Source organism: Pongo pygmaeus, chromosome 7 (assembly GCF_028885625.2).
Source record: "Pongo pygmaeus isolate AG05252 chromosome 7, NHGRI_mPonPyg2-v2.0_pri, whole genome shotgun sequence".
Taxonomy (NCBI): domain Eukaryota; kingdom Metazoa; phylum Chordata; class Mammalia; order Primates; family Hominidae; genus Pongo; species Pongo pygmaeus.
This window is the reverse complement of record NC_072380.2, coordinates 30,812,762-30,883,976: the sequence shown is the minus strand read 5'-3', so window position 1 is coordinate 30,883,976 and position 71,215 is coordinate 30,812,762. Positions and strand designations below refer to the sequence as shown.

General features: G+C 45.2%; 2 protein-coding genes across 8 annotated transcripts in view; one reads left to right on the top strand and one right to left on the bottom strand.

Moving 5' to 3' along the window:
• The window catches only part of UBXN8 (UBX domain protein 8), a 23,933-nt gene extending 23,651 nt beyond the window's left edge, over positions 1-282 (bottom strand). For all 7 annotated transcript variants that reach the window (XM_054497934.2, XM_054497937.2, XM_054497939.2 and 4 more), the window contains exon 1: positions 1-282. This exon is cut by the window's left edge and continues 816 nt beyond it. The gene's annotated coding sequence lies outside the window, so the exon portion shown is untranslated.
• An 11,725-nt stretch (positions 283-12,007) lies between these two features.
• GSR (glutathione-disulfide reductase) lies at positions 12,008-70,833 on the top strand. Its single transcript, XM_054497928.2, has 13 exons — positions 12,008-12,437; positions 28,871-28,897; positions 31,047-31,135; positions 32,804-32,873; positions 37,767-37,914; positions 40,844-40,898; positions 53,310-53,409; positions 56,730-56,816; positions 60,308-60,466; positions 65,352-65,463; positions 67,490-67,621; positions 68,519-68,652; positions 69,209-70,833. The coding sequence occupies exons 1-13, from the start codon at positions 12,132-12,134 to the stop codon at positions 69,356-69,358; spliced, it is 1,569 nt and encodes a 522-aa protein (XP_054353903.1). The 5' UTR covers positions 12,008-12,131; the 3' UTR covers positions 69,359-70,833.
• Positions 70,834-71,215: the final 382 nt, after the last annotated feature.

The window sequence follows — 71,215 nt, the reverse complement described above, 5'->3', positions numbered from 1 at the left end:
ATCTTTCCTGGCCAGGCGCGGTGGCTCACGCCTGTAATCTCGGCGCTTTGGGAGGCCGAGGCGGGCGGATCACAAAGTCAGGAGTTCGAGATCAGCCTGGCAAATATGGTGAAACCCCGTCTCTACTAAAAATACAAAAATTAGCCGGGCGTGGTGGCGGTCGCCTGTAATTCCAGCTATTCGGGAGGCTGAGGCAGGAGAATTGCTTGAACCCGCATGCGGAGGTTGCTTTGAGCCGAGTTTGCACACTGCACTCCAGCCTGGGCGACAGAATGAGACTCCGTCTCAAAAAAAAAAAAAAAGAAAAGAAAAGAAATTATATTTCCTGGCCGGGCGCGGTGGCTCACGCCTGTAATCCGAGCACTTTGCGAGAAAAAAGAAAATTCTTTTTCCTGACCCATCCATCTAGCCTCCCACCTCTCTCTTCAGTTTATTAGTTCATCTGACATTTATTGAGCTCCACAGTTTGGTACCCTACAACTCTTGGAGATTCAAATATTTACAAGTTACTGAATTTGTCCTCAAGAAACTCAGCTTATCTGACTTTGTGGTTCTATGGAGAAGGAAAAAAAAAAAAAACTGGGAAAGATAGCCCTGTAAGCAAATAAACACAATGCAGTGCCTGAGTGCTATGATAGAGATACACACAGGGTGTTGCAGAACCATACCCGGAAGGCTTGCAGAAGGCTTTCCAAAAGGGAGTCACGCGTATGTTGTGTTCAAAGGTTAGGAATCTGGGCAAGGATGCCCGGGAAGGGTGGGATTTCAAGTTTAGGAAACTGAGTGCAAAGGAACTACCAGTGATTCTTGCTGCAGTTTAGAGCTTGAGGCCGGGCGCGGTGGCTCACTCCTGTATTCTCAGCACTTTGGGAGGCCGAGGGAGACAGATTGCTTCAGCTCAGGAGTTCGAGACCCCTCTGGGCAACGTAGCTAAACCTGTCTAAAAAAAAAAAAATTAGCTGCGCCTGGCGGCGTAGCCTGTGGTCCCAGCTACTCAAGAGGCTGAGGTGGGAGAATCACTTGAGCCCAGGAGGTCAAGTCTGCAGTGAGCTGAGATCATGCCAGTGCACTCCAGCCTGGGCGATATAGCGAGACCCTATCTCTAAAATAAAGCTGAATGAAGGCTTTTAGAGGTAGATTGTTGCTAGGGCCGCAGAGGCTTTCCTTTGTATATAGGCTAAGAACTTTATCCTCCAAGCAAAGGTGCAAAATATTAGGGCACAATCTCAAGATCAGTAAGGGTGAGGTAATATAAATTACAGCATGACATACCATAAAATGATTATATTGACTAGTTCAGATGTTCCCGTAGTTGTCTGTATCTTGTGTTCATCATGCATAAGGAGGAAGACAGGAAAGAAAGTTCTACAGTCTGTATCTTGTGTTCATCATGCGTAAGGAGGAAGACAGCAAAGGAAGTTCTACAGTTCTTAACCACCTGCCTCCTTTATTTTTTTCTTCCTCCCTGGTCTTCCATATTACCTAATTTAATCTGTTGATGGCGCCATTGAATCTCTCTCTGGACTACAAAAGGCAGTTCCTAACCGTTCCAAATTTACCTTGTCTTAACATATGGGAAGCCAGCATTTCCCAAACTTTGTTGTTTGTGAACTCTCTTCACTGCAACTGCAGGCTCTCCCCACCAAAGACCACCAGAATAACCTGTCACTAAGTAAATTTGAGTTTCTTACTGCATTAGAAAAGAACATTGTGGCCGGGCGCGGTGGCTCACGCCTGTAATCCCAGAACTTTGAGAAGCCAAGGCGGGTGGATCACCTGAGGTCGAGTTTGTGACCATCCTGGCCAACATGGTGAAACCCCATCTCTATGAAAACTACAAAAATTAGCCTGGCATGGTGGCTCACACCTGTAGTAACAGCTCCTCGGGAGGCTGAGGTACTAGAATCGCTTGAACCCAGGAGGTAGAGGTTGCAGTGAGATCATGCCACTGTACTCCAGCCTGGGCAATAGAGTGAGACTCAGTTTCAAAAAAAAAAAAAGAACACTGCTTTGACATAGTCTTAGTCGTGTCTCAGAGGGGACGTCAAGGGTGATTTTTATTTGTTTATGAGACAGGGTCTCACTCTGTCACACAGGCTGGAGTTCAGTGGCACAATCACAGCCCACTGTAGCCTTGACCTCTCAGGGTCAAGCAGTCCTCCTGCCTCAGCCTCCAGAGTAGCTGGGACTGCAGGCACATGTCACCATGCCTGGCTAATTTTTTTATTTTTTCTATAGACAGGGTTTCACCATGTTGCTCAGGCTGGTCTTGAACTCCTGGGCTCGAGCAATCTGCCAGCCTCGGCCTTCCAGAGGGTGATTTTTATAGGGTTCTGTAGTCTAGTTAGAGTGGTTTAAGGTGGTCTTTTCAATATGGGGATTTCACTGGGATTGGACATAGTTCATGGTAGAACAGTTTGAGATGGTACACCCAACAAGGTGAAGAAATTGAAGTTAGATTTTGCCTCTTTTTTGACAAGGAAGGTGATTTGCCCAATTCAGTGATCAGCTCAACTTCTCAGTGCCTGAGAAGGAAGCTTTGCAGCCAGATGAGCAACTTAGAGACCAGATAAATGGGAAGTTCCTAAAGCTCAGAATGAAGGTATGGATTGATCTATAGCCTATCTTTGTGAGTAAGAATTTCCCGGAACAAACAGTAAAATCAGGTTGATTTAGAGTTCTTAGTTCTTAGTGGTGATTGTTAAGCTGTAAGTTACCGGTGTCTCCATTGTCACCAAAAAATCTTGTGTGTGTGGGTGTTTTTTTTTTTTTTTTTTTTTGAGACAGGGTCTTACTCTGTCACCCAGGCTGGAGTGCAGTGGCACAAGCATAGCTCACTGCAACCTGGAACCCCTGGGCTCAAGCAATCATCCCACCTCATCCTCCTGAGTAGCTGGGACTGCAAACACATGCCACCATGACTGGCTAATTTTTATTTTTTCTTTTCTTTTTTTTTTTTTCCAGGAGATGGGGTCTTACTATATTGTCCAGGCTGATCTTGAACTCCTGGTCTCAAGTGATTCTCTAGCGTTGGCCTCCCAAAGTGTTGGGATTACAGGCATGAGCCACGGCACCTCACCATATGTGTTTTTTTCCTTGTAGGAATTTAGAAAATTGCCATGCCAGCTGTGCCCTAAACCCTCAACAAGTAGCTGACTTTTTGTTTCCTTAACCTTAGTGTCCATCTTAGTTGATAAAGGGGTAAATAGTTGTCTATTTTAGTCTCTCAGATCACAATTTTTAATTTTTTTTTAGAGAGATGAAGGTCTTACCGTGTTCCCCAGGCTGGCCTTAAACTCCTGGGCTCAAGCAATCCTCCCACCTTAGCCTCCAGAGTAGCTGGGAGTACAAGTGTGCATCACCACGCCCAACTATTATATAATTTTTGCATTTAAAAAATCAATTATTGGCCAGGTGCAGTGGCTCACTCCTGTAATCCCAGCACTTTGGAAGGCCGACGCAGCCGGATCACGAGGTCAGGAGATTGAGACCATCCTGGCTAACACAGTGAAACCCTGTCTCTACTAAAAACACAAAAAATTAGCCGGGCGTGGTGGCGGGCGCCTGTAGTCCCAGCTACTTGGGAGGCTGAGGCAGGAGAATGGCGTGAACCCGGGAGGCGGAGCTTGCAGTGAGCCGAGATTGCACCACGGCACTCCAGCCTGGGCAACAGAGCGAGACACCGTCTCAAAAAAAAAAAAAAAAATCAATTATTTTTTTCAGTATTTTGTTATAAAAATTTTCAGACCAACAGTTGAAACTATTTTTACTCACATTTTATTCTCCTTATTTGATAACATACCTATCAATCCCTCCATCCTTTCATCAATCTTAGTTTTTGATGCCTTTCAAAGTTGCAAACATTAGCAGACTTTCTCTGAAATACTTCAACATGTATATCATTAACTATGTCACAAGTATATATGTAGAAGAGGCTAAAGATCACCTCTCCCCATCTTAGGTCTTAGCTGGGACTCATATAATAAAAGACAGATTAACAAGAAGAAAACAAGTTTATTAATGCATATTGTGTGCATTAGACAGGAGAAATCTCAGTGAAAAGTAACTGAAAGCAATGGCTTAGAATTCTGTCTTATCAGAGTTTAACAAAGAACAGTGAATTTTGGGGGAAATGACAGGGCAAAGGAAGGTGGTTTTAGGCTTCAGAAGGTGGGAGGCTGTGGGAAGGTAACTACTGTATATGCAAGGAAACTAATGGGATAAGTTTTGTTTGTAGATTCCTCTGGTGCCACTTTGGGCTGGTAACAGTCTTGAGCTGCCTCCAGGAAAGGAGAATGTATGTCCTGTCTTTAGGCAGAAAAGTGAGAGGATAGGGAGAGCTTTTTCTCTGTTGACTGCTTTTTTTTTTTTTTTTTGAGACGGAGTCTCGCTCTGTGGCCAGACTGGAGTGCAGTGGCACGATCTCGGCTCACTGCAGCCTCTGCCTCTCGGGTGCAAGCAATTCTCCTGCCTCAGCCTCCCAAGTAGCTGGGACTACAGGCACATGCCACCACGCCCAGCTAATTTTTGTTTTTAATAGAGGGTTTCACCATGTTGGCCAGGATGGTCTCAATCTCTTGACCTCATGATCCGCCTACCTCAGCCTCCCAAAGTGCTGGGATTACAGGTGTGAGCCACCGCACCTGGCCTGTTTTCTGCTCCTTAATTGCCTTTGGCCAAAAAAATAATTTTTATCTCAAACAGGCATATTTTGGGGTGGCACCTTCTGGTTTCCTTCACATACTTCATATGCTACACATACTTCATCGTGCATATCATTAAACACAATGAAATGGACACGTCATGAGCATACCATTCCTTGAGTTCCAATGTATGCATACCCAGTGCAACCCAAATCCCAAGCAAGATACAAAGCATTGACTGACCGTGGTGGCTCATGCCTGTAATCCCAGCACTTTGGGAGGCTGAGGTGCCCAGGAGTTTGAGACCAGCCTGGACAACATGGTGAGACCCCATCTCTACAAAAACACACATTTTTTAATTAGCTGGGTGTGGTGGCATGCACCTGTGGTCACAGCTACTCCAGAGGCTGAGGCAGGAGGATCACTTGAGCCCAGGAGGTGGAGGCTGCAAGTAAGCTGTGTTTGTGACACTGCACTCCAGCCTGGGTGACAGAGAGAGACCATGTCTCAAAACAAAAAAACAAAAAGCATTGCACAGAGAGCAAGCATTGCTCTGATTTTTTTCCACCATAGGTTAATTTTGCCTCTTCTAGGACTTCTGTAAATTATACAAAATGTACTCTTTGGATAAGGTTTTGTTCACACTGTATGCTTTTTTAAACATTTTATGAGATAATTATAAATTCGCATGTTGTTATAAGAGGTCATGGAAATTGCATAAATCCTTTACCATTTCCCCCGATGTTAAAATTGTGCATAAGGACAGTATATCATAAACAGGAAATATATATTGACACAATCCAGTGACTTCATTCAGATTTTACCAGTTACAGATACCAGTTACAGATACTGTGTGTGTGATTTAGTTTTTTATTTTCTTTTATTTTACTTTTTGAGACAGAGTCTTGCTCTATCACCCAGGCTGGAGTGCAGTGGCGCTATCTCGTCTTACTGCAAACTCCACCTCCCAGGTTCATGCCATTCTCCTTCCTCAGCCTCCTGAGTAGCTGGGACTATAGGCGCCCGCCACCACGCCGGCTAATTTTTTGTATTTTTAGTAGAGACGGGGTTTCACCATGTTAGCCAGGATGGTCTTGATCTCCTGACATCGTGATCCGCCCGCCTTGGCCTCCCAAAGTGCTGGGATTACAGGCGTGAGCCACCGTGCCTGGCCATGTGTGATTTAGTTCTATGTAATATTATCACCTGTGTCAATTCCTCTGAGCACTACAGTCAAGATATAGAGTAGTTCCATCACAGGAATTCCTCATGCTGCCCTTCTACAGCCAAACCACCTCACTTTCTACCCTCACCACCATCAACCCCCATGAAACCACTCATCTGGTCTCCATCTCATTTTTTCCCCCTCCATCTTCATTGAGGTATAATTGACAGTTAAAATCCATCTCTTTAATTTTGTCACTTCAAGAATATTATATACATGAATCATACAGCAGCAACAACAACAAGCCTTTTTTGAGATGGAGTTTCACTCTTGTTGCCCAGGCTGGAGTGCAATGGCACAATCTCAGCTCACTGTAACCCCTGCCTCCCAGGTTCAAGCAATTCTCCTGCCTCAACCTCCCATGTAGCTGGGATTACAGGCACCTGCCACCATGCCCGGCTAATTTTTTGTATTTTTAGTAGATATGGGGTTTCACCATGTTGGTCAGGCTGGTTTCAAACTCCTGACCTCAGGTGATCCACCCACCTGAGCCTCCCAAAGTGCTGGGAGTACAGGTGTGAGCCACCGTGCCTGGCTTCTTTTTTTTTTTTTTGAGATGGAGTCTAGCTCTGTCACCCAGGCTGGAGTGCAGTGGCACAATCTCGGCTCACTGCAAGCTCCGCCTCCCAGGTTCACGCCATTCTCCTGCCTCAGCCTCCTGAGTAGCTGGGACTACAGGCGCCTGCCACCATGCCGGCTAATTTTTTTTGTATTTTTAGTAGAGACGGGTTTCACCGTGTTAGCCAGGATGGTCTCGAGCTCCTGACCTTGTGATCCACCCGCCTCGGCCTCCGAAGTGCTGGAATTACAGGCGCGAGCCACTGCACACGGTCTTTTTTTTTTCTTTTTTTTTTTTAAAAAAAGACAGAGTCTTGATTGCTCTGTTGCCCAGGCTGGTCTCAAACTCCTGGGCTCAAGCAATCCTGCCTCAGCCTCCTGAGTAGCTGGCACTACAGGAATGTGTCATTGCACCCAGCTGTTACTGACTTTTTGATGAGAAGTTTTTAATTTTGATGACAATTTATCTAAGTTTTCTTTTATGATTATTGCTTTCTGTGTCCTAAGAAACCTTTGCTTTTCTTGAAGTCGAGAGATTCTCCTATTTTTTTTTTTTTTTAAATAGACCCAGGGTTTCACCATATTGCTCAGGCTGGCCTTCAACTCCTGAGCTTAAGCAATCTGCCCACCTTGGCGTCCCAAAGTGCTGAGATTACAGGTATGAGCCACCGTGCCCGGCCTCCTATATTTTCTTCTAAAAGCTTTGTATTTTAGCTTTTACATTTAGGCTTATGAAATTGCTCTTTTAGTAGTCTCTTTTTCCCCCCTAAAAAATAAGTTGGCTACGTGTGTGTGTTGGTTGTTGTTAACAGGGTCCAATAGTGTTGTCCAGGCTGCAGTGCAGTTGTATAATCACAGCTCACTGCAGCCTCCACCTCCCAAGCCCACATGATCCTCCCACCTCAGCCGCCTGAGTAGCTGGGACCACAGGTGTGCACTACCATACCTAATTTTTTTGTTCGTTTGAGACAGGGTCTCGCTCTGTTGCTTAGGCTGGAGTGCAGTGGTGAGATCACGGCTCGCTGCAGCCTTGACCTTCTGGGCTCAGACTAGGCACCAAAATCACATAGACTTGATTCAGCCAATGAACAATAAATATGATGCACCTACCACACCCCAGGTGTTGTTACAGATGCTGGAGATATAGCCACAAATGAGACAAGATTCTTGCACACCATGGAGTCTGTACACTAGTGTGTGATGACTAGTTTTGTATGTCAGCTGGGAGGGTGTTTTTGGATGAAATTAACATTTAAATCACTGAACTCTGAGTAAGCAGATTGCCCTCCATTATGTGTGTGGGCCTCATCCAGTCAGCTAAAGGCCTGAATAGAAAGAAAAGACCAGCTTCCCCGAGTAAGAGTGATTTCCCAACAGACTGCCTTTGGACTGGAACTGCACCATCATGCCAAAAAGCAGAAGGTAACACAAGCAGGAGAAAAAAAATCAATCAACAGAAACAGACCCAGAAATGACAGGGTTGATGGAATCCACAGATACAACTTTAAATATGTCAACAAGGAAAAATGGTTATGTTATACTGGTGAAATTATGATTTTTTTATTTTTCTAAATATATGAAAATTAAACAAACAAAAAGAACATTAATCCCTTATATGAATATTTATTTTTTGATGATGAACATTTATTCCCAAGAACAGATAAATGAAGGAAATGATAAACACCACATTTAAGACATTGATTACCTCTTGGGGGAAGGAGACAGGGAGAAGGATGCAACTGGGATAGCTATGTAGAACTAGACAGTGTGGTAGTACTGCATTTCTTAAGCTAAGAGGTGTGGATGTGCCAGTGTGTTATTCTTTATACAGGTACTTTGTTTATCTTAAATATTGCAAAATACAATTTAAAAATAAACAAGAGGGCTGGGTGCAGTGGCTCATGCTTGTAATCCCAACACTTTGAGAGGCCAAGGCGAGTGGATCATCTGAGGTCAGGAGTTTGAGACTAGCCTGGCCAACATGGTAAAACCCTGTCTCTACTAAAAATACAAAAAGTATCTGGGCGTGGTGGCGGGTGCCTGATATCCCAGCTACTCAGGAGGCTGAGGCAGGAGAATCGCTTGAACCCAGGAGGCGAGGTTGAAGTGAGCCGAGACTGTGCCATTGCACTCCGGCCTGGGAGACAAGAGCGAAACTCCGTCTCAAAAAAATAAAAAGTAAAAACAAAAAAAACAGTTACAGAAACAATACCACATATTTATATTGAGAATAGGAGTAGTAGTGTTATTTCCAAAACGTTTCATGGTCTCCCCCATGATCTTTCAAGATGTGTTACTGAAACGAGATCCAAAGCGTGGAAGAGATCTTCAGTGCACGTGTGATTTCCCTTTAGATGTTAGCTTCTGAGGATGTATCCAGTTTTCTCAACAAGGCAGACTTGCTATGTCCCTCTGAAAATTTCTTTCCCTTTACTGTATAACTTGCTTTTTGTTAATTCCACGTTTAGTTATAGTTATTATTCTCTGCCTCTTCAGTGTTTATCTTTCATCTCAATATTAAACACTGATATTGGGTAACCGAGTAATGTTCAATTATTCCTTTCCTCATGTTATTTTTATCCTTCTAAGTGACTGCAATTATCTTCATACATGGAACATGAGAAATTTTATTGAGCAACCTGTATTTGCAAAGTTATTTCTGTACCACTATTTCCTGCAAAAATTTCTCAAATTGTTTATAGAAGTACCATCACCACCTTTCGGGTGACACAATATCTCTTGACTTACAACCTCAACACAGAGTTGTAATATGAATTAGTCACTATTAGTGGGAAAGGACTTTTTTGTTTATTTGTTTTGAAATGGAGTCTCACTCTGTCCCCCAGGCTGGGGTGCAGTGGCGTGATCTCAGCTCACTGCACCCTCTGCCTCCCAGGATCAATTGATTCTCCTGCCTCAGCCTCCGGAGTAGCTGGGATTACAGGCACATGCCACCATGCCTGGCTAATTTTTGTATTTTTAGTAGAGACAGGGTTTTACCATGTTGGCCAGGCTGGTTTTGAACTCCTGACTTTAAGTGATCCACCCACCTTGGCCTCCCAAAGTGCTGGGATTATAGGCGTCAGCCACCAAGCTCGGCATTGTTTTTTTGAGACAGAGTCTCACTCTGTTGCCCAGGCTGGAGTGCAGTGGTGCCATCTCAGCTCACTGCAACCATGGCCTCCGGGGTTCAAGACTCATGTCTCAGCCTCCTGAGTGGGTGTGACTACAGGTACACACCACCACTCTGGCTAATTTTTGTATTTTTAGTAGAGACCGAGTTTTCCTGTGTTGCCCAAGCTGGTCTTTTATTTTCACCATAAGGCATACTCAGTGATGGTTTCTTTCTAATAATGGTTAATAGGCTTCTGAGTTAGGTCTTCGGGATTTGAATTCCTGCTCTGCTATTCACCAGGTGTTTAATTTTTAAATTTTTTTATCATTACAGAATTTTTATTTGACTATCCTAGAAAAACATCAAGTCACCAGCTGTTTAATCTTGTGCAAGTTATTTAACCTCTTTGAACCTCAGTGTCCACATCTATAAAATGGAGACAATTAACAGTACAGTATTTATTTCTTGGGTTGAGGGAAGATAAAATTATAAAGGTCTTAGCACAGTGCTTAGCTCAATACATATTAATTATGGGCTTATTATTTTGAGAAATATTTCATAACGTCTTCATAGAAATCACCTACGTTTGTCCAGTGGGGTTTTTTTTTGAGACAGGGTCTCACTCTGCTGCCCAGGCTGGAATACAGTGGTGCGATCACATTTCACCACAGCCTCAACCCCCCGGGCTCAAGTGATCTGCTACCTCAGCCTCCTGAGTAGCTGGGGCTACAAGTGTGCACCACCACACCTGACTAATTTTTAAATTTTTTGTAGAGACCAGGTCTTACTATGTTGCCTACGCTGGTCTCGAACTCCTGGAATACAGTGATCCTCCTCCTGTGGCTTCCCTTCCCAGAGTTCTGGGATTACAGGCATGAGCCACTGTGCCTGGCATCCTCTAGTGTTTGAAAGAAATTTTTTTTGTAAGAGATAGTGTCTCATTCTGTCACCCAAGCTGGAGTGTAGTGGTGCAATCATAGCTCACTGTAACTTTGAATTCCTGGGCTCAAGTGATCATTTCACCTCACCCTCCAGAGTAGCCCGGACTACAGGTGTATGCCACCACACCCAGCTAATTTTTAATTTTTTTGTGGATATGAGGAACTCCCCTATGTTGCCCAGGTTGGTCTCGAACTCGTGGGCTTAAGGGGTCTTCCCGCCTCAGCCTCCCAAAGTGCTGGGATTACAGGTGTGAGCTACTGCACCCAGCCCAAAATGGTGATTTTTCTGTGTTCCATCTCCATTTATTACATGTCAGTCTGTAGGAAGGAAGAACTTTTCCTTCTTCCCTTAAATTTTGTAATCAGAAAAAAATTTTTGTAAAAGAATTGGATCCTATTCTAATTGAGGTGTGGTGTGTTTCCATTCTCCCTCATTGTGCTGGGCCTCGCTGCCCTGTGACCTGGACCTTCCTTCCTTTGCCTTCCGGGCTCAACCGTGTGCTCGGATGACCTGTACACTGTCCTTGGGGGCACAGGATCGTGGTCTACCACAAGACAAATTCGAAGCTGCACTTACTACTTTGTTGTGCAGTTGGTAGTTGTAGATATTCCCAAAGGAGACACCAGTCTCTACAGCTTGGGAGATCAATGTTTTTGTGTCTCCATCTCTATCCTTTTCTCTGTGCTTCATCTGTGGATCACAAAAACCGCTACTCCGAATTAACCCACTATTCCAATGTTTCTCAAATTTAAGAGTCACCTGAAGGCAAGAGACAGTGTTGGTCAAAATGTAGTTCCTAGCTGGGCACATGCACACCTGTAATCCCAGCTACTCGGGAGGCTGAGGCCAGAGATCTCTTGAGCCTAGGAAAGGAGTTTGAGACCCCTGACTTTAAAAGAAAAATAAGGCCGGGCACGGTGGCTGGCACCTGTAATCCTAGCATTTTGGGAGGCTGAGGTGAGAGAATCGCTTGAGGCCAAGAGTTCCCTACTAGTCCTGGTAACATAGTGAGACCCTATTTCTACAAAACAAACAAACAAACAAATAAATAAATAAATTAGCCGGGCGCTGTGGCGGGCACCTGTAGTCCCAGCTACTGGGAAGGCTGAGGGAGGATCGCTACTTGAGCACAGTAGGTAGAGGCTGCAGTGAGCAGAGATCGCATCACTGCACCCCCGCCTGGGGGAGAGAGAGACCCAGTCTCACAGAAAAAGCAAGAACAAACAAAAGTGGTCTCTGGAACAAACCTGGACAAACAACCCCCCGAATAGAGGCAAATTTCTCTTCCTGGAGAAGCCGGTGCCACTGGCAACTCCCCAGGGGGCCAGCTCGGGAAAAGCCAGCTGAAACGAGAGGACGTTCACCGTTCCTCGCCTCGCTCCACCGGACTTCAGAAGGCTACAAGCGGCAGGCGCCGCTCCGGATCCAGGTGCCGGGGTGAGAACGGAGGCGGAGAAACCCCTCAGGCTCCGCCACCGGGGCGGGGAACAGGGAGGCGGCCCCGCCTCTGGGCATCCTCCTGGGTCTTGCCTAGCGGCGGGCGCATGCTTAGTCACCGTGAGGCTGCGCTTGCCCGGGGCCCGCGCCCCCCTACCCCGGGGACCGCCCCCGGGCCGCCCGCCCCCCTCGGCGCGCCACTTCCGCGTGCATGGCCCTGCTGCCCCGAGCCCTGAGCGCCGGCGCGGGACCCAGCTGGCGGCGGGCGGCGCGCGCCTTCCGAGGCTTCCCGCTCCTTCTGCCTGAGCCCGCGGCCCTCACGCGCGCCCTCTCCAGTGCCATGGCCTGCAGGCAGGAGCCACAGCCGCAGGGCCCGCTGCCCGCCGCTGGCGCCGTGGCCTCCTATGACTACCTGGTGATCGGGGGCGGCTCGGGCGGGCTGGCCAGCGCGCGCAGGGCGGCCGAGCTAGGCGCCAGGGCAGCCGTGGTGGAGAGCCACAAGCTGGGTGGCACTTGCGTGAGTACCGCCGGTTTGTTCGGGCGGGGGCGCGCCGCTTTGTCTCGGTCTTTCGGGGGGCAACCTGTGCTAGTTCCTATGACGATCCCGTCCCCCGGCGCTGCGCTTTTCTCTTTTCCACCCCCGCAACTCCCCATTCCGAAGCCAGGATCCCAGCAGGTGGAGAAGAGAGAGGCGTCCAGGGGCTTCTCTGCGGCACGCAAAGCCGAGCCAGCGTCTGCTTCCGCACGGATGCGGTATTGACCAGGGCCGGGGCGGGTTAGATTAACCTTCCTCCATCCTCATTTGTCCAAGTGGGAGAGGATTGGATTCTATTCTTGACCGCATGAAACACAAAACTGCATCTGGGAACATTGCTGGTGGCCTGTGTGTAGGGACGAGGGTGACGGTGCCGTTGGTGGCGGAGGGTACCCTTGAAGAACGTAGATCCTGGTTCTCCCGTTTCAAGGGCAGAATGATTTATAGCGGTTGTTGTCAACCTTGGCTGCACATTGGAATCACCTGAGGGTGCCTGGATTCCCGACTTAACTGGTCTGAGGTGCACCTGGGCTTTGGGATGTTTCCCGACTTAATTGGTCTGAAGTGCAGCCTGGGCTTTGGGATTTTCAGGTGATCTGAATTTCAGCCAAGGCGACCTTGTTTAGGTGAGTTCTCAGAGCTTTTGTTTTGTCTTGGTTTTATGTGGATTGCAAAACTAAAAACAGGGATGTAAATCCTGAGATTTACAAAATTCATAATTTTTGAAAATAAGGGTTTTTGTTTGTGTTTGTTTTTTGAGACAGGGTCTTGCCCTGTCACCTAGGCTAGAGTGCAGTGGCCATCATAGCTCACTGCAGCCTCGAACTCCCGGGCTCAAGAGATCCTCTCACCTCGACCTCCTGAGTAGCTGGAACTACAGGGGGCGAACCACCACGCCTAGTTAATTATTATTATTTTTTGTAGAGATGGGGGTCTCGCTATGTTGCTGTTGGACTCAACCCATCTTCCCGCCTCAGCCTCCCAAAGTGCTGGGATTATAAGCCTGAGCCACTGCACTCATCCTAAAAATAAATGTTGTTTACAAGTTATTGGTGTGCCTGCCCTTTTCTATCACAAGATTTGGGTGTTGACGATTAAAATGCTGTATCCAAGAGGAACCTGGGATTCGGGATAGGTTCTCTAAATTCCTTTGGAGATGAATATTTAAATTATGTCAAATTGGGAGCTCCTTAAGGACAGGGATGGGCTTCTGTGTTTGTGTGTCTCTTATCACCTTAAAATCCCTTGCTCAATAAGCACTTGTGCAATGAATGAAACTAAAAATGGACAGTTATGAAAAGGCTGACTTCATTGTTCAGTGCCCTTTTTAAAAAATGAACTTGGAGATGAAGAGAAAGGAAAAATCCCTGTCAATTATCAACTTGCACTTTGACACCATAGTCCAGACAGAAGGTTAGAAGTCTGTCTCTCCAGAAGGCAGATTGTGGGGTGCCACTAAGTGCCCCCCTCCCACACCTCGTGAGAGTACTTGATCACTTCTCACTTCTGTTCTGCTCTCCACATTTTCTCTGTCTTCCTCTTTCTCTACTTATGTTATAATATGCTTCAGAGGTTCACCCACTTTACCTTCCTGTTACGAATTTTTTTTTTTTTTTTTTTTTTTTTTTGAGAGGGAGTCTCACTCTGTCACCCAGGCTGGAGTACAGTGGTGAAATCTGGTCTCACTGCAACCTCCGCCTCCCGGGTTCAAGCAATTCTCCCATCTCAGCTTCTCAAGTAGCTGGGAGTGCAGGTGCATGGCACCATGCCTGGCTAGTTTTTGTACTTTTAATAGAGATGGGGTTTTGCCATGTTGGCCAGGCTGGTCTCAAACTCCTGACCTCAGGTAATCCACCCACCTTGGCCTCCCAAAGTGCTTGGATTACAAGCATGAGCCACCACACCCAGCTAATTTTTTGTTTTTAAAATTTATTTATCTATTTTTTTTTTTCAAGATGAAGTCTTGTTCTGTCACCCAGGCTAGAGTGCAGTGGTGCAATCTCGGCTCACTGCAACCTCCGCCTCCTGGGTTCAAGCAATTCACCTGCCTCAGCCTCCCAAATAGCTGAGATTACAGGTGCCACTACACCCAGCTAATTTTTGTATTTTTAGTAGAGCCAGGCTGGTCTTGAACTCCTGACCTCGTGATCCGCTCACCTCGGCCTCCCAAAGTGCTGGGATTACAGGCGTGAGCCACCACGTGAGCCTGGCCTATTTTTATTTGTTTTTATTTTTTTTAGAAACAGGGTTTTGCCATGTTTCCCAAACTGGTCTCATGCCTGTGCTTAAGCAGTCGGCCTGCCTTGGCCTCCCAAAATGCTGGGATTACAGGCATCAGCCACCACTCCTGTCCCATTTTTTGTATTTTAAGTGCTGGGATTGGGGGTGGGTAGGGAGAAAACGATAGATATAAACATTTGTGAGACACGTCCCTTCCCTTAAGGAATTTTGTGGTTGTGAAAGAAAAAAATATTGGAACCCCAAAGTATGCCAGAAGGAAAGTTCAGCTTGGAAACTGAATCACACAAAAACTGCTTTTCCTTTTGTTCCCAAACAGCTGTAATTTCACAATCCCATGTCATAGACTTATTTCCTCTACTCCTGCTTTTCACTTTTACTTTATCTTATGTAAAATGTAGATTTACTGAGGCTCATAAGAACCTCACAAGAATGTAACCATCTAGGCTGGGCGTGATGGCTCATGCCAGCACTTTGGGAGGCCGAGGCAGGCAGATCACCTGAGATCAGGAGTTCGAGACCAGCCTGGCCAACACGGTGAAACTCCATCTCTACTAAAAATACAAAAATTAGCCAGGCATGGTGGTGGGCACCTGTAATCCCGGCTACTTGGAAGGCTGAGGCAGAAGAATCGCTTGAACCCGGGAGGCGGAGGTTGCAGTGAGCTGAGATCGTGCCACTGCACCCCAGCCTGGGCAATAGAGTGAGACTTTGTCTCAAAAAAAAAAAAAAGAGAAGAATGTAATCATTTGCCTCACTGACTATCCTCCCTCCCTTTTATTTTTCCTCCTTGTTCATTCCCCTTTAAATACTAACATTCCCAAAACATCCTTTGGAAAAAGCATAGGTCACAGATACTCCTGCGATCTGTATTTTTTCCTAGGTGCCTCTTGAACCTTGGCTAAATAAACCTCTATAGTTTGAGACCTGTCTCAATCACATTTTGGTTTGCAGTGGGGAAGACAAAATACAGTCAACCCCAAAGGGGAGTGGTTTGTGTTCATTGCTGCAAGTAATAAGAAATTACGGTAGTCCAGAGAACAGTTGAAATGATCACTTATATGTGGGCACCATGGGAAGATTTCATGAAGGAGATGGTATCTTTTGGGACCTCTAAAGATGGGGCCGGGCATAGTGGCTCATGCCTGTAATCCCAGCACTTTGGGAGGCTGAGATGGGTGGATCACTTGAGGCTAGGAGTTTGAGACCAGCCTGGCCAACATAGTGAAACCCCATCTCTACTAAAAATACAAAAATTAGCCGGGTGTGGTGGCGCACTCTACTTGGGAGGCTGAGGCACAAGAATCACTTGAGCCCAGGAGGCAGAGGTTGCAGTGAGCCAAGATCATGCCTCTGCACTCCAGTGTGGGCAATAGAGTGAGACTCTGTCTTAAAAAAAAAAAAAAAAAGTGGAGGGTTGGGTTGGGTAGTATTCTTTGACATTCGGAACCTCAAAAGATGGGTCCCAGGCCTAGGCATCGAAACGGGATATGTTGTGTAATCAAATCTGGAGCACAGGGTGTCTCTTTAATAGAAATAAGAAATGAGAAGCTGATGGGTAGGTTGTGGTTTGAAAAATGTGGAGTTTCCAGGCCGGGCGCAGTGGCTCATGCCTGTAATCCCAGCACTTTGGGAGGCCGAGGTGGGCGGATCACAAGGTCAGGAGTTCGAGACCAGCCTGGCCAATATGGTGAAACCCCGTCTCTACTAAAAATACAAAAATTAGCCAGCTGTGGTGGCGGGCACCTGTAGTCTCAGCTACTTGGGAGGCTGAGGCAGGAGAATAGCTTGAACCCGGGATGCGGAGGTTGCGGTGAGCTGAGATCGCACCACTGCACTCCAGCCTGGACGACACAGCGAGACTCTGTCTCACAAAAAAAAAAAAAAAAAAATGTGGAGTTTCCAGACACACAGTGAACTGGGGGCGGGGGTGGGTTTGAGCAAACCAGTGACTCAGTAAAAGTAGTTTTGTGGTAAGCCATAGGATTGAGATCTCACCCTTGGCGATGCCCAATAGAAGTTTGTCTTTCTGTCTTTTTCTTTTTCTTTCAATTTATAGAGATAGGGTCCCACTACATTGCCTAGGCTGGTATTGAACTCCTGGACTCAAGCAATCCTCCTGCTTTGATCTCCGAAAGTGTTAGGATTACAGGTGTGAGCCACTGTGCACGGCAGAAGTTTAAGATTGGTTCTCCCATGAGTTCTTTCCTAAATGAAATCCATTAATTTCTAATGCTTGGGGAAATTTTAAAGTTGTGGTGAATGAACTCACACGGAAGGTTCAAATTAGAATGTGTGTCTAGCAGTGGTCATTTACAGGTTGGTTTTTCATTGTTTTATCAGTGTTCTTTCATTTAATTGTTCAACTGTTAAAGTTTATGGGAGGCCATTGGTTTGGACCAGCCTCCTGTACTAGGTCCCAGCAGACCTGGGTGTGTGTGTGGGTGTGTGTGTGTGTGTGTGTGTTGCAACCTCCGTCTCCTGGGTTCAAGGAATTCATGTGCCTCAGCCTCATAAGTAGCTGGGACTACAGGCGCAGGCCACCACGCCTGGCTAATTTTTTGTATTTTTAGTAGAGATGAGGTTTCACCATGTTGGCCAGGCTGATCCCGAACTCCTGACCTAAAGTGATCCACCCGCCTCAGCCTCCCAAAGTGCTGGGATTACAAGTATGAGCCACCGCGTCTGGCGTGTTGTTTCATTTTTAAGAGACAGAGTCTCCCTCTGTTTCCCAGGCTGGAGTGCAGTGGTGTGATCTCAGCTCACTGTAGCCTCAAACTCCTGGGCTCAAGCAATCCTCCCACCTCAGCCTCCCAACTAGCTGGTTCTGCAGGTAGATACCACTGAGCCTTGCTTCAATTCAGCATTTCAAGTCTCCAAAAGGTTAAATATATTGCTTATCTCATGATCACGTGTAGACTGGAGAGAAATGCAAAGATCGCCCAAAGCCAAGGGGAATTAGAGCCTTCTGGGAGCTTTGCCTCTGTGGTTCCCTTCTCTGCCTACACAGGTGTTGGGAGAGTCAGCTTAAGGAAAAGTTGTTTCTAAGTTGCCGCTCCCTTGCTCCCTTTGCCCCAGGGCCTGGGGAACTTGTGGTCCTGGGTTCCTGCTGAGTGTACTGATTCTATGATAAGAATAACCAGGTTCCTGTGGTTTTGGCGAGTAGTTCTCACCAATGAGAGTTGGGTAGTAAGGGTTGATCATGTGACAGAAGTTCATGATCGCCAAGTCACAGTGAACTGTGCTGCACAGCAGCAGTTGGAGAGGCCTAGAGGAGAGAGAGGTAGGGGCTTTGAAAGATCCATGAACAACAGGCTGCTCAGTGAATCATTGTTCATCTAGGCTGAAAACAATTACCCAGCAACATGTAAATCATAACCTCACTTGGAAGTGATACTGTGTACTTTGATATTATGATGTCTATACCCTGATAAAGCTGAACACTGGACATGCTTTTTTTTTTTTTTTTTTTTTTTGAGACAGGGTCTCATTGTGTCACCCAGGCTGGAGTGCAGGGGCATGATCATAGCTCACTGCAACCTTGAACTCCCAAGCTCAAGTGATCCTCCCACCTCAGCCTTCCCGGCAGTGAGGACCACAGGCACATGGCCACCACCATGCCCTGGTTGATTTTTTAAATTTTTAATAGAGACAAGGTCTTGCTTTGTTGCCCAGGCTGGTCTCGAACTCCTGAGCTCAAGCAGTCCTCCCACCTCAGCCTCCCAAAGTGCTGGGATTACAGGCATGAGCCTCCGTGCCCGGCCTGAACATGCATTATTAAATGCAATTTACTAAAAGGAGGTCAGTTTAAAGGAACTCTGTCATCAGTTCCTGCAATATTGACAGATAGCCCTCCGAAATAGAAGGTTACCCTAATGTGTCTCCTGGGTTTAGAATTTCATAGAATGGGGCCCACTCATATTCATAAGTGACAAATAAAGGAGTGGCCATAAAGGGTGGGGCTAGTTAAAGCAAGCAAATGCTATTGTTGAAATTTGGCTTTTAACTTACCTTGTTGAGTGCTTACTTTTTTTGTAGTAGTCTTCATATACTGTTGCTTTGCCATCTGCCTCAAAACCCACTAAATCTGCAGGGCTAGGAAAAGATAGACTGCCTCTGAATCCTTCAGGGTGTCTATTTCTTTGTAAAACATACTTTGAAAAGTAACCACAGAGAATGCGTTTTTTTTTTTGGAGACAGAGTCTGGCTGTCGCCCAGGCTGGAGTGCAGTGGTGCCATCTTGGCTCACTGCAACCTCTGCCTCCCGGGTTCAAGTGATTCTCCTGCCCAGCCTCCTGAGTAGCTGGGACTACAGGCGTGTGCCACTACACCCAGCTAATTTTTTTTTTTTTTTTTTGTAGAGACGAGGTTTCACCACATTGGCCAGGCTGGTCTCGAACTCCTGACCTCAACCGATCCACCCACCTTGGCCTCCCAAAGTGCTGGGATTATAGAAGTGAGCCACTGTGTCTGTCCAAGAATCCAAGAACTTTTTTTATAGAGGGAAACTAAAGGAATGATACGGAAATACTGATACCCTTTGGCTTTTTTTTTTTTTTTCTTGACACGAAGTCTCACTCTGTCACCCTGGCTGGAGTGCAGTGGCACGATCTTGGCTCACTGCAGCCTCCACCTCCCGAGTTCAAGTGATTCTCCTACCTCAGCCTCCTGAGTAGCTGGGATTACAGGTGCCCGCCATCACAGCTGGCTAATTTTTATATTTTTAGTAGAGACTGAGTTTTGCCATGTTGGCCAAGCTGTTCTCAAACTCCTGACTTCAAGTGATCCGCCCGCCTTGGCCTCCCAAAGTGCTGGGATTACAGGCCTGAGCCACCATGCCCAGACCACTTTGGCATTTGTAAGTGGCTTCCAGTCAGTGACAATTCATTACCTTCTATTCACAAGGTGTTGCAACATTAAATATTACTGCAGTTACTTTTGCACCAACCTAATAGGATGTGGAGGTTCTAAGTCCTTTTCTTTTTGGGGGACGGGAGATGGTGGGTATCAGGTAATAGTGGGGACTGACATCCAGAAGAGTTGTCTCACAAAACTCTTCTTCTCCCCGGATGCCCCAGAGTAACAATTATTTTTATTTTTTAAGTTTTTTTTGTTTTTTGAGGCAGGGTCTCTGTCGCCCAGGCTGGAGTGCAGTGGCACGATCATGGCTCACTGCAGCCTCAGTATCCTGGGTTCAGGTGATCCTCCTGCCTCAGCTTCCCAACCGGCTGAGACTACAGGCTATTATTTGTGGTGATGTGGTCTCGCTGTGTTGTCCAGGCTCCTCTCAAACTCCTGGGCTCAAAGGATCCTCCAGTCTTGACCTGTCAAAAGTGCTGGATTACAGGTGTGAGCCACGGCACCCAGTCACACTTTTTAAAAATCTGGTGATTTCCTGAGACTGGAAGGTTCAGGTTAATGTTCTGCTTAGCTAAGAATTGAACAAAAACAGCCTTTGTTAATATCTCTTGCAAATGTATCCATTGATTTTCTTGCTTTAGATTCTGCTTTACACAGACTGCTTTTTTTTTTCTCTCTTTCTCAAGCTTGATGCCTCCCTGAACTAACCTTCATCTGAAATGAAAAAAAAAGACTTTGAAGGTAGAGACATGGATATTGAATAGTGAATATGTGCCAGGGACTGGGCCGTGTCCAGACAGCATTATATTTAGTCATGGTTGGTGTAAAGCTGATGAAATGCAACAGAGACAGGGATCTTTATCTGTTTAAGTCATCAGTATAGTCCAAGCCCCTAGAACAGTGTTTTGCACATAGCAAGTACTCAGTATATAGTTGCTGAAATAATTGAGTTGATGAATCGATAGTGTTTTGCCTTGGAAATTATGACTCGTCTATTTTCTAAGTAGTTCTCATTCTGGTCTTGAATTAGATTTTAGGCAGCAAAGAAGGACGACAGAGGGAGGAAACTGTAGGCAATTCTGTGGTGGGGGGTTGTGGGGAACCAGAGGAAGGAAGTTAACAATTTTTTTTTGAGACAAGGTCTTGCTGTGTCACCCAGGCTGGAGTGCAGTGGTGCAATATAGCTCATGGCAGCCTCAAACTCCTGTGCTCAAACGATCCTCCCACCTCAGCCTCCCATGTAGCTGGGACTACAGGCGTGCAACACCATACCTGGCTAATTTTTAAATATTTTATTTGTGGAGACGAGGCCTTACTATGTTTCTCAGGCCGGTCTCTAACTCGTGGGCTCAAGCAGTCCTCCTACCTCACCTCCCAAAGTTTTGGGATTACGGTGTGAGCCACCACACCCAGCCGGAAGTTCACTATTGAACACAGATGATGTTCTTGGCAGGCGCAATTGCAAATTAACCAAGTTCTTGTTTTACTGCCAACATGGGCAATGTGAAGTTTCTACCTGGCTAGGCAGGATTGAAGGTAACGAGGCAGGCCCTAGGAAAAATGGTGAAGCTTCTGAATTTTGCCACCTGTTATCACCAGATAACAGGTGGCCCACTGATCGGGATTCTGAACACTAGATTGATGCCAGCAGGCCTACTGATCGGGATTCTGAACACTAGATTGGTTGGAAAAGGAAGCTCTCAGGAATGGATCATCGGTTTGGAAAGGGAGGCTGAGTTACAGGAGTCTCCTTGATGATGTATTTACTGAACGGCCTGTGAAATTTGTTTCTTAGCTGGGTGTGGTGACTCACGCCTGTTATCCCAGCACTTTGGGAGGCTGAGGTGGGTGGATCACTTGAGGCCAGGAGTTTGAGACTAGCCTGGTCAACATGGCAAAACCCCATCTCTCCTAAAAATTCAAAAATTGGCTGGGCGCGGTGGCTTAGGCCAGTAATCTCAGCACTTTGGGAGGCCGAGGTGGGCGGATCATGAGGTCAGTAGATTGACACCATCCTAGCTAACACGGTGAAACTCCGTCTCTACTAAAAATACAAAAAAAAAAAAAAGAAAAAATTTATCCAGGCGTGTTAGCACACGCCTGTAGTCCCAGCTACTCTGTAGGCTGAGGCAGGAGAATTGCTTGAACCCAGGAGGTGGAGGTTGCAGTGAGCCGAGATCGCACCACTGCACTTCAGCCTGATGACGGAGTGAGACCTCGTCTCAAAAAAAAAAAAGAAAGAAAAAAAAATTCAAAAATTAGCTGGGCATGGTGGCAGGCACCTGTAATCCCAGGTACTGGGGAGGCTGAAGCTGGAGAATTACTTGAACTCAGGAGGCAGAGGTTGTGATGAGCCGAGATCGCACCACTGGACTCCAGCCTGGGCAACAAGAGTGAGACTCCATCTCAAAACAAAACAAAGCAAGAAAAAAAAAAAAAAACACCTTAGCAGGGCATAGTGGTGCGTGCCTATAATCTCAGCTACTTGGGAAGCTGAGAATCACTGGAACCTGGGAGGCAGAAGTTGCAGTGAGCTGAGATTGTGTCACTGCACACTCCAGTCTGGGCGACAGAGCGAGACTCTGTCTCAAAAAGAAAAAAAGAAACTTGTTTCTTATCCCTTATTAATGCCCACCTGGAGAACCAGGGAATCTGCCAGTGTTGTATGCTTAGGGTCTTAGCAATGTGTAACTTTGGGCAACCAGAGCCCTGAGAACTCATCTGGATAATGCTGCAGTCTGGGAGGCAAACTTCCTTTGTGATCAGCTGATGTGTTTTAGGTAGGAAGGCCCCTGGGGAATTTATCTCCGCCTTTCCGTATGCCTTGTGTGCATGTGGGGAGCCAGCAGATGCAGAAATAATTCAGAGGTGTCAGAGTCACCATCACATCTATCATGGATTAGAAATAGATGCTTTATATACCTTATCTCTGACCTGCTCAAAATCTCCATAATGGAAGCATTCTTCCCTTAACTGAGCTAGGAGAAATTTGGAAACTCACCCACCTCTAGCCACTAAATGGGAGAGCTGAGAGTCAAACTCCTATCTGTCTGACTTGAGGCCTGTGCTCCCTCTGACAACCTGATGCACAGGTCAGCTAGAGCAGCGGTCCCCAGCCTTTTTGGCATCAGGAACTAGTTTCGCGGAATACAATTTTTCCACGGACCAGCAGTGGGGGATGGTTTCAGGATGATTCAGGATTCAAGTGAATCACATTTATTTATTTATTTATTTATTTATTTATTTATTTATTTTTATTTTTTTGAGACGGAATTTTGCTCTTGTTGCCCAGGCTGGAGTGCAATGGCATGATCTCGGCTCACTGCAGCCTCTGCCTCCTGGGTTCAAGCGATTCTCCTGCCTCAGCCTTCCAAGTAGCTGGGATTACAGGCACCCACCACCACACCTGGCTAATTTTTGTATTTTTAGTAGAGACGGGGTTTCACCATGTTGGCCAGGCTGGTCTTGAACTCCTGACCTCAGGTAATCTGCCCGCCTCGGCCTCCCAAAGTGCTGCAATTACAGGCTTGAGGCACCACGCCCAGCCTGCATCACATTTATTGTGCACTTTATTTCTGTTATTATGTTGTAATATATAATGGAATAATTATACAACTCACCATAATCTAGACTCCGAGGGAGCCCTGAGCTTGTTTTCCTGCAACTAGTTGGTCCCATCTGGGGGTGATGGGAGACAGTGACAGATCATCAGCAATTAGATTCTCATAAGGAGTGTGCAACCTAGATCGCTTGCATGCACAGATCACAGTAGGGTTCATGCTCCTATGAGAATCTAATGCCGCCACTGATCTGAAAGGAGGTGGGTGGAGCTCAGGCGGTAATGCTAGCGGTGGGGAGCAGCTATAAATACATATGAAGCTTTGCTCACTTGCCTGCCACTCACCTCCTGCTGCAGCCTGGTTCCTAATAGGCACCTGGGGGTCGGGAACCCCTGAGCTAGAGAAAGGGGAAAGAAGGCCGAATGCGGTGGCTCATGCTTGTAATTCCAACTTTTGGGAGGCTAACGTGAGAGGATTGCTTCAGCCCAGCGTTTTGAGACCAGCCTGGGCAACATAGTAAGACCCTGTCTCTAATTTGTTTGTTTGTTTGTTTCCTTTCTCTTTTGAGATGGAGTTTCGCTCTTGTTGCCCAGGCTGGAGTGCAATGGCATGATCTCTGCTCACGGCAACCTCCACCTCCGGGTTCAAGCGATTCTCCTGCCTCAGCCTCCCAAGTAGCTGGGATTACAGGCATGTGCTACCATGCCCACCTAATTTTGCATTTTTAGTAGAAACAGGGTTTCTCCATGTTGATCAGGCTGGTCTTGAACTCCTGACCTCAGGTGATCTGCCCACCTCGGCCTCCTGAAGTGCTGGGATTACAGGCATAAGCCACCATGCCCAGCCTCTGTCTCTAATTTGTAAGACATTGAAAAAAAAAATATATGGGGGAAAGAGAAGGGAGCAGCAGAGGGGATGGGTGAGCGAGAGCATGCCAGCTTTTCACCCCTGGCCTCCCCAGCTCTCAGTGGAGCTAAGTGTATGTGTATTTTTTTAGATAGGGTCTCATTCTGTTGCCCAAGCTGGAGTGCAGTGGTGCTATCTCGGCTCACTGTAGCCTTGACCTCCCAAGCTCAAGGGATTCTCCTGCCTCAGCCTCCCCAGTAGCTGGGACTACAGGCTTACACTATCACACCTGGCTAATTTTTGTATTTTTTCTAGAGATAGTGTTTCACCATGTTGCCCAGGCTCATCTTGAACTCCTGGCCTCAAGCGATCCACCTGCCTTGGCCTCCCAAAGTGCTGGGATTATAGGCATGAGCCGCCACTCCCAGCCTAAATGTGCTTTTCGTTCCTTCCAAGTCAGAGGCACTGAAGTCATGTGATGTTGCTGGCATGTAAATAGGTCTCTAAAAGCAGTGGAAATCCCTGGAGGCCTATTCACAGGAGCTGGCAAAATAGGACAGTGGTATTTCAGGGTCATAGGCTTCCTTTCAACCAGTGCCCCAGGCCCCAAAGTGTGTTGTGCTGGGGCGCAGCTTCTCTGGCCCAGCAAGGCCACAATTTTCCACCATCCTCTTCCTCTGCTTTCTGGCCCAGTGCTCTTCAATTTTAGGGAATGTGGAGATTCTGCTGCTGCCCCTCGAGTCAATATCTTGGATAGGCTCAGAGCCTCTCTCTGGCTGGCACTGTAGGCCAAGATACTGATATAGTCCGCAAGAGCAGGGACTGTATCTATTTAGTGTCTTACCTTGCATAATGCCTGGCACAAGTGGGTGCTTACTCAGTACCTCTGAATGAATGACTGCAAGCTAAGATGACATAGAAGCGAAAAAGGCAGAAACTTCTAAAAAACAAACCAGAGTTATAGACACCAGGCACCAGTGAAAGCCCACCTTGGCGCTTAGAAGAAACATATTCCAAAAAAAGAATATGTTTTAAAATTAAACATATTTTTTAAAAACTTTAAAAACACATTTTTAAAAAACTTAGAAAAAGAAGCCTTAAATAACTTTAAAGTAGCTTCAGATATACATGAGGAACAAACTGATGGTATGTGAGAGTAGTTTAGAACATTGAGTGCTTTATGACACCCTTGGATTGCTTTTAATGATTCTTGGGAAGCCAGAAACAGTGACTGGAAGACCAGCAGTATTTATTTAGCAGACAAATCATCTCTACCTTTGGGAAAATTGCTTTTGGAGTCTGTCCTAGTTGAAGCCACTTAGTGAACTTAAATGGTGAACTGCAGGCTATAAAGGTGTGGGTGGAAAGCACTGGGAAGCACGTTGCCTGCCAAATAACTGGAAAAGGCAGGTTGGATGAGAAAATCATTCCCATTATGGGGCTAGCATTGTTCTTCCCACAGAGTTTCGACCTCCTTTCTCTGCTCTTACCATTAAGAAACCCCTGCCGTCCGTCCTCCTTTCTCAGAAATGGCTTATTCTGTTTATCCCAGTAATGTTGTCAGGTACTTGGGGGTTGAGAAATAGCATATCCTCAGCTTGGCCAGATGAAAGGGCACTCCAGATAAAAAGCCATACATTTATTATTATTATTATTATTATTATTATTATTATTATTATTATTATTATTTTTAGAGGTAGGGTCTGGCTCTGTTACCTAGGCTGGAGTGCAATGGTATGATCAGAGCTTATTGTAGCCTTCAACTCCGGGGCTCAAGAGATCCTCCTGCCTCAGCCTCCTGAATAGCTGGAACTACAGGCATGCACCACCAAGCCCAGCTAATTTTTTATTTTTTATTTTTTTGCAGAGATGGGGTCTCAGGGTCTCACTATGTTGCCCAGGCTGGTCCCTAACTCCTGGGCTCAAGCAATCATCTTTCTTTTCGGCCTCCCAAAGTGTGGGGATTACAGGTGTGAGCCATCATGCCCAGCCCATAAATTATTCTAATTTTTAGTATGAAGTACTTTTACTTGTGATACTCTACCATGAAGGAAGTGGTGCTGGCAGGAATAGTGGAATAGTGGAATAATTGCTGCTTGTAAACATTTAAGATTCTCCTGTGGATTTTGGTGAGTGATCATTAAACTGTTTTCCAAAAGCATATACAGGTCAAGCGTGGTGGCTCATGCCTATAATCCCGGCACTTTGAGAGGCTGAGGCAGGAGAATCACTTGATCTCAGGAGTTCAAGACCAGCCTGGGCAATATACTGAGACCTTGTCTCTATTTTATAAAGTATTTTTAATTTTTATTTAAAAAATAAAATAAAAAGCATATACAGGCCGTGTATGGTGGCTCACACCTGTAATCTCAACACTTAGGGAGGCCGAGTTAGGAGGATTGCTTGAGCCCAGGAGTTTGAGACCAGCCTGGGCAACATAGTGAGACCCTGTCTCTATATTTTTAGAAAAATATTTTTTATTTTTTTAAAAAAAGTATATCCAGGCATGGTAGCTCACGCCTGTAATCCCAGCACTTTGGGATGCCAAGGCGGGTGGATCACTTGAGCTCAGGAGTTTAAGACCAGCCTGGGCAACATGGTGAGACCCTGTCTCTACTAAAAATACCAGGCATGGCGGTGAACGCCTGTGGTCCCAGCTACTTGGGGGCTGAGGAGGGAGAATTGTTTGATCCTGGGGAGCAGAGGTTGCAGTGAGCTGAGATTACGCCATGGCACTCCAGCCTGAGTGACAGAGCAAGACTCTGTCTCAAAAAAAAAAAAAAAAAAAAAAAGGCGTATAGAACAAAATGTGAAAGTTTTCTCCCTCTCCAGAGAAACACTGTTGACTGCTTGGAGTATAGCCAAACTGTGTTTATACCCATATATACATACACACATACTGCATATAAATACGAATTGGGTCATGGCATAACTACTATTCTGCAACTTTCTTTTTGATGCATAACAGTGTATGTTAGAACTCTTTCCATATAGTGCATAGAAATCTACCTTGCCCTTTTTAAATGGCTGCAGAATATTCCACCGACTCAATGTATAACTGTTTATTTAATACATCCCTGCCGATGGATATTTAACATGTCTGTAGTAACCCATTATCACCAAGCTTCAAGGAATATCCCCATAAATGCATCTTTGGACATGGGAGCATAATATGTGACTACTTTTCTAGGTTACTCTAAAAGTAGAATTGCTGGGCCAATCAGGATATGTTTGCTAACGCTAGTTATAGTCAACCTTTAAAATTTTTGCCAATCTGACAGATGAAAAATATTTCATTATTTAAATTATCTTTTATCTTTACTTTTAAAAAATGTAGATTTTGGCTGGGCATGGTGGCTCATGCCTGTAATTCCGGCACTTTGGGAGGCCAAGGTGTGTGGATCACTTGAGGTCATGAGTTCGAGACCAGCCTGGCCAGCAAGGCGAAACCACATCTCTACTCAAAATACAAAAATTAGCCAGGCAGGATGGCAGGCGCCTGTAATCTCAGCTACTCAGGAGGCTAAGGCATGAGAATCACTTGAACCTGGGAGGCAGAGGTTGCAGTGAGCTGAGATCTCGCCACTATCTATACTCCAGCCTGTGTGATATAGTAAGACTTGGTCTCAAAAAAAAAACCAACCAAACAAAATAATGTAGTTTTCTGGCTGGGCGCAGTGGCTCATGCCTGTAATCTCAGCACTTTGGGAGGCTGAGGCAGGTGGATCACCTGAGGTCAGTAGTTCGAGACCAGCGTGGCCAACATGGCAAAACCCCTCTCTACTGAAAATATAAAAATTAGCTGGGCGTGGTGGTGCACACCTACAGTCCCAGCTATTCAGGAGGCTGAGGCAGGAGAATCGCTTGAATCTGGGAGGTGGAGTTTGCAGTGAGCTGTGATCGCACCATTGCACTCCAGCCTGGGCAACAAAGTGAGACTCTGTCTCAAAAAAAAAAAAAGTAGTTTTCTGAGTCTTGCTTTTTCTACTTTTATTCCATAAGTATTTTTCTTTATATTAACTAATAGTGAAATGGAAATGATTGTAACCAAATATGTATTTGTACATAACATGATAATCTGTGCATTTGTGCATTTCGCTTTTCTACATCTTTGGTTACTTCTTTAGGCCAAATGCCTAGTAGTTATAAATCAAAGTCATTTTATGAGCTCTAATATTTATTTAGGTTTTCTCAAGTTTCTTTACTAATGGTTAATCAATATCCTAAGTTCCATGCCATGTGCTTTAAATTTTTGTGCTTTTGGTGAGTATTCACCAGTATCTCAATGTTCAGCCTTTCTTTGTGTGTGTGTTTCTTTTTTTAGGCAGGGTCTTGCAGTGTCACCCAGGCTGGAGTGCAGTGGGATGATCATGATCATGGCTCACTGCAGCCTTGTCCTCCCAGGCTCAAAGCGTCCTCCCACCTCAGCCTCCTGAGTAGCTGGGACCACAGGCGTGCACCACCATACCCAGCTAATTTTTTTTTGTAGAGACATGGTCTCGCTTGTTGCCCAGGCTGGTCTCGAATTCATGGGCTTAAGCAATCCAACTGCCTCAGCTCCCAAAGTGCTGGAATTACAGGTGTGAACTACCAAGCCCTGGCCCATCTTGGGTGTTTATCCATGTATTCTGCAGTACTTTCCCGAGAAGTCCTCTTAGACAGCTGCTCAAATGGGCTGATTGTTCTTTCTCCGTCCGAGAAAAATGCTGATGAACGAACTTCTCTCCCTCATCACAGAAGGAAAATAATGTTCTTATCTTTTTTTAACAAAGAAAGTAACTAGAATTTAGTACACTGTGACTTAGAACCCAAGGAAGACTCCTCGCTTGATGCTTAGCATGCATTTCTTGCAGATTTCGTTTGATGGTTTAAATTCAATATTCTTAAAGTCTGTCTTTTTTTTTCCCCCAGGTGAATGTTGGATGTGTACCCAAAAAGGTAGAATTTTTATTTCTCTTTCCCTTTACAATCCTTTTTCTATTTGGTAAATCATAATCAAAATAAGAATGTTTCCAAATAGTTAAAATTCTTTCTGCAAAAAAACCCCCTAGACCCTACTAAAAGTGGCTTAAGCAATAGGATTGTTTTTGTTTGATTTGTGTTTTTTAAATTTTTTTATTTATTTTTAATTACTTTTTATTTTTATTATTATATATTTTTTTTGAGACGGAGTTTCGCTCTTGTCACCCAGGCTGGAGTACGGTGGCACGATCTTGGCTCACTGCAACCTCTGCCTCCTGGGTTCAAGTGATTCTCTTGCCTCAGCCTCCCAAGTAGCTGGGATGACAGGCACACGCCACTGCACTTGGCTGATTTTTGTATTTTTAGTAGAGATGGGGTTTCACCATGTTGGCCAGGCTGGTCTCGAACTCCTGACCTCAGGTGATCTGCCCACCTCGGCCTCCCAAAATGCTGGGATTATAGGCATAAGCCACCGACCCCAGCCAAGGCCTAGTAATTTAGTTTGGTCATGTACACCGCAGAACAGTTTTTTCTCAGCAGAAAGACCCAGCCAGCAAACCAAACTGTTGAATGGAATCTTCTTAAGTTTTGTGGGTTCATGGATTTTCTATATCACGTTAGTGATTTTTTTGGTGTTAATATCTGTGGTGCAGGTCACATTGAATGAATTCATTTTTTTACCCTTGACAAAGAGGAAAAAACAGCAGGTCTTATTTCTAAAGCTGCCTCTTGCTTATACTTGCAAAGAATTTTACCACTCATTTGAATGTACTTTCAACATATGTTGTAATCTCAAGCTTACCACCTTTATTAATGACATTCCATTTTAACTTGTCATCTTTTTGGTATTATATAAGAAAATCTCCTAATCTCATCAGTGATGCATACCTGAGTTTAATTCCAAAAAGCTTTTTTGAAATCTGTTCCCTGGTATAGGTAGATGTTTTTCTTTCTGTCTTGGGAAGACTTTTTTTCTCTGGGACATTTTCCCTCAACTATTTCCTTTCCTATTAGTCATACTTTTTGGAATCTGTTCTACTTGGAGCCATGCAAATATGACTGTATGAATTATATAAATTAATTATAAGGTGGTTTTATGTAGTTTAAACCAGTTATGGTGGTAAATTTCATGTTGATTGGTGCAAGTTTATTTTTTTTAAATATACCACTGGGCTAATACTGCACAGTAAACTGATTTTGTAATGTTTTAATCTCATATTTACTTGTTCCTTCTGATCACATGTGGTAGACATTTATGTATGTTCATTTATATATGTTTTTGTTTGTTTGTTTCTTTTTTTTTTTTTTTTTTGAGACAGAGTCTCACTCTTGCCCAGGCTGGAATGCAGTGGTGTGATTTCAGCTCACTGTAATCTCCACCTCCTAGGTTCAAGTGATTCTCCTGCCTCAGCACAAGTAGCTGGGACTACAGGCATGCACCACTATGCCCGGTTAATTTTTTTTTTTTGTATTTTTATTAGAAATGGGATTTCACCATGTTGGCCAGGATGGTCTCGAACTCCTGACTTCAAGTGATCCACCTCCCTCGGCCTTCCAAAGTGCTGGGATTATAGGCATGAGCCACTGCGCCCGGCCTTGTTTTTGTTTCTTTTTAGTCTGTTTTTAATATCTTTCCCCTTATCACTTTAAAAAAATGTTTTAAGTTAGCAAGGTATAGTAGATTTTATTATTATTATTATTTTATTTTTTGAGACAGAGTTTCTCTCTGTCACTCAGGCTGGAGTGCAGTGGTGTGATCTTGGCTCACTACAACCTCTGCCCTCGGGGTTCAAGTGATTCTCCTGCCTCAGCCTCCCAAGTAGCTGGGACTACAGGTGTGTGCCACCATGCCCAGCTAATTTTTGTATTTTTAATACAGATGGGGTTTTGCCATGTTTGCTAGGCTGGTCCCGAACTCTTGACCTCAAATGATCCACCTGCCTCGGGCTCCCAAAGTGCTGGGATTACAGGCGTGAGCTGCCGTGCCCAGCTAGGTTTGTTTTTAACTTAAAGGGCAGTATTTTTATCTGCTGTTACCTAGTTACCAGTCATTCATGATTCCTTTTTTCCCTCAGGACTGATTTACTGCTGTTTTGGATCCTTTTTTTTTTTTTTTTTTTAACAGGTAATGTGGAACACAGCTGTCCACTCTGAATTCATGCATGATCATGCTGATTATGGCTTTCCAAGTTGTGAGGGTAAATTCAATTGGCGGTAAGTGTCAACACTCAGAGGATTCAGTTTCCAAGTGTAGATATTTTTCTTTTATAACTGAGCCATAAACTTTTTTAGGGATGGAGGAGGAATTGCGGTAAATATTCACAACATGAGATTTACAGTTTAGCCATTTTTAAGTATACAATTGAGTGTCATTAAGCACATTCACATTGTTATACAGTCGTCACCACTATTACCACTTCCAGAACTTTTCTGCCATCCCAAACAGAAACTCTCTTCCATTAAACAATAACCCCTCATTCTCTTCTCCCCCTGGCCCTGGGAACCTCTATTCTGCTTTCTGTCTCTATGAATTTGCCAATTCTAGGGAACTCATGTAAGTGGAATCATACAATATTTGTTGCTTTATGTCTAGTGTATTTTGTTTTCATGGTTTGTCCATGTTGTAGTATGTATCAGAACTTCATTCCTTTTTTTTTGTTTGTTAAGACAGGGTCTTGCTCTGTTGTCCACGCTGGAGTGCAGTGGTGCAATCATAGCTCACCACTATCTTGAGCTCCTGGGCTCAAGCTATCCTCCCACTTCAGCCTCCTGAGTAGCTGGGACTACAGGCGTGTGCCACCATGCCTGCCTATTTTTTTTTATTTTTGTTTTTAGTAGAGATGAGGTCTCACTGTGGTGCCCAGGCTAGTCTTGAACTCCTGAGCTGAAGTGATCCTCCCGCCTCAGCCTCCCAATGTGCTGGGATTACAAGTGTGAGCCACTGTGCCCGGCCTTCATTCCTTTTAAAGGCAGAATAAGATTTCATCATATGGATAAAACCACATTTTGTTTATCCATCCATTTGTTAGTGAATTTTTGGGTTGTTTTTACCTTTTTTTTTTTCTTGAGACGGAGTCTCGCTCTGTCACCCAGGCTGGAGTGCAGTGGCGCGATTGTGGCTCACTGCAAGCTCCGCCTACCGAGTTCACGCCATTCTCCTGCCCCAGCCTCCTGAGTAGCTGGGACTACAGGCGCCCGCCAGCACGCCTGGGTAATTTTTTGTATTTTTTTTAGTAGAGACGGGGTTTCACTGTGTTAGCCAGGATGGTCTCGATCTCCTGACCTTGTGATCCGCCCACCTCGGCCTCCCAAAGTGCTGGGATTACAGGCGTGAGCCACTGCGCCTGGCCTGTTTTTACCTTTTGGTTATTGTGAACAATGCTGCTATGAACATTCGTATATGGGTATCTGTTCAGGTCTCTGCTTCCAGTTTCTTTTGGGTCTGTACTTAGAAGTGGAATTGCCAGGTCATATGGCAGTTTTGTGTTTAAATATTTAAGGAACTGCTGTAAATCCTTTGAAGCCATAACAGTTTTTAAGAAATTTAGCAAATTTATTTATTTAACAAGTATTTGTTAAGTGCCCACCACGTCCTACGCACACCATGTTCTAGGCACTGTGCCAAAACATTTCTGCTTGTCTTCTGTGCAGAAAGACGATGCCAACTGAGTGTGTTCTCCACTGAGTGGCACAGAGGCTTTTAACACATGGGGCAGCAGAATGACACAGGGAAGGGATGACTGTCTTCGGAGATATTCACTCACTGCCGTTCCTATTGACAGTCAGTGATTCTCTGCTCAGAGTGTTCAGGGACAGATGCCTTAGTTACTAACTAGAAGGGGAAGATCCTGTTTCTGAATACTGACTTGGGTTTCATTGCAGTATTATTAAGGAAAAGCGGGACGCCTATGTGAGCCGCCTGAATACCATCTATGAAAACAATCTCACCAAGGTGTGTATACTGGGTTTTTAACTTTGAGAAAAAGCTGTTCCCTTCTTGAGTACTCAGCTAAGTCTTGCCAGACTGTAGCCTTATTTATTTATTTATTTTTATTATTTTTTTTTTTGGAGACAGTCTTGCTCTGTCGCCCAGGCTGGAGTGCAGTGGTGCAATCTCGGCTCACTGCAACCTCCGCCTCCTGAGTTCAAGCAATTCTCCTGCCTCAGCCTCCTGAGTAGCTGGGGCTGCAGGTGTGTGCCACCACGCCTGTCGAATTTTTGTATTTTTTTAGTAGAAACAGGGTTTCACCATGTTGGCCAGGCTGGTCTCGAACTCCTGACCTCAGGTGATCTGCCCACCTTGTCCTCTCAAAGTGCTGAGATGACAGGCATGAGCCACCGTGCCTGGCTCTATTTTATTTTTAATGACCAGGTCTCTATTTGTCACCATGCTGGAGTACAGTGGTGCAATCATAGCTCACTGCAGCCTCCAAGTCCTGGGCTCAAGCAGTCCTCCTGCCTCAGTCTCATTAGTAGCTAGGACTACAGGCACGCACCACCACACCTGGCTAATTTTTATAATATTTTGTAGAAATTTCTCACTATGTTGCCTAGGCTGGTCTTTAAACTCTTGCCTTAGCCTCCCAAAGTGTTGGGATTATAGGCATGAGCCCCTGTGCCTGGCCTTTTACTTTTTCTATTATTGAAATTGACCTGTCAGAGCAGAAGCTTCTGACCCAGCCGGCCAGTCTCTTCTGCAGAGAGAGGGTGGCAAGTGCCAGAGCTGGTAGACCAGGCCTCACCTAATAGCTGCACCTTGAGTAGGTCTGGCCTGGCACTTAGATTCAGAAGTCACATACGAGATACTTTGTGCACCAGTATGCCAGTTTATTAATTAAAATGAGGAGTGCCATCTAGCTGAAAACCTGCCATTGTCTGTTTTTCAGTTTGTTTGTTTTTTGAGACAGAGTTTCTCTAGTCACCCAGGCTGGAATGCAAGAGCACAATCTCAGCTCAGTGCAAACTCTGCCTCCCGCCAGGTTCAAGCAATTCTCCTGCCTCAGTCTCCCAAGTAGCTGGGATTACAGGTGTGCACCACCACGCCCGGCTAATTTTTGTATTTTTAGTAGAAACGGGATTTCACCATGTTGGCCAGGGGTCTCGAACTCCTGACCTCAAGTGATTTGCACGCTTCGGCCTCCCAGAGTGCTGAGATTACAGGCGTGAGCTACTGCGCTTGGCCAAACCTACCATTGTTTATTTGCCTAGAGTAAGACCTCCTTAAGAGACCAAATTAGGATTCAGAGGGTTGTTTTTATGAATGACATCTGATCAAGAAAACTAGGCAAAGGTGTGTTTGCCTCCAGCAACTGTATGTCATCCTTCACTATCCTGATGCTTTTCCCCCATAGTGCTGGGATGTCACACCTTTCCCACCAGGACCATGTAGGTGACATTCACAACCTGTGCATCACTTAACTCTCCTTTTCCTTGACAATATCTTCGCGCCACCCTTCATTTGTCTTTGCGGTCTCACTTTGCTGTTTCTAACATTTCTTAGGGTTTGTTTGTTTATTTGTTTGTTTGTTTATTTGTGAAACAGAATCTTGCTCTGTCGCCTAGGCTGGAATGCAGTGATGTGATCTCGGCTTACTGTGACCTCTGCCTCCCAGGTTCAGGCAATTCTTGTGCCTTAGCCTCCTGAGTAGCTGGGACTACAGGCACATGCCCCCACACCTGCCTAATTTTTTTTGTATTTTTGGTAGAGATAGGGTTTCACCGTGTTGGCCAGGCTGGTCTCGAACTCCTAGCCTCGAGTGATCCGCCTGCCTCAGCTTCCCAAAGTGCTGGGATTACAGGGGTGAACAACCACTCCTGGCCCTCTTAGGTTATATTTAGATCAGCAACTTTTTTTTTGAGAAGGGTCTTACTCTGTCACCCAGGCTGAAGTGCAGTGGCATGATCTCAGTTCACTACAGCCTCGACCTCCCAGGCTCGTGATCCTCCTGCCTTGGCCTTCCAACATGCTGGGATTACAGGCATCAGCCACTACACCTGGCTTAGATCAGTAAATTCTTGATGATAATTAGGCCACTGTGATCTCAGTAGCAGCATATTTATAAACCAATTTTTAGGACGAGTTACTTCATAGGTAGCTAACTGTATACAGTTTTGTATTCTTATTCATTGGGTTTATTTTTTGGAGGGTGAATTTTCCAACCTTACTCCGCAATCCAGGGGGAAAAATATTTAAAGGCCCGCAGTCCTTAAGCACAGGAGATTTTAAGGCTGATTATAGAGTAACACTGGCAGTACTAAAACACACCAAGTTTTTTATTTTATTTATTTTATTTTTTTGAAGTCAGGATGTCACTCTCTTGAGCAGACTGGAGGGCACTGGCATGATCACAGCTCACTGCAGCCTTAACCTCCCAGGCTGAAGCAATCCTCCCACCTCAGCCCCCTGAGTAGCTTGGACTATAGGCACTGTCCCACCACACCCTACTACTTTTAAAAAATTTTTGTAGAGGCCGGGCGCGGTGGCTCACACCTGTAATCCCAGTACTCTGGGAGGCTGAGGCAAGCAGATCATGAGATCAGGAGATTGAGACCATCCTGGCTAACACGGTGAAACCCCAGCTCTACTAAAAATACAAAAATTGGCCGGGTGTGGTGGCGGGTGCCTGTAGTCTCAGCTACTCGGAAGGCTGAGGCAGGAGAATGGCGTGAACCCTGGAGGCGGAGCTTTCAGTGAGCTGAGATCATGCCACTGCACTCCAGCCTGGGTGAAAGTGCAAGACTCTGTCCCAAAAAAAAAAAAAAAATTTTTTTTTTGTGGAGATGAGGTCTTGCTATGTTGCCCACACTGGTCTTGAACTCCTGGCCTCAAGCAACCCTTCTGCCTTGTCCTCCCAAAATATGGGAATTATAGGCATAAACCACTGCATCTGGCTTTTTTTTTTTTTTTTTTTGATGGAGCTGACTGAAATACTTTTGCAAAAGCGGTAGGAAAATTATTCAGGAACCAGCATTTTGTAATACTTAGAAATCTTGGTGTGTACTATAGCTTATGGTGATGTTATGGGGAAGGAATTACTTATAGTTGACCCAGAAATTCTATATTGCAAAGGAAACTTTCTATCTAATATCCTAGAAAATGAAAGTAAAAATCTCACTGCTTCCTCCTCTGAACTAGTGTCTGTCCTATCGCCACGCGAGCCACACTCCTTTTTGTCTAGCATTGCACAGGAAGTCATTACGACCTGAGGGAATGGTGTTCTGGAGGCCTGTGGGTTTTGTCTTTGACCTTGATTCAGCTTGATTACGCCTGGCACCTGCAGGAACAGGCCTGGAGGGTGCAGGGAAAGAAGATGATAACTCAATTCAGAATCAAGCATGTTCCAACATGTTAAAGCATTCCACTTTGTCATCATGCTTACACGGTTCCATTATTCTTGTAAGTTGACCACATTTGCATGCCCCTGCATGTATCATGGCTGGCAGAAGCGTCAGAAGCGTGCCAGGAGCCCCTAAGTGAAGGCCTCGGTGCAGAGGATTCCAGTAAGAGCAAATCCAAAAGTAAGAGTCTGAGTTCTCACTGTCTCCAGCGTAGAACTTCAGTGTCATGTGCTTTTGTGGTATTCTTCCCATTTTACGAAAGTACAAACATTGCGTTTCCCTCCCTTGACCAGAGTATTCCTCTCTTGCTCTTGCCTCTGTTCATTTCAGCCTTATCCTGTTGTCTTTTTTAGCCTTCTGCCTCTCCTCCAGACACACCAGTGTTTTTGAGAGAGAGTCTGGTCTCTGTTGCCCAGGGTGGAGTGCAGTGGCGTAATCTCAGCTTGCTGCAACCTCTGCCTCCCAGGTTCGAGGGATTCTCATGCCTCAGCCTCCTGAGCAGCTGGGATTACAGGTGCCCGCCACCACTTCTGGCTAATTTTTATATTTTTAGTAGAGACGGGGTTTCTCCATGTTGGTCAGGCTGGTCTCGAACTCCCGACCTCAGGTGATCTGCCTGCCTCGGCCTCCCAAAGTGCTGGAATTACGGATGTGAGCCACCATGCCCAGCCAGACACACCATTCTGTAATGTGATTACATTGCACATAAGGAACTTTCGCCCTCAATTCTTGGGGGCAAAGATGTCATCTTTCTTACGGGGGTGCCTTGCATATACTTTTTTGTCTCTGAGTTTTGGCCCAAGGTAGCACTTTTATTTCTTGTTCTTCTTTTTCCTCCTCCTTCTTTCTTCTTTCCTTCCTTCTTCTAACTTCTTTCTTTCTTTCTGCTCCTCCTCCTCCTTTTCCTCCTCCTCCCCCTTTTCCTCCTCCTCCCTCTTCTCCTCCTCCTCCTTCTTCCTTCCCCTCCTCCCCTTCCCTCCTTCCTTCTTCTTCTTCCTTCTCTTCCTCCTCCCCCTCACTTTGTCATCCAGGCTGGAGTGCAGTGGCGCCATCTCAGCTCACTGCAGCCTCAACCTCCCAGATTCAAGCAATCCTCCTGCCTCAGCCCCTCAAAGAGCTGGGACTACAGGTGTGCAGCACCATGCATGGCTAATTTTTGTATTTTTAGTAGAGACTGGGTTTTGACATGTCTCCCAGGCTGGTCTCAGATTCCTGAGCTCAAGCTATCCACCCACCTCTGCCTCCCAAAGTGCTAGGATTACAGGTGTAAGCCACTGTGCCCAGCCTATTTCATCTTACTGTATACTTCCGGCATCTAATGGCAACCCCTTTCCTAAGTATAGGTTGCCAGTTAGAAGTTCTACAGAAACTTGAAAAATGGAGAATTGTGTTGGCATCAGCAAACCAAGAATCAAAATGTTCAGTAGAGAAATGAAAGTTCTGATAAGTTGCAGCAGGTGTCTGTTTTTATTCTAAGAACAGGCTAATATCATGGTTCCTTCTCTAGTCCCATATAGAAATCATCCGTGGCCATGCAGCATTCACGAGTGATCCCAAGCCCACAATAGAGGTCAGTGGGAAAAAGTACACCGCCCCTCACATCCTGATCGCCACAGGTGGTGTGCCCTCCACCCCTCATGAGAGCCAGATCCCCGGTGAGTCATACGACAGGTACTCATTAACAGCAGTCAGGAGTTTACCGTTGCTTTCAACCTGACAAGCCATGCCAGGGGATCTGCCTAAACCAGTTCTCTCTTTGGAGCCAGGCCATGGGAGAAGGTCTCTGCAGAACCAAACTCCAGTTGGCTTAGTGGTAGCTAGTGATGCAGTCACCCAGGCTGGAGTGCAGTGGCACGATCTTGGCTCACTGCTACCTCCGCCTCCTCGGTTCAAGTGATTCTCCTGCCTCAGCCTCCCGAGTAGCTGGGACTACAGGCATGCCACCCCCACACTTGGCTAATTTTGGTATTTTTAGTGGAGATGGGGTTTCATCATATTGGCCAGGCTGATCTTGGACTCTTGACCTCAGGTGATCCACCCACCTTGGCCTTCCAAAGTGCTGGGATTGCAGGCCACTGTGCCCAGCCAAGAGATTTCATTTGGCCCCAGGCTCAGACATATTGCAGGTAACAGAGGGAGAGAAATCAATGAAAGCCTCATTCTTTCCTTCTCAGCTTAGCATACATTGTTTCCAGCCTAAGTTTGTCAGATGGGTTGTTATTTACAAGACACGTGATAATTTATTGTTTTGTTCAAGAGAGAGAAATCTTGTAAGGATGTAGCTTGAGTAGCTAAGTAAGCTTTTATATGCATATTTTTCTCTTTTAAGTAGAGACAGAAGATTAAAGCTGTAAGGAATCTCAGAGATGGTCATAACTGCTTTTGCATTTTATTATTTTATTATTTATTTATTTATTTATTTTGAGACAGAGTCTGGCTCTGTCACCCAGGCTGGAGTGCAGTGGCGCAACCTCAGCTCACTGCAACCTCCACCTCCTGGGTTCAAGCGATTTTCCTGCCTCAGACTCCCGAGTAGCTGGGATTACAGGTGTCTGCCACCACGCCCAGCTAATTATGTATTTTAGTAGAGACAGGGTTTCACCATGTTGGTCACATGGGCCCACCTCGGCCTCCCAAAATGCTGGGATTACAGGCATGAGCCACTGTGCCTGGCCTATTATTTTATTTTATATTATTTTATTTTTTTGAGACGGAGTCTTGCTGTGTTGTCCAGGCTGGAGTGCAGTGGTGTGATCACAGCTCACTGAAGCCTTGACCAGGAGGTTTAGATGGGAGATGGCTCAAGCGATATCTTTCTTTCTTCCCAGCTAGATTATAAGGACTTTGTGGATGGTGAACATAGTTTATACATCTTTTGAATTTTCCATGGATTAGCTTCATAAGATCCGTTATCAAGGTGAATTTTTTTTTTTTTTTTTTTGAGACAGATTCTTGCTCTGCCACCCATGCTGGAGTGCAGTGGCGCAATCTCCACTCACTGGAACCTCTGCCTCCCAGGTTTAAGCGATTCTCCTCCCTCAGCCTCCTTAGTAGCTGGTACTACAGGCACGCACCACCATGTCCAGCTAATTTTTTTTGTATTTTTAGTGGAGGTGAGGTTTTGTCACGTTGTCCAGGCTGGTCTCAAACTCCTGACCTCAGTTGATCTGCCCACCTTGGCCTCCCAAAGTGCTGGGATTACAGGTGTGAGCCACTGCACCCGGCCAAAATGCAACATATATATATTTTTGTTTGTTTGTTTAGAGACAGAGTTTTGCTTTTGTCGCCCAGGCTGGAGTGCAATGGGAGGATCTTGGCTCACTGCAACCTCTGCCTCCTGTGTTCAAGCGATTCTCCTGCCCCAGCCTCCTGAGTAGCTGGGATTACAGGCATGCGCCACCACACTCAGCTAATTTTTGTATTTTTAGTAGAGATGGGGTTTCACCATGTTGGCCAGGCTAGTCTCGAACATTTGACCTCAGGCGATCTGCCTGTCTTAGTCTTCCAAAGTGCTGGGATTACAGGTGTGAGCCACTGCGCCTGGCCTAATATATTTAATAACTGATGAGAAATGAGGGTAGGGGGGCTACTGAGAGAAGGAATTAGCAGTTGACAACTGAAGGCTTTGTCTGCATTATTGGGGGCAGGTGGTAACTGAAGTGGTAAACTTGAGAGAGATATGGGTTGGAAGATAAAATTAAGGTTCAGTTCTAAATAGACTAAGTTTGAAGCCAATGTAAAATTGTGTGGCGAGATAGTTAGAAACATGGAACTGCAACCTGGGGAGAAGGTCAAACCTGGAAGAATGCATTTGGAAGTCCTGCAAGATAGGACCTGCTGTCCTATATCCAAAGGTTTCAATCTCCTTTTCACTACATGTATATTTCACTATATAGGTTGTACCTCTTGTAATTCAATGTATACACCATATAGGTTGAAACCTTTGCAAGAATAAGCAGAGAGGAAAGGGCCACATCAATTTTTTTTTTTTTTTTTTTGAGATGAAATCTTGCTCTGTTCCCAGGCTGGAGTGCAGTGGCACGATCTCGGCTCACTGCAACCTCTGCCTCCCAGGTTCAAGTGATTCTCCTGCCTCAGCCTCCCAAGTAGCTGGACTATAGGTGCATGCCACCACGCCCAGCTAATTTTTGTATTTTTAGTAGAGACAGGGTTTCACCACGTTGGCCAGGCCACATAGATTTTGAACTACATAGAAATTTGTCTTTTCAGGCAGGAACGGTGTCTCACACTTGTAATGAGCTGAGCCCCAGAGTTCCTACCTACCCTTGGGATGGGAGGGTGAACAGATCCAGCAGAGTCTGTTCATGACCGCTGAGTTCTTCATTCTTCAGAGAAATGTAAAAGTTATTTAGCCATCATGGCTTCTGTTTCTAGAGAGAAAATAAAAATGTTGACTCAGGGAGGATTTGGTTGGCAGCTTTCCAAGCAGAGACTTTAACAAAACTTGTCAAAACGGAGACTATGTTGGCTGTGAAAGTGTTTGGTTTTTGGCATAAAATGTTGTGATTACTTTGCAAGAGAAAGAGCAGTCTTGTGTGATCTATGTTGCCTTTTTCTACATAGGTGCCAGCTTAGGAATAACCAGCGATGGATTTTTTCAACTGGAAGAATTGCCTAGGTAAGCCAACCTGACCTGACCTCAGTGACTCATTCTTCCTTACTGTCTCCTGGTAACTTTTCTTCATCTTCTCCTCCCAAGCATTTAATGTAGGCCTTTCCTGAATTCCCTCCTCTTACAGCTTCTCTTTTCATGACCTTGTATCTCTCATTCCTAGAACTCCTCAGTAGATCCCTCAAATCTTTCATGCTTTCAATCAGAGGCCAAAGTCAAATGCAGGGTAATTTGAAGACTGCATAGCAAAGTCCTAAAACTGTCTTCTTTCTTCAGCTTGATACAGCATCAATTACGAATGTGTCTAAAGTAGCTTGTATTTTAGAATAGAATAGCTGGTTTTGGCCAGATGTGGTGGCTCATGGCTGTAATCCTAGTACTTTGGGAGGCTGAAGCGGGCAGATCACCTGAGGTCAGGAGCTTGAGACCAGCCTGGCCAACATGGTGAAACCCTGTCTCTACTAAAACTATGGAAATTAGCTGGGTGTGGTGGTGCGGGCCTGTAGTCTCAGCTACTCGGGAAGTTGAGGCAGGAGAATCACTTGAATTCTCAAGGCGGAGGTTGCAGTGAGACAAGATCACACCAAGAAAGAAAAAGAGAGAGCGCCACCACACCCCGCTAATTTTGTATTTTTAGTAGAGATGGGGTTTCTCCATGTTGATCAGGCTGGTCTCAAACTCCTGACCTCAGGTGATCCACCCGCCTCGGCCTCCCAAAGTGCTGGAATTACAGGTGTGAGCCACCACACCTGGCCAGATTTTCTTTTAATGAAAAAACTTTTTTTTAGAGACAGGGTCTTCTTCCGTCGCCCAAGCAGGAGTGCAGTGGCGCCATCATGGCTTGTAGCCTTGAGCTCTTGGGCTCAAGCAATCCTTTCACCTCAGCCTCCCGAGTAGCTGGGACTACAAACGTGCACCTCCATACCTGGTTAACTTTTTAATTTAAATTTTTGTAGAGATGGGGTCTCGTTCTGTTGTCCAGGCTGGTCTAGAATTCCTGGCGTCAAGCAGTCCTCCCACCTTGGCCTCCCAAAGCAGTAGGAATACAAGCATGGGCCACCGTGCTGAATGGATTTAGATTCATAGAGGTGCAAAAAGATCATGAGGAAGTTTGTTTCTCTGATTTGAAGTTGCTGTACCTTGCAGGCTTTCTAGTTTAGAGGGATGCTCCTGTCACTTGTGAGAAGAGGTGATGCCTGGAAACAGGTGGAGGGACCCATTGTGTTGGCGCAGGGACTCGCCTTCATTCATCTTCTGAGTGGCACTCACTGTGGAGTTCGCATTGCTCAAATCTTCCGCTCCCTCAGGGGCTGTGCTAATCCAGTTTGAGGTCCTAATCCTATGCTTTTAGCAAGGCTTTTAGGGAGAGTGACTCATAGTCCATGAGCCTGTCTTCACTTTGATTCACCCAGAGTCATGGACAGTTCAGACAGCATGAGGCAGTGCTGAAAGGACCAGGGAGCTGCTTTGCAGTTCCATGGGATGGTGAAAATGTCCCTTGAAGATACTCAGACCAGGCAGGCTTCTGACTTGGAGTTCTAAGAAAAGCATACGGTCTTTTTTGGTTTGCTGTCAGGTCGCAGAAATGTGTTAGAGAACAGCCTTCCTTCCCTGTGATCCACCATGCATTGTTTGATTTTAGGGTTGAATGACATGACATATGTGAGGATGTAGTGAGACATGCAGTCATGACTCATTATGTTTGGATAATGCAATTTCATTCCCGACTCACCCTCAACGAAGTTTCATTATAGATAGCTGTTCATTAGCAATTTTAAATATTTACATTTATACATGTCATCAACAAAAGGCTCTGAAACACAAGAAAATGAATTTAGAATTGATGTGTGATTCTTCAAGTCTACTTTATCTTTGTTATGGTGTTGGTGAATAAGTAATAATTGGGCAAGTACATAAATAATGTAGGGAAGATAGCATGATTTAGTTTTTGCATGGAGGGGGCTTCTGGTTGGATGGAGCATGAACCTTGTGGAATACTGTGGCATGAGTAGTCCTGGGGCCGTAACGAGGTCAAGAGAAATCTTTTAGGGATTCAGCCGCCTGAAAGATCGGTTCCAGAAGCCAGGCGCAGTGGCTTATGCCTGTAATCTCAGCACTTTGGGAGGCCTGAGGCGAGTGAATTTCTTGAGCCCAGGAGTTTGAAACCAGCCTGGACAACACAGCACAACCCGATCTCTGCAAAAAAATACAAAAATTAGCTGGGCGTAGTGGCACATGCTGGTAGTCTCGGCTACTTGGGAGGCTCAGGCCAGAGGATCACTTGAGCCCAGGAGTTCGAGACCAGCCTGGGCAACATAGGGAGATATTATCTCTGCACAGAATTTTTCCTCTCTGAAGAAATGGGCTAAAGAGCTTTAAAAACAACGAAAAATATATTTCCCTTCTTTGAGGGGATATTAAGGATTTTTCTTTTCTTTTGAGATAGGGTCTTTTGCTCTGTCACCCAGGCTGGACTGCAGTGGTGTCGTCATAGCTCACTGCAGCCTCCACCTCCCAGACACAACTTATCCTCCTGCCTCAGCCTCTCAAGTAACTGGGACCACAGACATGGACCATCATACTTGGCTAATTTTTATTTTTACTTTTAGGTGTTTTTTTTTTTTTTTTTTTTTTTTTTTTTTTTTTTGAGACAGAGTCGCTCTGTTTTCCAGGCTGGAGTACATTGGTGCAGTCTTGGCTTACTGCATCCTCTGCCTCCTGAGGGCAAGCGATTCTCCTACCTCAGCCTCCCGAGTAGCTGGGATTACAAGCACACACTGTAGCAGGACGAGTCGCAGACAAAACTCCTCAGACACCAGATTAAAGAAGGAAGAGGTTTTTTATTCGGCCGGGAGTGTTGGCAGACTCGTGTCTTAAGAGCCGAGCTCTCCGAAAAAGAAACTCCTAGCCCTTTTAAGGGCTTACAACTCTAAGGGGTCTACGTGAAAAAGTCATGGTAGATCAAGTAAGCGTGAGGAATGCGACTGGGGGCTACATACATCAGCTAACAGAACAAAAAGTTTTACAGTGCTTTCTCATACAATGTCTGGAATTTACAGATAACACCAGTAGTTTTGGTCAGGGGTTAATATTATTATTATTTTAGCCACCAGGGCCAGGTGGTGCCAAGGTCGTCTAGCTATTTATCTTACTTCTGTTTCTTTCCAACTTTCTGCTTTCTCCCTTTTTCTCCTGTCTTATAAACTAGGGAAAAGTGGAGGTTGGGGAGAAACTGAGAAGGCCAACAGGAGAAGTGGTAGCCTCATAACATATTTCCCCCCTTTGAGAATTTTCACTTTTTAGTGGGACTTCTCACTCTCATCCTCATTTTCTGAGTCTCTTTGTGAGATAGAGCGATAGTGATTCATATAATACACGTATGCTGAAGTTTTCTGATGAACCAAAGTAACAACAAAACCTTTTATCATTTGAAAAAGCAAGGATAATATGCAGGGGAGCAGCAAGCAAGTTCCTATCACTAGCAATACACCTACAATGAGGGTTTTAAATCCTCCTGTAGCTGGAAACCATTTTCCAAATAAAGACTCAGGATTAAACTTGTGCCAAACCTGTACAGGCACATGTGCCACCTTTGTCATGTCCCTGACTATGTTTTTAACCACCTGTCCTTGATCATCTATTTGTAGGCAGCAATTGGTTAAGTTAAATTTTCCACAAACTCCTCCTTCAGCTGCTAGCAAGTAGTCCAAGGCCAGTCTATTCTGCTAGATAGCATTCCTCATTTGGGTTTCCTGCCAAGCTAAAACAGTCAAACCTCTGCCAGTTTAATTAGTAATTATTTCTAAGATGGCCTGCAATCATATGATCTGATTGAGCATGTAAATGGGGGTTCGGTATCCCCATGAGCTGTCTTGTGCCCATGTGGCAGGCCCATAATACTGTATGATCCTTTCAGGGGGCCACTCATTATCTTTCCAGTTTCCTGTAACTATGCCTCTCTTTTCTCGGGAGGCATAGACAGGGAAACCTAGGAGCTCACCCGTTTTTATGGGTAATAAGAAAAAGGACGGCTTAATAGTGCCAATAACACAACTGCCTGCCCATTTATTAGGTAACCGAATGTAGGCTCTGTGCCCACATATCCAGTATAGTCCAGCGGGAGCTGTCCAGTCCTGATGAGATTCTGGATGAGCCCAAGCAGTTTTTAATTTAGAAAATTTACTAAATGGATTCTTTTCAGTGTGGTTTAGGCCCCACCAAGTAATTGTCTTTGTTGTACTGTTATACAACTTCTGTCCTACACAATTAAGCTTTCCTACAGGGATGATAAAGTCTTTCCCTTCTCTAGCTATACAGTATTGTCCAATAATTGAGGTTTTTAGGACCCAGAAGTTGCTAGCTTGGGCTTTCTGAACTGGAATTATATCAGGAGCTGGATCAGTAGGCACCAACTCTCGGGCTTCCCAAGGCCATCGGTCTCCGATAGTGGTTCCCCCGCATACATTACAAGAAGTAACGTTAAGGGAATGAGTTACATTTTCTGCTAATTGGAGAAACAAATTTTTTGTCTTTTTTGGAAGTTCTGGTGCTGGCAGATTCAGCTCCTCATAAAAGGTTTGAAATACTGGTTTGGGAGAGCGCTTGTGGGCCTCACCTCTAATTAAAATGGCAACTTGGGGGTTTAACCCTGTCCCATTTATCCCCAGGGTTACACGTTTTCCCTTTTTCCAACGGGATCTCTAGGGGATTGGTAATTATTAGTTCTAGTGGGTTACAGTGACCGGCAGCACAGGAGGGGTTGGCTTCCCCCTTCTGAAGATAAACCGGGTCCTTTTTGTTCTTTTTCCAAGTAGCCCAAATAACACATGGCCAATAGGCACAATTTTCACAAACCCCTGACTCATTACAAACATATTTATTTTCTACTCTGTAGCTCCTTTCCCAGTTAAGAGAACCACATGCTATTCCTAGCTTTTTACTATTAATGGCTGCACAAGCATCAAATCTTAAAGTTATTTGTTTGGGGATTTCTTTTTCTTCTGTTCTAGCTATTATTTTACTTGTATCACCTAGGAAAAGGCCAGTTCTTATTCTTATTTCAAAAACGGTGGTTGCAGGGGGCTCAGATGGGTTATAACATACATCAGGTTGGTCATTTCTCGGGCTACATACCTTGTACTGAGTGGCATTATACAAACAAGTTTCTTTTAATGTTCCCATACAATCATAATAACTATAGAACAGAAACATCGTTTTAATTTGCTGTCCTACCTTGGTGACCTGATGAATACACTGGGAACAGTCCCCAGTTTGAGTAAGGTCAGTTGAAGCTCTTACTGTATAAGTCCAAAATTTAAGAAAAATGAATCCCACGATGAGCTTCCTCATGCTTCGGCCGTGCGTGGACCCGTCAGCTTCCGGGTGTGACTGGAGCAGGGCTTGTCATCTTCTTCAGGGTCACTCTGCAAGGGTTGTCTGGGCTTGATCTTGCCTCCCAGGTTTCAGGCGCTGCAGGTTTTACACGGCTGTGGTGGATCCAGGCTGGAATTCCCTCTACCTTCACAGCGGTGGGAGTGGTCAGGACGACAGTCTGGGGTCCTTTCCACCGTGGACACAAAGGGGCTACGTTCCAGTCCTTGATCCACACTCGGTCACCTGGGGAGAAAGGGTGAACTGGGGAGAATAAGCTAACAGGGCATCTCTCATTTACCCAAGCTGAGATTGTTTGTGTAATTTTTCCTAAAGCCTGTAGCTGTCGCTGTAACTCAATTTCACCTAATTCTCAGGGAGTGCCTGGAAGTCCCCGCAATATAGGAGGGGACCTATGATATAATATTTCATAAGGGGCATATCCTATTCTTTTAGAAGGGGTACATCTAATTTTAAATAATACCATAGGGAGAGCCTGTATCCATTTTAATCCTGTTTCCTGACATACTTTCCCTAAACTATTTTTGATAGTCCGATTCATCCGCTCCACCTTTCTGGAACTCTGAGGCCGGTAGGCAGCATGCAGTTTCCATGTGATCCCCAATACCTTTGCCGTCTTCTGTACCAAGTCAGCCACAAATGCCGGCCCGTTATCTGAGCCGATCCGTAAGGGCAGTCCAAATCTAGGAATAAGATCTCGAAGAAGCACACGAGTTACTTCACGAGCTTTCTCAGTTCGTGTTGGATAAGCCTCCACCCACCCAGAGTAGGTACACACAAGAACTAGTAAATACTTGTTACCTCCACACTTTGGCATCTCTGTGAAGTCCACCTGGAGATCTTCAAAGGGGGCTGCTCCATAAGCTTGTATGCCGGGGGGAACAGCTGGACCTTGCCTCGCATTATGCTGTCGGCAGGTAACACACTGCTGCGTCACCGTTTTGGCAAGGGCTGACAAATGCGAGATGTAGAAATACAGGCCTAACAACTTTTCAAGTGATTCCTGATCTAGATGGGTGGTTTCACGCACAGCCAGTACAACTGCAGCTCCTAGCAGCTGTGGCACAGCTACTCTCCCATCTGGTAACCGAATCCATCCTTCCTCCATCACTTGTCTTCCCTCTGCCTGGAGAAAGTCCTTTTCTTCTTTAGAATAAGTAGGTACAAGATCAGGTGCTTGAGGGAGCAGGGGGGCTGTCACTGATGCCTGGAAGGGGGCAGATGCTGCTTTTCGAGCCTCTAAGTCAGCACAGGAATTCCCCAAACCCACCGAGGTGGAAGCTTGCTGGTGTCCTCTGCAATGTATAACTGCCACCTTGTGGGGTTTCCATACCGCTTCTATTAATTGCAGGATTTCTTGTTGATATTTTATGTCTTTTCCCCCAGAGTTCAATAGGCCCTTTTCTTTATATAATGCTCCATGCACTTGAAGGGTTAAAAAGGCATATCGAGAGTCAGTGTAAATGTTTACAGTCTTACCTTCACTGAGTTCTAAGGCCCGAATTAAAGCAATGAGTTCAGCTTTCTGAGCTGAAGTGCCCTGGGGCAACGATCTGGCTTCAACAACAGTGTCCAGAGTTACCACCGCATACCCTGCACATCTCTGTCCTTGTGGGTTGATAAAGCTGCTCCCATCCACGTATAGTTCCCAGTCTACTGATGCCCAAGGCTGGTCCCGGAGGTCAGGTCTGCTAGAGTAAACTGAGTCCAACACTTCTACACAGTCATGCTCTACAGCGCTCTCTCATACTGGGAGCAAGGCAGCGGGGTTCAGGGTGTTGCAAACTTCAATGGTTATACGGGGATTTTCACACAGTAAACTTTGGTACTTGGTGAGTCTAGCATTGGTTAACCAATGATGTCCTTTAGTATTCATTAAAGTCACCACAGCATGGGGGGCCTTTATGTTCAGGTTTTGCCCAAGAGTTAGCTTATCTGCTTCTTGTACTAGCAGGGCAATTGCTGCCAAGGCCCTCAAACATGGGGGCCATCCTTTAGAAACCCCATCTAGTTGTTTAGAGAGGTAGGCCACCGGCCTCGGCCAGGGCCCCACAGTTTGGGTTAAAACTCCAACTGCCATCTTTTCTCTCTCTGACACATACAATGTAAAAGGCTTTGTCAGATCGGGTAGCCCCAGGGCTGGGGCTGACATAAGTCTTTCCTTTTACTCATGAAAGGCTTGCTGTTGCTGGGATCCCCATTCAGAAGGTTCCCGGTCCCCCTCCTTTGTGACCTCATACAAAGGCTTTGCTAATACTGCAAAGTTTGGGATCCACAGTCTGCAAAACCTTACAGCCCCTGAGAATTCTCTCACCTGCCTTCTGGTCTTAGGCTCCGGTAGATTACAAATGACCTGCTTTCTTTCTGATCCCAGGCTGCGCTCCCCCTGCCGGATAGTAAATCCCAAGTAACGTACCTGCTGTCGGCAGATCTGAGCTTTTTTCTTGGACACCTTATACCCACAGTCCTCCAGGTGCCAGAGTAGAGCATCTGTTCCCTTGGCGCACCCAACTGCCGTGGGGTGTCCCAGCAAAAGGTCATCAACGTACTGGAGCAACACGCAGCCTAGGTCTCTGGTGGGAAACTTCTGGAGGTCTCAAGCTAACGCCTCCCCGAAGATGGTGGGGGAGTTCTTGAACCCTTGGGGAAGCCGGGTCCAAGTGTACTGAGTAGTGACACCTGACTCCGGATCTTCCCACTGAAAGGCAAATAGCTTCTGGCTCTCAGGGGCTAATCTGATGCTAAAGAAAGCATCTTTCAGGTCCAAGCAAGTGAACCAGCTGTCCTCAGCTGGCAGCAACCCCAGCAATGTGTACGGGTTAGGTACTGTTGGATGTAAAGTCACTGTAGCCTGATTGACCAAGCGCAAATCCTGTACCGGCCTGTAGTCCTTGGTCCCAGGCTTGGGAACAGGCAGGAGGGGAGTGTTCCATGGAGACTGACAAGGAACTATAATTCCAAAGGTTCTTAGGCACTTGAGATGGACCTGGATACCTTCAAGAGCTTCTCGGGGACCGGGTACTGTTTTTGCCTAACCGGCTGGGCCCCAGGCTTAACTTCTATAAGTACGGGGGCTTGGTTGACTGCCAACCCTGGAGGGTTGTCTTCCGCCCACACTCTTGGCTACTGCTTAGCCAGAGCTGGTCTTATCTCTTGGCCTGGCTCAGTTAAGAAAAGTCTCCATTCCTCCTCTCGGGGGACCGTAAGGGTCATAATGACTCCCGTTCCGGGTAACTTTAGCAGCAAAGAGCCATGCTCTGTAAAAGAGATAGTGGCTCTCAGTTTGCTAAGCAAGTCCCTTCCCAACAAGGGCAAGGGACAATCAGGCATGTACAAAAACTGATGAATCACTTTATGTCCTCCTACAGTACAAGTCTGGGGCAAGCAGAAAGCTTGTTTTGCTGAAACTCCCGTGGCTCCAATGATGTCAATAGTCTTTTTGGATAAGGGGGCGACTGGGGCGGTTACTACCGAATGTTCAGCACCGGTATCTACAAGAAAATCAATGTCTTTACCCCCAACTGTCATCCTGACCATAGGCTCTTTGGGGGTCCTTGAGCCCGGTCCCCCTCAGTCCAATAACCCTTCTGCCAGGTTGAGCAGGGCCTCCTTGTCTGGAGCCTCCTGCTCCGAGTCACCTTGTTTTCCTTTTAGCTGAGGGCATTTGTTCTTCCACTGTCCTGTTTCTTTACAATAAGCACACTGATTACACTGCAAGCTCTGACAGCCAGGCTGAGTTTCTTTCCCGGGGCCCCCCTTCCCTTGCCTCTTTGTGGGGACCCCTCTAATTGCTGCAGCTAACAGGTCAGCGTTTCGCCAGGCCTGACGTTCATTCTCTCTGCGGTTTTCCTTACGGCTTACTGCATCCTTGTTTACAAACACCTGGTTAGCTATTTCTAATAACTGTGATGTGTTCATCCCTGCAAACCCAGCCTGTTTCTGCAGTTTTCTTCTAATGTCTTCTGCGCTTTGACTAACTAAAGCCATGTTAATCATGCGTTGATTTTCAGGGCTATTGGGATCAAAGGGAATATACATACAATAGGCCTCACACAGTCTCTTGTAGAATTGTGCTGGACTTTCTTCTTTTCCCTGAATGACCTCAGAGACCTTGTTAACGTTTGTGGCCTTCTGGGCTCCCCTCTTTAATCCTTCTAAGAGAGCTTCCCTGTATCGGTTTAGCCTTTGCATATCCTCTCTTTCATTTGGGTCCCACTGGGGGTCGGTTCCCGGTAACTGGGTCCTTACATACTCTTGGGGGTTTTGGTAATCAGCCGGTGCATGTTCCTCTAGCCACTTAGTTGCTGCTTGGAGCACTCTCCGCCTTTCATCTGTGTTAAAGAGGAACATGAGCAACTGGTGGCAATCAGCCCAAGTGGGGTTATGGGTCTGGATAATAGTTTGGAGTAAATCAATTAGAGCTTGTGGTTTTTCAGTATAGGACGGGGTATTGTTTTTCCAGTTGAGAAGGTCAGCAGAGGTGAAGGGCTGGTACACAAAAACACGCCTCTCCACCATGTGCCCATCCTCATCTATTCCAGTATACCGCTGCTCTCTCAGGGGCATTTGTATCCCCGTTTTGGGTCTTAAACGAGCTGCCAAGGGAGGGGTTTCTCCCGAGGCTTCACCTCCTCTCTTGTCTACTCTGGGTGGCCTAGGGATATGTTTGTCTTGTGGAGGCACAAGTACTGTGGACTCAAAAGTGGGGAGCCTCTCTCCCTGGTAAGGGGAGGGCACCACTGGGATCACTGGTGCCATCTCCTGCAATGGATCTTCTGATGTTGAGTCGAACAGAACTTCAGGAGTTGATTTCCCTCGGTGGGTGGAGGGGGATCCTTCCTTGACTGTCTGTCCCTTTGCTACTAGCACTGCTGCTGCCTGCCCTCTTAGCCACTGTGGGGGGGGGGTCTAGCACCAGCTGTAACCAAGTGTCTATGTATGGAAACTGGTCTGAGTGTCCTGACTTACCAGTTGCCTTGTGCCATACCTTAGAAACAAGGGACCTGTCCATGCTTCCTTCTGATGGCCAACCCACTTCTAATGTTGGCCAATCTATTTCACACAAAGTTCTAAGTTTCCCTGGTGTCATAGTAACCCTATAGTCTCCATTAAATCTCTTCCTAAAATTTTTCAACATAGTTCCTAGAGGAGTAGGCTTATTTTGTGTCTGACCCATGTTTCCTCAAGACAAAACACCAAGCTCACACCACACGCACACCACAAAGCAAAGAATGGGTAAAAAGGGCACACACACACTTTTTCCGTTTTCACCAAACCAGAATCAAAACCAAAATCAGAGTATCCAGAAATCCAAGCCATGTCAAACCAAAACCAAAGTATCAAGCAATTCAAGTCAAGTCAAAAACAAAAACCAAAGTGCCAGTACAGGCACGCCGTGGGTGATCAGGCCACGCTTCCACTCAAATGGAGTGGGCAAGTTCCGAAGACCAGTCTTACCAAGTTTCAAATGTCCGGACTCCAAGTGCCTGTTCCTTCCCAGTGTTCAGCCACTGCATTGATCTTCCACGGGGGCCTGCCACGCACTGCTCTGACGAGGCGTTCCACTGGGGCAATTGCCTACCCGGGAGCGCTCTCAGAATCCACGTCGCTCAAGCTGGCCGGAGTCCCCCGCAGGGATGCTCCACAGGGCAGGCCTAAGCCGCCTAAGGAGCTACCTCGACTGTCCGTCAATTACCTCGCTTCCCGGTCAGGGAACCAAGAAATGTAGCAGGATGAGTCACAGACAAAACTCCTCAGACACCAGATTAAAGAAGGAAGAGGTTTTTTATTCGGCCGGGAGCATTGGCAGACTCGTGTCTTAAGAGCCGAGCTCTCCGAAAAAGAAACTCCTAGCCCTTTTAAGGGCTTACAACTCTAAGGGGTCTACGTGAAAAAGTCATAATAGATGAAGTAAGCATGAGGAACGTGACTGGGGGCTACATACATCAGCTAACAGAACAAAAAGTTTTACAGTGCTTTCTCATACAATGTCTGGAATTTACAGATAACACCAGTAGTTTTGGTCAGGGGTTAATATTATTATTATTTTAGCCACCAGGGCCAGGTGGTGCCAAGGTCGTCTAGCTATTTATCTTACTTCTGTTTCTTTCCAACTTTCTGCTTTCTCCCTTTTTCTCCTGTCTTATAAACTAGGGAAAAGTGGAGGTTGGGGAGAAACTGAGAAGGCCAACAGGAGAAGTGGTAGCCTCATACCATAACACCACTGCACCTGGCTAACTTTTTGTATTTTTAGTAGAGACGGGGTTTCACCATGTTGGCCAGGCTGGTCTCCAACTCCTGACCCAGGTGATCCGCCCACCTCAGCCTCCCAAAGTGCTAGGATTACGGGCATGAGCCACCATGCCTGGCCTTACTTTTATATTTTTGTAGAGATGGTGTCTCACTATATTGCCCAGGCTCAAAGGAATATTTTCTACTTAAAGTTGCAATGGTATCCAGGATTGGATCTTGGAACAGAAAAAAACAGATTAATAGAAAAACTGGGCTAGGCAAGGTAGCTTACACCTGTAATGGCCGGCACTTTGGGAGGTCAAGGCAAGAGCATTGCTTGAGCCCAGGAGCTGAGACTAGCCTGGGCAACATGGTGAGACTCTGTCTCTACAAAAAAAATATATAAAAATTAGCTGGGTGTGGAGATGAATGTCCGTAGTCCCAGCTACTCAGGAGGCTGAGGCTGGAGGATTGCTTGAGTGCTGGAGGTTGAGGCTGCAGTGAGCCGTGTTCACACTGCTACACTCCAGCCTGGGTGACAGAGACCCTGTCCCAAAAAAAAGGGAAAAAGTGGTGAAAATCTGCAGTTTAGGGTTTAGTCATTAGTAATGTACCAATGTCAATTTCTTATTTTGACAAAGGTACCCTAGTTAAGTAAAATGTTAACATTAGGGAAAACTGATCAAGGGGTATAATAAGGGAAATCTCTGTACTATCTCTGCAACTTTTCTGTAAATGTAAAATTATTCCAAAATTAGTTTATTTAAAAATACTAACCCTCTGCTTGCATCTCAGCCGCAGCATCATTGTTGGTGCAGGTTACATTGCTGTGGAGATGGCAGGGATCCTCTCAGCCCTGGGTTCTAAGACATCACTGATGATACGGCATGATAAGGTAAATTCCACCTTTTCCTCTTCCCTTTTCTTGATGTTAATTTAAAAAATGAAGAATTTTTTCTTATGTTGTCATTAAATACTAGGGTGCAAAGCAGGTGTGGGGGTCAGTTGGTTGGTTTCATATGGTGCTGTATCCAAGTTACCTGAATTTGGCCTATATCCCTCCCAGTTGCTGGTTGATGATGATAATTTTGAGTTGGTCAAATTGGCTGGTAATTTCATCACTAAGTGGTAGATAGTCATGAGATGCCCTCATAGGGAGACATGGGGGCCTAAACATAACTGTTAGCTAAATTAAACAGACTGTTAGGTTAATTTATTTTTTTATTTTTATTTTTATTTTTTGAGACAGAGTCTCACTCTTTTGTCCAGGCTGGAGTGCAGTGGCACCATCTCGGCTCACTGCAACCTCCGCCTCCTGGGCTCAAGCGATTCTCGTGCCTCAGCCTCCCGAGTAGCTGGGATTACAGGTGTCCACCACCACGCTCAGCTAATTTTTGTATTTTTAGTAGAGATGGGGTTTCACCACGTTGGCCAGGCTGGTCTCGAACTCCCTACCTCAGGTGATCCACCCACCTCGACCTCTGAAAGTGCTGGGATTACAGGTGTGAGCCACCGAGCCCGGCCAGGTTAATTTATTAATTTCTGGAAATCAATTTTATATGATCAAGTAATATTAGATTGTTGCCACTCATTCCAAACAATTTACTAAATTCCTTGCATTAAAGCAGGGGGGTCCAATCTTTTAGCCTCCCTGAGCCACACCGGAAGAAGCAGAATTGTCTTGGGCTGCATATAAAATACACTAACACAAACAATAGCTGATGAGCCAATACAAAAATAAATTGCAAACTGGGCACAGTGGCTCACGCCTCTAATTCCCAGCACTTTGGGAGGCTGAGGCGGGCGGATCACTTGAGGTCAGGAGTTGGAGACCAGCCTGGCCAACATGGTGAAACCCCATCTCTGCTAAAAATCCAAAAATTATCCAGGCATGGTGGCAGGCAACTATAATCACAGCTACACGGGAGGCTGAGGCATAAGAATCGCCTGAACCCGAGAGGCAGAGGTTGCAGTGAGCCAAGATTGCACCACTGCACTCCAGCCTGGGCAACAGAGCAAGACTCTGTCTCAAAAAAAAAAAAAAAACTGCAAAAAAATCTCATAGCATTTTAAGAAAGTGTACAAATTTGTGGTGGGCCACATTCAAAGTCATCCTGGTCCTCACATGGCCTGGAGGCTGCAGGTCGAACGAGCTTGCATTAAAGGGAATCTTGTAGATCATACACTTGAACTTTTTTTTTTTTTTTAAGAGACAGAGTCTTGCTATGTCACCCAGTCTGCAGTACAGTGGCATGATCATAGCTCACTGCAGCCTTCTGAGCTCATAGGATTTTCCTGCCTCAGCCTTCCGAGTAGCTGAGGCTACAGGTGTGGGCCACCATGCCCTGACTAATTTTTTTTTTTTTTTTTTTTTTTGAGACAGGATCTCACTGTGTTGCCCAGGCTGGAGTGCAGTGGCACATCATGGCTCATTGCAGCCTCAACCTTCTGGGCTCAAGCGATCTTCCCACCCCAGCCTCCCAAATAGCTAGGACTACAGGAGCATGCCACCACACCCAGTGAGGTTTCACCATGTTGCCCAGGCTGGTCTCAAACTCCTGAGCTCAAGTGATCCGCCCACCTCGGCCTCCCAAAGTGCTTGGGATTACAGGCATGTGCCACCTGACTACTTTTTATATATTTTTAGAGATGAGATCTTACTATGTTGCCCAGGCTGGTCTCGAACTCCTGGCCTCAAGCTATCCTCCTGCCTCAGCCTCCCAAGTAGCAGGGAGGAGTTCAAGACCAACCTGGGCAACATAGTGAGACCCCCATCTCTACTACAAAAAATTAAAAAATTAGCAAGGTGTAGTGGTATATGCCTGTAGTTGCAGCTACTTGGGAGGCTGAGGGAGGAGAATCACTTGAATCCAGGAGGTCAAGGCTACAGTGAGCAAAGATTGTGCCACTGCACCCTAGCCTGGGCAGCTGACTGTCCCTAACAAACTTGTGACTTAGGCAAGCCACATAATGCCTTTGGGGCCTAGTTCTGCAGGGACAGATTTTATCAGATCTCTGGCTACCAAGATGCTATGATTCTAATTCTTATGTGAGCAGATGGAGGGAGACAGGGATTCTGAGAATCCTAGGCAGTATGTACTTTAAGGAACTTTCTCTGTGGCTTTGAAACTGGTTATATACTTAGCTCCAGGAGATTGAGGTCCTGAATAATATTTTTTCATAGGTAAGTATTATTTTGCTACAATATATCCAGCAAATTAGAAGGATGGGGAAAGGTAGAGGAGTTCCTAGCTTGAATTTATATATAGATAAGTAAATAAACTGCAGCAGTCTGTCAAAAAATGGGGTAATTCTTGCATCTGTAAAATTGGCTACTTTGCAGAGAGCCACATCTACTTGGGCTTCCTACCCTCTCCCATCCCAAATGCACCAAGTTCATTCTCCCTCTTTTTCCCAGTGTTAACTCCATTTTAGAGCTACTCTGTGGCCGGGCATGGTGGCTCACACCTATAATCCCAGCACTTTGGGAGGCTGAGGTGGGCGGATCACCTGAGGTCAGGAGTTCGAGGCCAGCCTGGCCAACATGGCGAAACCCTGTCTCTACTAAAAATAGAAAAATTAGCCAGGCATGGTGGTGGGCACCTGTAATCCCAGCTCCTCGGGAGGATGAGGCGGGAGAATTGCTTGAATCCGAGAGGCGGAGGTTGCAGTGTGCTGAGATGGTACCACTGCACTCCAGCCTGGGTGGTAGAGCAAGACTCCCTCTCAAAAAAAAAAAAAAGAACTACTCTGTGAATAACTCATGACCTCCCACCTGAACTCCACATGTGGATGGTCACAGATTTATCTCCAAGGCCAAACTGTTGAGATTTATGGATAGACAAGATTTTGCTAGTGAACCTTCCTTTCAATCATATCAGATGGAAAGCAGACCTTGAGATATGAAAAGTGGAAAGAGAATTTCTGTTCCCTGGACTTAAGGAAAAGAGAAGCAAGCTTTGCAAGGAGAAGACAATGGACAATGACTGTCCATTTAACTGTAAGACAGGAGTTGGTGAAGTCATATGTATTGCAGATGGTGGTGGTGATGTAGGAAAATAGGGAATTTATTAATACTCCACTCCCAATATGGCCATAAATAAGGAGGAAATAATTAGGGGAGAGATAATGCTGAAGTTTCCCTCCCAAGTTTGTAGTGTGTCTTTGCTCAAGTTTTCTTCCTCTCGCATTACCCATCCCTATGTTGATATGCAGGTACTTAGAAATTTTGATTCAATGATCAGCACCAACTGCACGGAGGAGCTGGAGAATGCTGGCGTGGAGGTGCTGAAGTTCTCCCAGGTACGGTGCCGAGCCCAGGCTTGCACACGGCCCCTAGTCAATCACACTTTCTGCTTGTGGCTTCGCCCAGTTAGTTTAAAACACAAACACTGTGTCTACCCTGGTCCATATATTCCATCTCTAGAGTTCTCCCGATTATTTCCTTCCTCCTAAGAAGCTGTATTTTGGCCAGGCGCGGCGGCTCACGCTTGTAATCCCAGCACTTTGGGAGGCTGAGGTGGGCGGAACACTCGAAGTCAGGACTTTGAGAACAGCCTGGCCAACATGGTGAAACCCTGTCTCTACTAAAAATACAAAAATTAGCCGGGCGTGGTGGTGTGCACCTGGAATCCCAGCTACTCTGGAGGCTGAGGCAGGAGAATTGCTTGAACCCAGAAGGCGGAGGTTGCAGTGAGCCGAGATTGTGCCACTGCACTCCAGCCTGGGCGACAAGAGTGAGATTCGGTCTCAAAAAAAAAAAAAAACGGCTGGGTGCGGTGGCTCACACCTGTAATCCCAGCACTTTGGGAGGTCGAGGTAGGCGGATCACCTGAGGTTGGGAGTTCGAGACCAGCCTGACCAACATGGAGAAACCCCATCTCTACTAAAAATACAAAATTAGCTGGGCGTGGTGGCGCATGCCTGCAATTCCAGCTACTCGGGGCAGGAGCATCGCTTGAACTCAGGAGGTGGAGGTTGCGGTGAGCTGAGATTGTGCCATTGCATTCCAGCCTGGGCAACAAGAGCGAGACTCCATCTCAAAAAAAAAAAACCTGTATTTTACATTACAGCATTGAAGTCAAGGGTAAAATATTAGAAATCTGGCAGTTGAATTCAGATGAACTTTGATTTTTTTTTTTTTCTTTTTGAGACAGTGTCTCACTTTGTCACCCAGGCTGGAGTGCATTGGTGCAATCTCAGCTCACTGCAGCCTCAACCTCCTGAGCTCAAGCAATCCTTCCACCTCTGCCCCCACCAAGTAGCTGGGACTACAGGCACATGCCGCCACACCTGGCTAATTTTTTTGTATTTTTTGTAGAGATAGGGTTTTGCCATGTTGGCCAGGCTGGTCTTGAACTCCTGAGCTGAGACGATCTGCCCACCTTGGACTCCCAAAGTGTAAGGATTACAGGCGTGACCCACCACACCCGGCCCCTGATTTTTTAAATTTGGATTTTAAAACTGATTTTTGTGCTCAGGTGTCTTATTATACATCGTTAATATTTTTAGATTTATATTTATTTTTTAGGAAATATTATGGAATCTAATTTTTATCTTTTTTTTTTTTTTTTGAGATAGAATTTCGCTCTGTTGCTCAGGCTGGAGTGCAGTGGTGCCATCTCGGCTCACTGCAACCTCTGCCTCCTAGGTTCAAGGGATTCTCCTGCCTCAGCCTCCTGAGTAGCTGGGATTACAGTCACGCACCACCATGCCTGGCTAATTTTTGTATTTTTAGTAGAGACGGGGTTTCACCATTTTGGCCAGGCTGGTCTCCAACTCCTGACCCTGACCTCAAGTGATCCACTCACCTCAGCCTCCCAGGGTGCTGGGATTACAGGCGTGAGCTACTGTGCCCAGCCTATCTTTCTTGGGTTTTTTGGTTTGTTTGTTTTGTTTTGTTTTTGAGACAGTCTCGCTCTGTCGCCCAGGCTGGAGTGCAGTGACACAGTCACAGCTCACTGCAACCTCCACCTCCCAGGTTCAAGTGATCCTCCTGCCTCAGCTGGGAATATAGGCACCCGCCACCATGCCCAGCTAATTTTTGTATTTTGTTTTAGTAGAGATGGGTTTCACCATGTTGGCAGGCTGGTCTTGAACTCCTGGTCTCAAGTGATCTGCCACCTCAGCCTCCCAAAGTGCTGGTATTACAGGCATAAGCCACCATGCCTGGCCTCTTTCATTTTTAAAATTATTTTTCTTGACACAAGGTCTTGCTGTGTTGCCCAGGCTGTAGTGCAGTTCCACGATCATTGCTCACTGCAGTCTCCAACTCCTGGGCTCAAGCAATCCTCCCACGTAGCTTCTACAGGTGCATGCCACCATGCCTGGCTAATTAAAAAAAAATTTTGTAGAGATGGAGTCTCGCTATGTTGCCCAGGCTATTCTCAAACTCCTGAGCTCAAGTGATCCTCTAGCCTCGGCCTCCCAAAGTGTTGGGATTACAGGTGTGAGCCACCATGCCCGGCCTAGAATCTAATTTTAAATCATACCCTTTGAATTTTGTAGTTAGAAAGAATTACAAAGTGCTTTATTTCTCAAGCAATCACTTGAATTTCAGGCAGTATTTTCCTAGAGAATTAGCCTTTTAAAAATGATCTTCCCTTCCCCCACATAGACCTTTTCAGCATAGACCACATCAAATAAAATTGTGAATGTAAAAATGCTGGGCTGGTGGAGGAGGCTACCATCATAACCACCTTAGGACCTTCAGTAAACTATTTATTTTCTCCACTCTCCCAACCCAAGTCTTACCTTCCTTCGTTCCAATTAAGAATATACAGGGATCCTGGGCACAGTGGCTCACACCTGTAATCCCAGCACTTGCAAGGCCAAGGCAGGAGGAGAATCAGTTGAGGCCATGAGTTAGAGACCAGCCTGGGCAACATAACAAGATGCCATCTCTATGAAAAATTAAAAATTAGCCAGATGAGGTAGCACGTGCCTGTTGTCCTAGCTACCCAGGAGGCCAAAGTCGGAGGAGAGCTTGAGTCCAGGAGGCTGATCTCGCCACTGCACTGCAGCCTGGGCAACAGAGCAAGACCCTGTCTCTTAAAGAAAAATAAATAAATAAATATTTTATTTATATGTAAATATATATTTATATAAATAGATTTATGTATGTATACTTTATATATAAATATATTTTATATATGTATATTTTATATGTATATTTTATTTATAATATACGTATATTATATATAACAAATATATGTTATATATAAATATATATATAATATATGTATATTTATATATAAATGTATTTTTATATAATATGCGTATATTTTATATATATAAATATATTTTTTTATATAAATATATGTATATTTATTTTTTATATATATATGTGTGTGTGTATATATATATATACACACACACATATATATCCAGGGAGAGGCACTAATTGTGCAGTTTGGAAAAGTTTCCCAGTGATGCTGCCGTGGCCCACTTTCAAAGTACTATGCTTAGGTTTACCACTTAAAATGTTATTACAGTTTTCCAGAAGTACACTTTAAAATACTTTGTTTTTGAAGTGAGGCATTACAATGGTGTCATGAGCTGACATTTCCAGCCACTGACTGGAAGATTTGGGTCAACCCAGGGGACAGGCTTGGTTTAAGGGAGTTCAAGTGTTGGTGGCCTTTGGGTAAAAGTTTATGTCTATGTTTGTATGTGGGATTCAGTAGGGATTTTCTTTAATGTTAAAAATTCTAGTTTCCTCTGTATTTGCTTTCCTTCTTCCCCTGTCCTCCCCCAGCCTCCACACATGTGTAACACATTTTATTTGCCAATAGGTCAAGGAGGTTAAAAAGACCTCGTCGGGCTTGGAAGTCAGCATGGTTACTGCAGTTCCTGGTACGTTACCCGTCATGACCATGATTCCAGATGTTGACTGCCTGCTCTGGGCCATTGGGCGGGACCCAAATACCAAGGGCCTGAGTTTAAACAAACTGGTAAGCTGGCCTGGTCTGCCCAAAACATTCGTGAATCTACTACAAGTCTTATGGTTTTATTTTCCCCCCAAGACACCCAAAACGGGTGGATTCCATTGGATTCTTTTCTCTTTTTTCCATGTATTCAGTTTGTGATCAAATTTCATTGCTTCTTCCTTTGAAATTAAAAAAAAAAGTTTTCTTTTCTCTTCTTTCCTTTTCCTTTCTTTTCTGGTTTTGTTTTTTTCTTTTTGTTTTTGAGACAAGGTCTTACTCTGTCACCCAGGCTGGAGCTCAGTGGTGTGATCATAGCTCACCACAGTCTCAACCTCCTGGGCTCAAGTGATCCACCCACCTCAGCCTCTGGAGTAGATGGGACTATGTGTGTGCCACAATGCCCAGCTAATTTTTTTATTTTTTTATTTTTTTAGAGATGCAGTTTCACCATGTTGCCCAGGCTGGTCTCTCGGCTGAAGCGATTCGCCCATCTCAGCCTCCCAGAGTGCTGGGACTATGGGCATGTGCCGCCACATCTGGCCTTTTTCTTTTCTTTCCTTTTTTTTTTTTTTTTTTTTGAGACAGGGTCTTGCTTTGTCACCCAGGCTAGTGTACAGTGGCATGATCATAGCTCACTGCAGTCTTGAATTCCTGGGGTCAACTGATCCTTCTGCCTCAGCATCCCAAGTAGCTGCAGCTACAGGAGTGTGCCACAACACCTGGCTAATTTTTAAGTTTTTTGTAGAGATGGAGTCTTACTATGTTGCCCAGGCTGCTCTTGAACTCCTGGCCTCAAGTGATCCTTCCACCTCGGCCTCCCAAAGTGCTGGGATTATAAACATGAGCCCCCATGCTCAGCCAGCCTGCCACCTCTAACCTAGTTTCCTGTTGGCCTCCCTCTTACAGACTTCGTCTTCGTTATGTGAATGTCTCTTTCAAGTCCTATGCTGATCTCTTAGCATCTGTAGTAGGTAATCCAGATTGCTGGGTGGGTAACTGTCTTGTACATTGTACACAGGGATGGGAACAGATGTGAAGCTGTCTCTCTTGCCTCTACCCGTGCTGTCTGTATTTGTGGACAGTTGGCATTCTTACTTGTTCTTTTAAATGTTGAAGTAAAATCTAGAATGGGAGCTTGGGGTGTAGTTCCCAGAGTTTGACCCGAATTTGAACCTTAGTTCTTATGACATAACAGTTGCATGGCTTTGAGCAAGCAGCTTAATTTCTCTGCTTCAAGTGGTTCATATTCGCAATGGGAATGAAAAAAGTTCTTGCCTCATTGGGTTATACAGAAGAGTAAATGAAAAAGCGCATGCAAAGTAATTTATAACTGTGAGACCCTAGCTTACATTATGAACACAATGAATGTTCACCTGCTGTTGATAATGATGATGATTTTTCTGATATGCTATACTACTCTATTAGTAATAATAGAATAATTTATGTTTGAGGTGCATATATTTATTTTGTTCCGGTTTTTTGTTTTTTTTTTTGAGACAGAGTCTTGCCGTGTTGCCCAGGCTGGAGTACAGTGTTGTGATCTAGCTCACTGCAACCTCTGCCTCCTGGGTTCTAGCGATTCGCCTACCTCAGCCTTCCGAGTAGCTGGGATTCCAGGCGTGCACCACCACGCACGTCGAATTTTTGTATTTTTTTAGTAGAGACAGGATTTCACCATGTTAGCCAGGCTGGTCTCGAACTCCTGACCTCAGGTGATCCGCCCACCGTAGCCTCCCAAAGTGCTGGGATTACAGGCGTGAGCCACTGCGCCAGGCCTGAGGTGTATATATTTGATAGAGCTGCTTGAGCAGTGTATACCATTTTGATTTATATTCTAATACTAAGTTTCTGTTGTAATGTGGATTCCTTTTTTGTTTCTGTAAAAAGGTCATTTTTCTGCATGTTAACTTATAAAATATTCAGGGAGATGTTTTGATTGTTTGTAATCTTGTTCAGTGACATTTAGTAAAATTAGTTGCCTATTTTCATATTAACAAAACTAGTCAGCCAGGCGCCGTGGCTCACACCTGTAATCCCAGCTCTTTGGGAGGCCGAGGCGGGTAGATCACCTGAGGTCAGGAGTTCGAGACCAGCCTGGGCAATGTGGTGAAATGCCGTCTCTACTAATAATACAAAAATTAGCCGGGTATGGTGACGCATGCCTGTAATCCCAGCTACTTGGGAGGCTGAGGCAGGAGAATCGCTTGAACCCAGGAGGCGGAGGTTGCAGTGAGCCGAGATCACGCCATTGCACTCCAGCCCTGGCAACAAAAGCAAAACTCCGACTTAAAAAAAAACAAAAACAAAAACAAAAAAAAAACCCAAAAGAAAACAACAACAAAAAACTGGTCATTCAGCTTTTCACCTTTCAAGAGATATTTTGCCATTGTACAGATGTAAGCACTGATAGGTCCAGTTTTCAACTAAATTTGCTAACTTTTTTTTTTTTTGGGGGGGGGTACAGGGTCTTGCTCTGTCACCTAGGCTAGAGTACAGTGGTGCCACCATGGCTCGCTGCAGCCTTGCAGCGTCAAACTCCTGGGCTCAAGTGATCCTTCTACCTTAGTCTCCCAAGTAGCAGGAACTACAGGTGTGGTCCACCACACCTGGCTAATTTTTTGAAAAATTTTTTGTAGACACAAGGTCTCACTGTATTGCCCAGGCTAATTTTGAACTGGGCTCAAGCAATCCTCCCACCTCAGCTTCTCAAAGTGCTGGGATTACAGGCATGAGCCATTGCACCCAGCCTATATTTGCTAAATTTTTGAAGAATGAGGCAAAAAAAAAGGTTCAGTCTCATTTGACATTAAGATATATTTATATAATGCAAATTGAGTGATTACTATGTGCTAGGTCTTATCAACATGTTACTAATCTAATTTAATCTTGCCAACAACCGGCAAGGTATAAGGAAGCCAGGAGCACAGAGATACTAGATAATTTACGGGGCTGTAAACTCTATGGTGTAGGGAGAATGTCTGTCTTACCATTGTATTCTCAGTGATGAAGTCAAAGTCTCATTTGTAATAGAAGCTTAAATATTTGTTGATAAACAGGTGGTTATACAAGGTCTCATAACTGGTAAGTTGCAGAGCTAGGATTTGAATTTTGGTCTGTCTGTACCAAAGGTTGTACTCTTTTTTTTTTTTTTGAGGCAGAGTTTCGTTCTGTTGCCCAGGCTGGAGTCAGTGGCGCCATCTCAGCTTACTGCAATCTCCACCTCCTGGGTTCAAGTGAGTCTCCTGCCTCAGCTTCCCAAGTAGCTGGGACTTCCCAAGTAGGTGGGCATGCACCACCACGCCCGGCTAATTTTTTGTATTTTTAGTAGATACAGGGTTTCACCACATTGGCCAGGCTGGTCTAAAACTCCTGACCTCAGGTGATCCGCCCGCCTTGGCCTCCCGAAGTGCTAGGATTTACAGGCATGAACCACTGCGCCCGGCCAGTTGTACTCCTAAGCTCTATGGCTACTTACTTCCTACTTCTGCCATATCTCTGCTTCTCACATATACTTAGGATTTGCAAAGCCACATGATAAGCATAACGCGTCTTCTTGAAGCAAAAATTTGACTACATATAGGAAAAGATTTTTGGTGAAGGGAAACATCAATATGTGTTTTTGTTTTGTTTTTACTTTTCTTCTGGGAGTCTGCAAAAAACATCAGTATATTTTAGAGTAGAGTGCAAAAGTTGCTTGGATTTTTAAAGATAAAAATGGTAAGCTTCATAGAAATGTGCTTTTGGCCAGGTGTGGTGGCTCACACCTGTAACCCCAGTGCTTTGGGAGACCTAGGCGTGAGGATCACTTGAGGCCAGAAGTTTGAGGTCAGCCTGGGAAACAGCAAGACCTATTCTATAAAAAAATGTTAAAAAGGCTAGGCGTGGTGGCTCACACCTGTAATCCCAACACTCTGGGAGGCCGAGGCAGGCGGATCACGAGGTCAGGAGATCGAGACCATCCTGGCTAACACGGTGAAACCCTGTCTCTACTAAAAATACAAAAATATTAGCTGGGCATGGCAGCGGGCACCTGTAGTCCCAGCTACTCGGGAGGCCGAGGCAGGAGAATGGCGTGAACCCGGGAGGCAGAGCTTGCAGTGAGCCTAGATCGCGCCGTCGCACTCCAGCCTGGGCGACAGAGCGAGACTCCATCTCAAAAAATAAATAAATAAATAAATAAATGTTAAAAAATTATCCAGGTGTGATGGCACATGCCTCTAGTCCTAGCTACTCGGGAGGCTAAGGCAGCAGGAGGATTGCTTAAGCCCAGGAGGTCAAGATTGCAGTGACCCATGATCACACCACTGCACTCCAGCCTGGGTAACAGAGCGAAACCCTGTTTCTAAAAAACTAAATAAACATAGATAGGCTTTTGGTGACTGCTTGAGTCAGTGTGCCTCAGGAGCAGTGCTTCCATGGGACAAGTTGAAAAGCTGGACTCCAGAGGGATTCCAAGTGGCACACCTGATAGTTGAGTGATCCTCTTCATGTCTGCCTGGCCAGTTGAATTGTACATTGCAATGTCAAATCCTGTTAAAACACCTCAGAAGTGGATAAAATACTACCTTTTATGTTAAGCAAGAAATGAAACTTGCCAGCTTTTTTTTTTTCTAATTTTTAACAGAGGCAGGGTCTCACTATGTTGCCCAAGCTGATCTCAAATTCCTGGGCTTAAGGGATCCTCCCTCCTCAGCTTCTCAAAGTTCTGGGATTACAGGTGTGGGCCCACTGTACCCAGCTTGAAACTTGCCAGCTTTAAATGCCTTTCATGTTGCAGCTGAGTCTCATGGTTTCTTGGAGATTCTGGCTGCAGTTCCCATGTGAAATGAAGGAGGGAGATCCAGAGGTTTGATCTACCTTTTTTAGTAGGTGGGCCAAGTGTTTACATGATATCTCTTTGTAATTTTAGGGGATTCAAACCGATGACAAGGGTCATATCCTAGTAGATGAATTCCAGAATACCAACGTCAAAGGCATCTATGCAGTTGGGGATGTATGTGGAAAAGCTCTTCTTACTCCAGGTAAGGTCTCTTCCGTTCTTGGTGAGGGAGGGTCTGTGTGTTACTTGATCCATCTGGCTCTTCACTGTCAAATCTGCAGTCTGCTTAAGCAAAGTTAAAAGGATGAGTGTCTTTATATTGTCAAAATGATACAATGTGTTGAAATAGATATTGGTTGGATACCTGACATTATCTGAATAAAAGACTTAAAATGCTTAGCACACACTGAAGTTTTCATGCAGACAATATGATCACCCTTTGCGGAACTCTCTTAGGAGCAGACTTGTGCTTGGTGGCAGTAGAAGGAAGTGGCATTTCGAAGAAGTAATTTAGGTTGGCATTTTTTTTTTTTTTTTTTTTTGGAGATAGGGTCTCACTCTGTTACCCAGGCTGGAGTGCAGTGGCATGATCATGGGCTCACTGCAGTTTCAACCTTCCTGGGCTCAGGTGATCCTCCCACCACAGACTCCCAAGTAGCTGGGATCACAGGTGCATTTTTTGTAGAGACAGGGTTTTACCATGTTGTCTTGAACCCCTGGGCTTAAGCAGACCGCCTGCCTCAGCCTCCCAGAATGTTAGGATTACAGGCATGAACCACCACACATGGCCTAGATTGTCATTCTTGTATGACTGGTCTTGATACGACCATGACTGATTTCCTTCTCTCCCGCATCCCATACCTCAATCCGCTTCCTAAGCACCATTTCAAGCTCTGTCCCGTCTTTATCCATTAATGATCACCTGATCTACTTTCAATCTGTACCTAGAACTTCATCAGCGATTCCAGCATGTCCCAGGGCCTTATATCAGGATGAAAACCTACACCAGTCACACACCCAAACCCTTTTAGCTCCTTTAGAAAGTTCTTGCTCTTGGCTGGGTGTGGTGGCTCCTAGCACTTTCGGAGGCTGAGGTGGGGGGATCGCTTGAGTCTAGTAGTTTGAGACCAGGCTGGGCAACATAGTGAGATGTTGTCTGTATTAAGAAAATAAAGATTCAGCTGGGCACAGTGACTGACGCCTGTAATCTCAGCACTTTGTGAGGCCGAGGTGGGCAGATCACGAGGTCAAGAGATCGAGACCTTCCTGGCCAACATGGTGAAACCCCATCTGTGCTAAAAATACAAAAATTAGCTGGGCGTGGTGGCGCACGCCTGTAGTCCCAGCTACTTGGGAGGCTGAGGCAGGAGAATTGCTTCAACCCAGGAGGCAGAGGTTGCAGCGAGCCGAGAAGGCGCCACTGCTCTCCAGCCTGGCAACAAGAGCAAGACTCCGTCTAAAAAAAAAAAAAAATAATAATAATAATAATAATAAAGATTCTAGGCGCAGTAGCTCACGCCTGTAATCCCAGCACTTTAGGGTTATAAAATAGAACTAAAGATGCTGAAAACTAATATAGTTTGTTCCATAAATATTGTATTAAAAAGCTAATATCTTCATTAAGTAGATTAACTGCCAGGTAAGTGAGAATTTGTGAATGCGTCTTTTGGGAGTGGGGCCAGACAGGTTGAGCATCCCTTATCTGAAATGCTTGGGACCAGAAGTGTTTTCAGTTTCAGATTTTGGAATATTTGCATATATATAATGAGATATTTTGCAGATGCGACCCAAGTCAAAACACGGAATTCATTTGTTTTACATACACCTTATACACATCGTCAGAAGGTAATTTTATACGATATTTTAAATGTGTGCATGAGGCGTACTTTTGTCTGCGTTTTTGACTGCAACCCTTCACATGAGGTCAGGTGTGGAATTTTCCACTTGTGGCATCATGGTACTCAAACATTTTGGATTTTGAATTTCTGGATTAGGGATGCTCAACCTGTAATAGAATGTATAGAATTCTCGTAAGCCAATCATTTTGAGTTGTTCGCTGAGGCATGATATGTCTTTGCTGTATTAAACTATCTAGATAGTGTAATGAACAATGGTGTGAAACTGTCAGAACTAGGGCATTAAGCTAGATGGATAAATGCATAGTGGAACAATTTAGCTATGTTAAAATAGACAGTAAGATAAACACTGATTTTAAAATATCTCCATAGTTGCAATAGCTGCTGGCCGAAAACTTGCCCATCGACTTTTTGAATATAAGGAAGATTCCAAATTAGATTATAACAACATCCCAACTGTGGTCTTCAGCCACCCCCCTATTGGGACAGTGGGACTCACGGAAGGTAGGTATTTAAAAACTGAAGGTCATTTGTGGTTTCCTTCCTCTTTCCCCTGCCCCCAACTTTAAATTAGGTCTCTGTCAGCTGATGAAACCTATCTCAGCCCCAGATTACGTTGCTTTTTGGTTACTCTCTTGTCACAGTTCCAGTTTTCTCCCCTATTACTACTTTGAGTGTACAATATCTTTCCTTCACACCACCCTATCTCTTTGATCTTTTTTTTAGCTTTTTTATTTGAACTGATTTTAAATTTAAAGAAAAGCTCTGAAAATAGTACAAAGGACTCCTCTCTAACCTTAATATTTTTGCTTTTTCATTTTTTTACTCTACACACACACCACACGCGTATATCTTTCCTAAGAACTGGCCTTTACATAAACCGAGTATCATTTTCTTTTTTTTTTTTTCTTTTTGAGAGAAGCTCTCCCACTGTCACCCAGGCTGGCGTGCAGTGGCACGATCTCTGCTCACTGCAACCTCTGCCTCTGGGTTCAAGCAATTCTTCTGCCTCAGCCTCCCGAATAGCTGGGACTACCAGGCCTGCACCACCACCATGCCTGGCTAATTTTTTGTAGAGACGGGGTTTCACTGTGTTGCCCAGGCTGGTCTCAATCTCCTGGGCTCAAGCGATCCGCCTGCCTCCACCTCTCAAAGTGCAGGGATTACAGGCATGAGCCACTGTGCCTGGCCTTTCTTTTCATCTAGAGGCAGAATTCCTCAGCCCTTCTTTTGTCTTATATTATACTGACATTTATTTTGTAGAATACTTCTCATTTTGGCATGGTTTGATATTTCCTCGTGGTTTGATTGAGGTTATGTATTTCTGGTCATCTCCCTCTTTGATAGTTCAGTGTAATTGTTTAGTTTTCTGATAGATGCTTTTTTTAATGTGCATTGTAGATGAAGCCATTCATAAATATGGAAAAGAAAATGTGAAGACTTATTCAACCAGCTTTACCCCGATGTATCACGCAGTTACCAAAAGGAAAACAAAATGTGTGATGAAAATGGTCTGTGCTAACAAGGAAGAAAAGGTAAGGAAAAATCCAGCAAACTAAATAGTGCCTTGCAAAATGGACAGGGATGGCAGTATTTTGCAGGGGTGGAAAGGAGGGAGACCAAGCAGTTGAGCCTTCTGATTCAACTGTACAGGCCCACTTTGATCTGTCTTACATGCATTTTGGGGTTCTTCATAATATTTCATCTAGAAGGAGGTTCCACTCCTTTTAAAAAATAAGGATGATGCCAGGCGTGGTGGCTCATATCTGTAATCCCAGCACGCTGGGAAGCCGAGGCAGGCAGATCACCTGAGGTCAGGAGTTTGAGACTAGCCTGACCAACGTGGTGAAACCCCATCTCTACTAAAAATACAAATTTAGCCAGGCATGGTGGTGCGCACCTGTAATCCCAGCTACTCGGGAGGCTGAGGCAGGAGAATCACTTGAACCCGGGAGGCGGAGGTTGCAGCGAGCCGAGATCATGCCATTGCACTCCATCCTGGGCAACAAGAGTGAAACTCCATCTCAAAAAAAAAAAAAAAGAAAAAGAAAGAAGAAGAAAGAAAAGAAAATGTTTCTCTTTTTTTCCCAGGTGGTTGGGATCCATATGCAGGGACTTGGGTGTGATGAAATGCTGCAGGGTTTTGCTGTTGCGGTGAAGATGGGAGCAACGAAGGCAGACTTTGACAACACAGTCGCCATTCACCCTACCTCTTCAGAAGAGCTGGTCACACTTCGTTGAGAACCCGGAGATGCGTGTGGCTGGCAGTGGGGCCCATAGATCTTCTGAAATGAAACAAATAATCACGTTGACTTACTGTTTCAGTTTTATGTATTTCTTTATTTTAATCAGGATCTTCTGATAGTAGAAATTTTTAGTACATAATAGAACTTATTTATGGAGTTAGAAATTTGTAGTGTTATCCAGGATTGATTTTCATTTGATCACGTCTCACAATAAATATTTTCAAGTTTTTTTTTATTAACAGCTCTGTGCTAGTTTTTTTTTTTTTTTCTGTTTTAGCCTCATCCCAAATATAAAACTTTGTGAAGTAAAATTAACTTAATGTACTTGAATGAATAGAACTTGCTAATTTTTTTTTTTTTTTTTTGAGACAGAGTTTTGCTCTCATTGCCCAGGCTGGAGTGCAGTGGTGCTATCTCGGCTCACCACAACCTCTGCCTCCCGGGTTCAAGCGATTCTCCTGCCTCAGCCTCCCGAATAGCTGGGATTATAGGCACGCACCACCACACCTGACTAATTTTGTATTTTTAGTAGAGATGGGATTTCTCCATGTTGGTCAGGCTGGTCTTGAACTCCATACCTCAGGTGATCCGCCCACCTCGGCCTCCTGAGGTGGTGAGATTACAGGCGTGAGCCACTGCGCCGGCCTGCTAATTTTCATAGAAGTTGATGGCAATTCTTCACATGTAAACAATGCCAGTGCACAGAACCTTTATATATTTTTTGAAGCCAGTACTTTGCTCTGCATATAACAAAGCTGCCTCAAGGATGTGACCTTTTTCTAAAAGCATGTAATGTGAGAAGCCGGCCTGCCTTATTTTCTTTTTTAATGATTAAAATGGTATGTGGCCAGGCATGGTGGCTCAGGCCTGTAATTCTAGCACTTTGGGAGGCCAAGGCAGGAGGATCACTTGAGCCCACGAGTTTGAGGCCAGCATGCGCAGCATAGCAAGACCGCATCTCTACAGAAAGTAAAAAAAATTACCTGAGTGTGGTGGTGTGCACCTGTAATCTCAGCTACTTGGGAGGCTGAGGTGAGAGGATCACTTGAGCTTGGGTGAAGTGAGGCTACAGTGAGTCCTGATCATGCCACTGCACTCAATCTTGGACAACAGAGCAAGACCCTGTCTCAAAAAAAAAAAAGTATGTATTATTTTTATGAGATGAAGTGCATCAAACTTGGGAAAGATTTGAGGAGGCTGGGAACCTCCTGGAAAAACCCACCTTGAAAAAAGATATGGGAGACATTTAGAAGTGATTCCTGCCTTGAGAAAAGATATGAGAGACATTTAGAAGTGATTCCTGCTTTCAGAAGGAGGTGGATTCAAATACTTCAAAAGTCCCTTCCTCTGCTAAGTGTTTATAGTTCAGTGAATAATTTCAATATTTGTATGTGTTCTTGTCATTTTATTTTTTTCTGAAAAACTTCCAAAAATTTGAAAATAAAATTATAGCCTTTTCGTCTTATAAAATTTGTTACTGTGAGCCTTAATTGGTACACAGGAAATTGGTTTATTTTCTAAGGATATTTCACATTGGAGAATCAGTTGCCTGTGCTTATGGGGGTGAAAAGGGAGTTCTCATATGAAAATAAAGATCAAAGGTATAAAAGAAACATTTAGCAGATTAATGATTGAGTTGGAAGAAAAGCCTAGAAATCATTTAGGTCTTTAACACTTTATTTCTATTAGGTTTTACCAGCTAGTTAAATTTTTCCATGATTTTCATTAGTCATCCAGTGTTACTGAATACTTTTTTTTTTTTTATTTTGAGACAGAGTCTCGCTTTGTCACCAGGCTGGAGTGCAGTGATGCGATCTCAGGTCACTGCAGCCTCCTGGGTTCAAGCAGTTCT

Excerpts from the sequence above, each read along its gene's own strand:
- GSR (XM_054497928.2), top strand. The coding sequence starts at position 12,132 with ATGGCCCTGCTGCCCCGAGCCCTGAGCGCCGGCGCGGGACCCAGCTGG. Across the intron at positions 65,464-67,489 it reads AAAAGCTCTTCTTACTCCAG|TTGCAATAGCTGCTGGCCGA; the intron begins GTAAGGTCTCTT and ends ATATCTCCATAG. Across the intron at positions 68,653-69,208 it reads GTGCTAACAAGGAAGAAAAG|GTGGTTGGGATCCATATGCA; the intron begins GTAAGGAAAAAT and ends TTTTTTTCCCAG.